At 40.5% G+C, this 72,089-nt stretch overlaps 1 protein-coding gene and 1 long non-coding RNA gene across 2 annotated transcripts; one reads left to right on the top strand and one right to left on the bottom strand.

Annotated features, from left to right (window-relative positions):
• Window positions 1–23,891: 23,891 nt before the first annotated feature.
• On the bottom strand, window positions 23,892–24,674 carry LOC130731754 (uncharacterized). The gene is made up of 2 exons (XM_057583989.1): window positions 24,376–24,674; window positions 23,892–24,126 (listed from the first exon to the last, which is right to left on the bottom strand). The coding sequence occupies exons 1-2, from the start codon at window positions 24,672–24,674 to the stop codon at window positions 23,892–23,894; spliced, it is 534 nt and encodes a 177-aa protein (XP_057439972.1).
• Window positions 24,675–37,532: 12,858 nt separating this feature from the next.
• Window positions 37,533–40,555, top strand: LOC130731757 (uncharacterized). Its single transcript, XR_009016812.1, has 3 exons — window positions 37,533–37,788; window positions 38,473–38,575; window positions 39,482–40,555. It is a non-coding gene; the product is annotated as an uncharacterized LOC130731757 (long non-coding RNA).
• Window positions 40,556–72,089: the final 31,534 nt, after the last annotated feature.

The following is a 72,089-nucleotide window of genomic DNA, read 5'->3' as shown; positions in this document are numbered from 1 at the left end:
TTCAGTTCAGAGGTAGAGAAGGAAGCAAATACCTCATTTTCATCGTCAGAGTCTGGATCTCCTTCTGATTCTGAGTCAGAGTCAACAGCTTCCTTTGACTCTGTTCCTTTGTCTTTGACAATAGCCATGAGTCCTTGGACTTCACCATCAGAGTCAACATCCTCTGACTCTGATTCATCGAATGTCACCATCAGACTCTTCTTGGTCTTGAAGTGCTTCTTTGGCTTCTTGTCCTTCTTCAATTTTGGACAGTCACTTTTGTAGTGCCCTGATTCTTTGCACTCAAAGCAAGTGACTTCCTTGATTGATGACTTCTTCTGACCTGAGGATTCAGACTTTCCTCTTGCCTTTCCAGAGCCTTTGAACTTGCTCTGCCTGTGCTTCCAGATGCGGTTGAGTCTCTTTGAGATCAGAGTCAGCTCATCTTCATCAGAATCTTCTGATGCTTCTTCAGATTCTTCTTCTTCAGCTTGAAGAGCCTTTGACTTCTCAACCTTAGCCTTTTCAGATTTGGATTTCAAGGCTATGGACTTTTTCCTCAGATCTTGCATCTCTGAGCGCTTCAGCTCATGGCATTTCAAAATGCTGATGAGTTCTTCTAAACTCATATTCTCAACATCTCTCGTGAGCTCTATTGAAGTCACCAAAGGCATCCAACTTTCAGGAAGACACCTGATGACCCTTATGACGTGATCTTTTGTTGTGTAGCTCTTGTTGAGAGGACGTATGCCAGCTACAAGCAGTTGAAATCTGGAGAACATTTCTTCAATGGACTCATTTGGCTCCATGATGAAGGATTCATACTTTTGGATCAAAGACAATGCCTTTGATTCTTTGACTTTCTTGTTTCCTTCATGAGACATCTTCAGAGAATCAAAAATGCCTTTAGCAAACTCACGATCTGTAATCTTCTGGTACTCCTCATAGGAGATAGCACTTAGAAGAATTGCTCTTGCTTTATGATGTTGTGAGTACAGCTTCTTTTGATCTGCAGACATCTCTGACCTTGGGATCTTTTTGCCATCTGCATCAACTGGACGCTCATAGCCATCCACAATAATATCCCAGAGATCTGCATCGAAACCCAGAAAGAAACTTTCCAGTCTATCTTTCCAATATTCGAACCTTTGACCGTCGAACATAGGAGGCTTTGCGTTGTAACCATCTCTTTGAGTTTCACTGGTGGTGGCAGCCATTGTTTTTCACACCGGCCCGGATCACTGAACACTGTTAGGTGTGGTAATCAGAACTTGCGCTCTGATACCAATTGAAGGTATGAAAAACGGTAGAAAGGGGGGTTTGAATAACGTTTTCAGTACAAAACTACCACCTTAAAGATTTTAACAAATCTTTTCGAGAACTAAGTGCAAAGGATAGAGATAGAAAAGCACACAAGGATTTTATCCTGGTTCACTTGATAAATCACTCAAGCTACTCCAGTCCACCCGTTAAGGTGATTTCTTCCTTCTTAGAATGAAGGCAATCCACTAATCAGGTAAGAGTTACAACTGCACTTGAAACCTACAAGTGACTAACAATTACACTGACTTAGCTCACACTAAGATTCACTCTCTTAGTCTTCTCTAGGATCCGATCAACCTTGATCTCCTAAAGGAAAAATCAAACAACTGTTTGAGGTTGGTGTTTACAAGGGTTTGCTTCTAAATAAGCTGAGTGTAAACTAAATAAATTACAAGATGAAAGAAAGCTTAGAATATTTTGAATATCTTGCGCGTGTGTTGCTTCTTGTATTCACACTCTTCTTCTTTTCTAGCCGCTTCTTTCAATCTTCAGCCTCTATATATACTCCAAGGATTAGGGTTGAGCGTTGCATGGGAAATGCTACCGTTGGAGGGCAGTTCTGGAAAATCCAGCTTCTGCTGTGGCTGAGAACGTTAGGTAGGTCGTCAGGAAGGTACACTTGCTTTTGTACTTGGATAGCGACTTGACCTTTTAACCTAGGAGACTTCTGATCAGAGGAATGCTTCGTATTGGAACTTGTGAAGCCGGTTGATCAGAGTCAGAGGGAAAGCACAGATCCTCTGACCATTGTATCTTCTGATTCTGAACTCAGAGGGAAGAACATGGCCTTCAGAGTTTCTTGCTTCTGGACTTCAGAGTATCCACTATTCAGCTTCTGGATCTTCAGAGTCTTCTACACCATCAGAACATCTGAACCTTCAGTGTTTCTTGGTTGTCAGAGCTTCTGGATCTTCAGAGCTTCTAGCGACTGAGTCCTCATCAGAGTTTGTATAGCTTCAGATCTTCTGAAGCTTTTCCACTGTTCATACTGAACATGGTGAATGCGAAAGCGTTGCTTGGGTTACCCTTTATACACAGTGCTTCTGATTTGTGTGAAATTGAGTCAGGGTCAGAGCCTGTAAATAGCACACTCAGAAAAACACGTTAGAGTACCACAATTGTTCATATCAAAAGGTTAACTTGTAATCATCAAAACATAGAGTTGTACTACTAGATCAAAACTTGATCTTACAGGGATGGCAACCTTTCTGTTGTTGGGTGATGCTGAGTACTGGTGGAGAGGCGCCAGAGGGATAATGGAAGCAAATCATGTCAAGGTGAACTGGAATTCTTTTCGAACTGCTTTTCTCGAGAAGTATTTTCCTGACAGTGCTCGTGACGAGCGTCAATCACAGTTTCTGACTCTTAAACAAGGGAGCATGACCATTCCGGAATATGCTGCTAAGTTGGAGTCTTTGGCAAAACATTTTCGATTTTTTCGTGACCAAGTTGATGAGCCTTACATGTGCAAGCGCTTTGTGAGAGGACTGAGAGCTGACATTGAGGACTCAGTGAGACCGTTGGGGATCATGAGATTCCAAGAATTGGTTGAGAAAGCCACAGAGGTGGAGTTGATGAAGAATCGAAGATTGAACAGGGTTGGAACAGGAGGACCAGTGAGGTCGACACCACAGAGTTTTCAGGGAAATGGAAGGTTTCAGGCGAGGAAGCCATATCAACATCCTGCGGGGAGAGGGTTTACCCCGGGATCTTACAAGCCGATGGCTGCTGCTGCTACTTCTAGAGGGTCGGGAAGCCGTACCCCAAACCGTGAGGTGACTTGTTTCCGATGTGGAGGGGTCGGACACTATGCAAACAATTGCACGATGCCACCAAGATGCTACAACTGCAATACATCTGGGCATCTGGCTATGGATTGCAAGGCACCGAAGGCTAAACCGTCTGTGAATGCTGTTAGTGGGAAGCGCCCAGTGGCGAAGGGAAGAGTGTGTACAATGGACGGTGAAGAGGCTGAAGGAGCGGATGGATTGATCAGAGGAGAATGTGAAATCGACGGTAATCTTCTAACTGTACTCTTTGATTCTGGTGCAACTCATTCTTTTGTCTCTAAGGATTGCGTATCAAGACTGCATCTGCCTATTACTACTTTGAGTTTTGATCTTATGGTAACTACACCTGCTAGGACCCTAATTGCTAATGCCGCATGCATGCACTGTTCAGTAGTATATAGAGATAGAACTTTTCATGCCAATCTAGTATGTCTACCCCTTAAAAACCTAGATGTAATCCTGGGGATGGATTGGTTATCCCACTACCATTGTCTTTTAGACTGTAGTCGAAAGAAAGTGGTGTTCCCGGACTCGGATCTTTTCGAGTATCTTTCTACTAACCACATTAGTGCATCGTTGAGCGAGGGCACTCAAAAGTACTTTTCATTGCTAAGTCTGGAGGGGAAGAAGGAATCGGATATTCATGGTATTCCGGTGGTTCGAGATTTTGCGGATGTTTTTCCTGGAGATGTACCTGGACTACTGCCTGTACGCGATGTAGAGTTTGTGATCGACATTGTACCCGGAACCGGACCGATTTCGATTGCACCTTACCGTATGGCACCTGCAGAGTTAGTAGAGTTGAAATCTCAATTGGAGGATCTTTCGGCAAAAGGATTCATTCGACCAAGTGTTTCCCAGTGGGGAGCGCCAGTGCTTTTAGTTAAGAAGAAAGACGGAAGGTCAAGATTGTGTGTAGATTATCGACAACTGAACAAGACAACGATCAAGAACCGATACCCGTTGCCGAGAATAGATAATTTGATGGATCAATTACGAGGGGCTGCCGTATTTTCCAAGATAGACTTGAAGTCAGGCTATCATCAGATCAGGGTGAAGACTGAGGATATACCGAAGACTGCTTTCAGAACACGCTACGGACACTACGAGTACCTAGTGATGCCGTTTGGAGTGACAAATGCACCTGCTGTTTTCATGGATTACATGAACCGCATCTTTCATGAGTTCTTAGATCGGTTTGTGGTGGTATTTATTGATGACATATTGATCTATTCGAAGGACGCCAAGGAACATGAAGGACATTTGCGCCAAGTTTTACAAGTGTTGAGGGAGAAAAAGCTGTATGCGAACCCTTCCAAGTGTGAATTCTGGCTAGAGGAAGTCAATTTCTTAGGCCATGTTATCTCAAAGGAAGGCATAGCTGTGGACCCAGCGAAAGTGGAGACTGTTTTGGCTTGGGAGCAACCGAAGACAGTGGCAGAGATCGGAAGTTTTGTGGGTTTAGCTGGATATTATAGATGCTTCATTGAGGGATTTGCCAAGATTGTTGGACCTTTGACTCAATTGACGAGGAAGGATCAACCTTTTGCATGGACTGAGGCGTGTGAATCAAGTTTTCAGACACTGAAGGAACGGTTGACGACGTCACCTGTGCTTATTTTGCCACAACCGGAGGAACCTTATGAGGTTTACTGTGATGCTTCGTATCAAGGCTTGGGATGTGTGCTGATGCAACATCGAAAAGTGGTGGCTTATTGTAAGGCCCTAAGTTCAATTTGGAACAATTTTATGGAAGTTTGAATAAAATTGAAGTTTTAGCTAATGTTTGATAGCTGGCAGATTAGAACTGTCAACTTGTGTGAATTTTTAGAGGGTATTAACGACTTCATTCGGGAAAACTTCCTTCATGGGAGTTGTAGCCCTTTAAGTTAAGAAAATTCTCGATGTGGTTTCGTGTAAATCCGATATCTGTAGCTCCAGATACCCCGGTTTTAATGAGCAAAGGTCTGGCTGTACAGTACCTACGAAATTTTATTAAAAGTTGGGTTTGTGTTTTGGGCTTAAACCATTTTAACTTGGGTTAAGTGGTGGATTAAACTCATAATCAGAAGGTTCTTAGGAAGAATGGAGCATTATGGGCCAAGGAAGGCTGATCCAAGGAAAGAAGCAAGGGTTTTGAAAACCCTAAGGCTTGGTGAGCCGCCGGCTGCCCATGGAAAAGGAAGGGGGGGGGCTGCAGCTGGTTTTCCTCTGAATTATGAGCTTTAATGAGCCATTATTACTCTGTTCTTGGGCTGTATCAGATCTGAAACCAGAACCCTAGCCCACACAAGCCCTGGCCGCCACCCATGGGTAAGGATTAGAGTGAAATCCTTATTTTCTTACATGCAAAACAGCACCAGAAAATATTTCACGTAAACACCAACCAAACAAGCAAACCAGCACCCTTCCCCTTGCTCCTAAGAGGCCTCCACTCGTCACTCTTGCACACCAGCAACCACCACCCACCAAGGAGGAGGAGGAGACACGAGAAAGAGAGAAAAACCGCAAGGAAGGAGAGGAAACGCGTGAAGGAGAGGCAGCACGTGGAGGAAGGAGAATTTTGGACAGCAGAGGAAGCTCTTTCTATTCTTCACTTCTCTCCATCAAAATCCTACTTCTTTTCATCTAAATTCATTCAAAACCCGAGGTAAGGGCTGGTCTTAGGAAGGGTAGGTTATCTAGGGAGTTTTGCCATGTTTTGTTGTGATTATGGATTGATCTTGAAGGTTTTCACATGATGTTTTGTGAATATGTTTGTTGCTGGAAATTTGTACAGTGAAATACATGCCTATTAACCTTCAATTGATGTGCTTGCTATTGTTCTATGATCTCATGCATAAATCCCATGACTACTTGCTAATTTTGGATCATATTGTGCTAGTTTCAACATGGTTAACGATGAATGTTTAATTCTGGAATTCTTGGGTGAAAATGTTGATGTTTGGGGCTGGACAAAGGCTTGTATGGAATGAAAGGAAGAAAGAAAGAAAAAAATTGAAAACCCTAGAGCCTAAAGTGGGTTCGGCCGAACCCTATTCCAAGGGGTCCGGAGCGTTTCTTTCTTTGATTCCATGCTCATGTCGTTTGAGGCTTTGCTTGAATAATTTGGCATGAGTTATGTGTATGAGAAGCATGTGAATATGAAAACCTATGCTATATGAATATTGCCTGACTGAGGAACCATGGGTCGCTCACCTAGCTGTAATTCCCATTGGTGTTGTGAATATCTATTGTCGTCATGTTTAATATTGTTATTAAAGTTGAGAAGACTCTAGGACTGACTTTAGAGCCTTATATACAAAGTGAATGTGATTATAACTCGTTTGCAAGCGAAATTAATTAGCGGACATAGGTCAGGTAGACTATGGTCCATGAGAACGATGGGCTTGCACGCGAGGGAGTTATTTGGGTTGACTGCGGTCTCCCGTGAACCTTGTGGGCCGGTGTGGCTTCACGTGATTTGGTTGACTGCAGTCACCGTGAACTTTTGTGGATCATTGTGGCTCCACGTGATTTGGTTGACTGCGGTCACCGTGATAATCGTGCCTCTGCGGAAGCACGAAGATGGCCATGGAAGATTTGGTGGGTTGTGTGAAGTGAGGAATCGATAGATGACTAACTAACATCTTAAACCCTAATGTAAAAGAGATAATTATTTTTAATTGTGGAAGTTGCTTCATTATATCTATTGTATTATGTGTTTTCTTTTAGACCTGACCCTTGCTGTTGTTTATGTGTTTATTTGGGGGGGGGGGGGGTAGATGGCGTCGACGACAACGACGTTCGTGCATCGCTGGATGCTGAGACTTGATGGGGAGCTAGACGATCGGACCTAGAGAGCCGACTCCTCCGGGATCCGAAGAGTTTATGTCGGGGATGTTAGCTTTATAGGGATGGACCGGGACGGCAATATAGTGGAGGTTCGCACTGTTGAAGGGGGTATCCTTGACATGCCCTATCCACCTCCTAGGTTCCTGCTACCTGAGGTCGAGGGAGTCGGGGAGACACCTGCTGAGACTAAGGCCGAGACACCCGCTGAGTTCGTGCCCCAAGACGGGTCTGACGCTTCGGTTACGGGACGACGACGCTATGGTGGAGGCGCCAGGTTTATACACAACGACTTGGTGGGGCCGAGACCCAAAAAGAGAAGACATGTGGTAGAAGATGAGAAGCCAAAGGATGAACCTGCCGAGCGACCGTGACACTGATGACTGGACTGGGAACCCTATGAGCGAGCGTTCTTTTGGAACTTCATTTTATTTTGTTGAGTTTTATGAGAACTTGAGTAACTGATGTAAACTGTTTACTTCCGCCGTGGTTTTTCCATACGTGGGTGTGGACACGGTTTTCTTTATTTACTTGCAGTTGATTTTATAACAGTTGATGTTCTATCCGTTTATGAGTTTAATGCAAAACGTATTTCATTAACCCGCTGTTTATGGTTATGTTATGAATCGGAAAACACTAATGTGATTTCTAACAATGGTATTCAAGAGCTTCCAAAAGTGAAAATGACCTTTATCACCTAATCAAGAGTCATGAATGAATCGGCGAAATTTTTTTTGTGAAAAATTGGTTACAGTATGACACTCGAGGAATCGGGGCGTTACACTTATGCTTCGAGACAGTTGAAGACTCACGAGAGGAACTACCCGACTCACGATTTGGAGTTAGCTGCCATTGTGTTTTCGCTGAAAATCTGGAGGCATTATCTCTATGGTGGTACTTTCACGATATTTAGCGATCACAAGAGTCTTTAAATACTTGTTCGATCAGAAGGAGCTGAACATGAGGCAACGAAGATGGATGGAGGTTATCAAGGACTATGAGTTTACGCTGCAATATCACCCTGGGAAGGCAAATGTAGTTGCTGATGCTTTGAGTAGGAAGATGCATGTCTCGTCAATGATGGTTAAAGAGCTGGAGTTACTGGAACAATTTCGAGATATGAGTTTAGGTGTGACACCGTCTGAGGGGAAGTTGAAATTCGGAATGATCAGAATCGCCAGTGGACTGATGGAAGAGATTAGAGAGCAACAACTGCAAGATGCGTTTCTGCTAGAGAAGAGGAACTTAGTAATTTAAGGGAAAGACCCAGAATTCAAGATCGGAACTGACAATATCCTAAGATGCAAGGACAGAGTTTGTGTACCCAACAATCCAGAATTGAGAAGACTAATCATGGATGAAGGACACAAGAGCAAATGAAGCATTCATCCGGGAATGACAAAGATGTATCAAGATTTGAAACTGAATTTTTGGTGGCGGGAATGAAGAAGCAAGTGGCTGAGTATGTAGCTGCATGTTTGACTTGTCAGAAGGCTAAGGTAGAGCATCAAAGACCTGCTGGTATGCTACAGAGTTTAGACGTGCCAGAATGGAAATGGGATAGTATATCCATGGATTTTGTGGTAGCTTTGCCAAGAACACAGAAGAGACACGATTCGATTTGGGTAATTGTGGATCGTTTAACTAAGTCAGCGCATTTTCTACCAGTGAGAACTACCTACAATGTGGAAAAGTTGGCTGAGATTTATGTGGCGGAGATTGTGAGACTACACGGAGTTCCGACGAGTATTGTGTCTGATCGGGATCCAAAGTTTACTTCGCAGTTTTGGGGAGTTCTTCATGATGCGTTAGGAACCAAGCTGAGATTGAGTTCGGCGTATCATCCACAAACTGATGGGCAAAGAGAGAGAACTATTCAGTCGCTAGAAGATCTACTACGTGCTTGTGTGTTGGATAACAGGGGAAGCTGGGATGATCTTCTGCCATTGATTGAATTTACATACAACAATAGTTTTCATGCGAGCATTTGGATGGCACCGTATGAAGCTTTGTATGGTCGAAAGTGTAGGACACCGTTGTGTTGGTATCAAGATGGGGAGAGTTTGTTGATTGGGCCAGAATTGCTGCAACAGACGACTGAGAAGGTTAAGCAGATTAGAGAAAAGATGAGAGCTTCACAGAGAAGACAGAAGAGTTATGCTGATCAGAGACGTAGAACCCTAGAGTTTGAAGAGGGCGACCATGTGTTTCTACGAGTTACTCATACTACGGGGGTTGGACGAGCTATTAAGTCAAGGATGCTCACGCCAAAGTTTATTGGGCCTTATCAAATCACTCGACGTGTTGGACCAGTTGCGTATCAGATTGCACTACCACCATTTCTTTCCAACATTCCTGATGTATTTCATGTGTCGCAGTTGAGGAAGTACATTCCAGATCCGACTCATGTAATCGAGCCAGACAATGTTGAACTGAAGGATGATTTGACCTTTGAGGCACCGCCAGTGAGTATTGGGGATAGAAGAGTGAAACAGCTGAGGGGAAAGCAGATTGCGTTGGTAAAGGTGATATGGAACAACGATACGAGAGACGCTACATGGGAATTGGAAGATAAGATCAAGGAACTGTATCCCGGACTTTTCGCAGAACTCTGAGTTTCGAGGACGAAACTTTTTTTTTGGAGGGGAGTATTGTAAGACCTGGATTTACAGAACAAGTTAATTTCCGACTCACGCGTAGGATCAGCGTAAGCGTGACATGAGTTTGATGTTTGAGAAAGATTAATGAAGAAGAAAGTTCAGGAATTGCTTGAGGACTGTTGCGTAGTCGTTGTAGGAATTAGTGCGAGTCGTTTGCACACCTGCCTTATGGCGAGCGTGTCTAGAATAGGCTAATTTCGCTTTTAGAGCAACGTATTAAGTGAGATTTCAAATCCTTGGAAAATTTAAAGGTTCACTTTATTTTTCCTTCGACCAACGTTTCATTTCGGAACCCTGGACTCTACGCACGATAGTATTCACTTTTCGGAGGTCCGACGACGCTAATTTCTTTGCTTCGAAACCCTAAATTCAATCACTGGATGAAGACTTTTTCTATTCGAGACTTCTAACGAAGTTTCCGTCCGCGTTACCAGATTTGTTTCGATGTTTCCAATCTTTCTCCAGAACAAAGTTTTGTCGTCCGACATTCACAGCAAAAAGTAGTTTTTCGGGACAGATTAACTTACACCGCTTTTGGGATTTTAGATATCGTTTTTCCCAAATGTCAGAGATTTGTTTTGAGTTCTGGAATTCTGTCGCCAGAATCACTCTAAGAATTCATCGGTGAACGTGCTGCAAAAATCGGAATCGCGAAATTTTCATTTTCCCGCGATTTCTCCTGCCTATAAATAGCCAAAAATTCAAAATATCTTCATTTTCTTTCCATTCAAGGCCGCGAGTTGTGGAGAGGAGAGGGAGAAGATTTTTTTCGCCGAAACTTGACCGATCTTCGCGCAGTTCGTTCCTACTTCAAGGTATCGAGGTAACTAGCTTGATTCTTACCTCTGATCACTGTTTCTACTGCATTTCTTTATCTGTTTCTGTGTTCAAAGTTTCGAGCTTTTTGTAAAACTGTCCGTTTTTCCTGATTTCTCTGTTAGGGTATCTTCTCTACCTGCCCAAGAGCCTAAAACCTTCGTCGGTATTCGCCGATTTGGATCGAGTTGTCCAAGATCTGAAAAACTGATTCAAAACCCTTTATGGCGCACATTTCGAAACTTTACTGTCGAAAAGTCGTAATCTGACTTCGTGCCTTTAAGATTAGTTGTTACGAATGTTGTTAGGATCATTGCTGTCAAATTTGTTTTCCGAAGTGATAACTTTGAGGTTTTGAGCTTTTATTTTGGACCAAAACGCCCCTGAATAGCCGTATTTCGATCCGATTGTCCGAAAATTTTTCCGACAGTTTCTTTGCCTTAGTTTTACCCTAAAACTACCTTGTAAACAGATTAGATCGAAGAAAAAGAGCCGGAGCTCTTTTCCCTTTATGGCCGAGAACTATTCCAAGGGGGGGGGGAAGTTTTTCGTTTTCGAAAACTTGTCTTTTCGTATCCGGTTGTTGTATTCTGAAGCTTTAATGCTTTCTCTATCGTTAAGTAGCTGTATTGTGATCGAGCTAATCGATTTTGGTTGGATTTCTGCTTTGTTTTCTCCGAGGTTCAGTTGAAGGGACTTTGGATATTTCAGATCAATTGTGTGAAGGATATTTGAATCACGAGACTGGAGCAGCTCGAGGTTAGGGCAACTTACTAATAGCTATGACTGCATGATAGACGTCGATAAATTCGACTTATGCTTTATTTGATATTGATTATGATGGTGAACTGATGTTATGATGTTTTCCATAGCTTATGATGTTGAGATGTTATTGAATAGTGCGTTTTGACGCGACTTCGGAGTGGGGAATCATTGATCTGGTGTTATTTGATATTTCGGGTTGGATGAACAACCCTAGGCAAGTTCAAACGTGGGGTTTGAGACTTAGCCATTCGTTGGTATTCGTTGGAATTCTTAGACTTTCCCTGGGAAATTTTCTTTTGGTGGGTTTTTGGAAAACATAGAATGAATAGAATTTCGAAAACTAAAGACCTTAGAGAACTTAGTTTTCAAAGAATTAAACTCATAACCTGACTAATTCAATTTAAAACGTTTTCATTATTGAATGAACCATAGGGAACCTAAAGGGGAAAATGATTGCGAAAGACAGGGAAAAGTCGACAAGTCTTGAAGTTATTGGGAATTAGGGAAAGCCACTGAGGTGAGCTACGGTGATGATTGAAAGTCACCGAGTACTTTAGTACTCTTGTTGTTGGAGTTGTGTTGTATTGACCGACACTAACTCTGGATTTTGATATTGGGTTTTGTTGTTGGAGTTGTGTTGTATTGACCGACATTATCTCCGAGTTGTGTTGTATTGACCGACACTAACTCTTGGGTTTTTGATATTGGGTTTTGGGCTAAACACTTGTGTTGTGAGGACGATTCGATGTTTGGCTGACCATATTGCATCATGCATCATTTGGTGAATAACGGGAATGGTTCACCAATGCATCATTTGGTGAATAACGGGAATGGTTCACCAATGTATCTTTGATGAAGAACGGGAATGCTTCATCATGCGGTGAATGACGGGAATGGTTCACCAGGGTGAAGAACGGGAATGCTTCACAATCCGGATCATATTGATTGCATTTCACGCATACATTCACTCTAACTGGAATTGTGTGCTATTTGATTTATTAAAGCATTGTTAGAGCCGATACCATGCTAGGATTGCTTATATATATATATCAATATATATATATCTATACCCCTGTCACATGTTGAGTGTATATCTACTTATTTCCGTGAGTTGACCCTAGCGCCTTGGCTTTGGTTTCATGTTTGTGTTTGGGCGGTCGGCCTGCTGCCAGATGTCGATGGCCGACTGGTTTTCGATGGTTTCTCCCTCGGGGGGATCAGGTATGAGTTGGTGGACCGTCATGCCCCCACCGCTTGGGTGATCGATGTTGCGGGTCACCGAGCAACGTACCGGGGAAGGGTCATGGAGGACCGGACTGACGAGCGTGGACATCTGACGAATGGAGTTTTACGACGCATGGAGCTGAGCTTCAACTTGCCGACTTCAGTTCGCTGTGGACTCGGTACTGGGTGGGTAGGTTTAGGCAGGCGTCATATTTTGCGTAGAGCTCTGATTCGTTTTGCTTTTGGGACAGGGTAGGTTCCCGACGCATGGCTTTTTGTGTGGTTCTCTTACTGAGGGATCACAGTGAGTCAGTCGGACTGTAGGGGTCTTTGCTTAGGCCATTTTGAGGCCGACTTTCTCCTAGTGGATTTTACTTATAACTTTCTCACTCACACTTCTGGTTCTGTATATATTTGCCTACGGGCACACTACTTTGGAGTCACTGCGAGTGCGCGTGACGTGGGAGTGCAGTTGAGGCTGTTGGGTTATGTCTTTATTTTCCTATCGCGTTATTAAAAAAAGAAAAAAAAATACTTGTTTTCTGCGTAAAGTTTATTTTTAGTTACTAAAGTGACACCTGGAATTCGGGGTGTTACAAAAATCTGCTATATGATTTACACAACTTAAGAATCTTTGTAATTGATTTTTATCTTTGATTTCATCTGGAAATTTATCGGCAAATTCCAATGACCTTTGAATAGGGGTTATTGTACCTTGATGAATCTCATAACCAAGAAATCTTGTTTTAGTTTGAAAGATTTTCATTTTCTTGGCCGAAACTACTAAACCATTCGCTTTAATAATTTCAATGAATTTGTTTAAGTGTTGAATGTGTTGACTAATGTTTTTTGAAAATATTAAAACATCATCTAGATAAACTATTGCAAATTCCATATAAGGATTAAAGATTTCATTCATGATATTCTGAAATTCACTAGGAGCATTTTTAAGACCTTGGGGCATCACATTCCATTCATAATGCCCAAAGGGAACTACAAACGCAGTTTTGTACCTGTCTTCCTCCGCCACCGAAATTTGATAATATCCTGATTTCATATCAAATTTAGAGACTACGGTAGAATTATGCAATCTTTTGATCAAATCTATTTTATTCGGTATTGGGTACCTAATCCATCTTAGTATCTTATTAGGAGGTTTATAGTTAATAACTAATCTTGGAGCCCCACGCTCTAATTTAGAGGCATTTAGTACATAAAACCCTGAACAACTCCATGGTGATTTTGAGGGTCGAACCAGGCCTTTGTCCAAATATTCTTGAATTTCTTTTTTACAATACTCTAAATATTGTTGATTCATTTGAATGGGTCGTGCTTTTGTGGGTATATCCTTTTCATTAAATCCATCTTCATATGGTAAAGTGATTGTGTGTTTCTTGCGATGATGAAAAGCCATTGGATTCGTTTCACAAATTTCTATTTCTATTTCATCTTGAAATTCTGTTATTATTTTTTGAAGATTAGGAGTTTGAATATGTTCTTCAATTCTTTTATATTGAATTTCTTTATTCAACATATTAATATGTTTTCTTTTCTGTTGAATTAGATTGACTCTTGAAATTGACACATCTTGTAGTGGGTTTAATTCCTTTAATCTTGGAGGCTGTAAGAATTCAAAGAAAACTTCTTGACCTAGAGCTTTTGTAATTATTCCTTCTCTTGAAGTTTTGAATGGGTATAGTAAGCTTATAAAAGGTGTTCCCAATATAACTTTGTTTGATATGTTTTTTGCTAAAACAAATGAGGTAGTGTAACATATTTTATTTTTACAAATTTTTACTTGAGATAATTTGTATCGTATATTAAGTTTTGACCCTGTGGCACTACTAACTCCTTCTGTAGTTTTTTCATAGTATTGGGTAGGAATTAATCCTTCTTGAATGCAATTGACATCAGCTCCACTATCTATTAGAGCAACAATGTCAAATCTTTCTTCATGAATTACCAAGGTAATCTCACAATGCCATTTATGTATAGTAATCAGATTGAGCATATTAATATATGTTTCTTGATTACTATATGAATTCTCACACCCAGGAGAACTAGCTTTGTGCTTTTGAGTTTTTAAGATCTCTTTTCCTTCTAGTTCCATTAACCTATATTCTAAGTTAATGTCATTTTGTTTTAAAATAGTTATTTCTTCTTTGAGTGTTTTAATTTCATCTTGAAGATATTTTATTGAGGCAGTCTCACTTGGTTTTTTAAATTTTTTATAGATCTCATTCATGCTTATTGGGTTAACTTCTTCAATTTTGAATTTCTCAGTTTTTTCAATTAAAATGTTTAATTGACTTATGAATATCGAGATGAGGTATAGTACCTAAAGTGCAAGGAACGTGATGTGAGATTCCTAGAGAAAATGAGAGCATAACCGCTTGAGAGAGAAAGTAACTGAATTTCAATCTTGTTATTGTACAAATGAGCCAAGAGTCCTTTACAATTGGTACCCCCTCCCCTATTTATAGGTGTGGAGTTGGGCTTAGAACCTCTAAATCATCCTAATAGGCCAGTTGGGCCTCCAGGAGGAAGGCCCAAGTCCCTGGCCCGCTCATCGCCCCGGGCCAGCGCTCCTGGGCGAAGGCCCCTGGGGTCTCGCCCAGTCCAGAGCCCAACATCTGCAAAGGGGCTTGGTGAATGAGCACTGTTAACAGGTTTCCTCTTTGCAATATTCTCACTAACTGATGGCTTCACAACTTTAGCTGCATCAGAAATTAATACTGACATGTTAGCTAGACATTCACTCTTAAAAAAAAGAACTAAACAAAGTTCTAGAGCTTCTTCTTTTTTCTCTAAGTGTAAAAAACAAAAGCAAAGTGCTAGAGGCACTTGGGCCAATCCAACAAAAGAGCAGCAGCCTGCTAACGATGCCCGAATATAATCATTGTGATATAGCTTTATCTTGTTCACTAAGCTTGTGAAGGAAATGGCATCTATGGACATACAAGCCCATCAAGTACTGTCTTGCACGCCTGAGTCTATTATAGTGGGTGACGCTGTGGCGGATAACCGGGCGCAATTCGGGATAGCTATGAGCAAATTGACAGTGCTTTCCATATGGGCAAAGCCCCATTAGTCCATTACTTAATTTAAACATCTAAAATAATTCTCAGAAGAACAATTAAATAGATATGAAAGTAAGTGGAACACATTGGGGTCTCTCATCTTAGTAGAAAACCTGATTGAGATTCTACCTTTCACATATTTCCATCTGAAAAATTCATCTACCATGTACATATCCAAGCAAGTATTCATTACCTGAACTTACCATCACCTACATTAAACTCCACCCCTTTTTTATCAGACTCAGACTAACATCCCATCCTCTCATCTTGCTTCATAGTTCACTGTAAATAAGTAATGTATGTACAAAATTAGTTATCTATAATAGTTTTCTAACCAAGACTTGTTTATACTTTATAGCATGTCTAAATTACAACAAGTCCATCCAACCATAATACTCATAGGTAATATTAATATACAAACTGGACTTTGACCCGTGAGTTGCGCGGGCGCATATTAATCCAATAAAAACGTTTTTTTCATTCCAATAAAAATGTTTTTTTTATTCCAATAAAAACGTTAATCACATTGTTATGTCATTCATGTACTATCAACCTTTTACCATCTAATGAAATTTGAGCTTTTTAAAAAAATGTAGTATTAATAATAATATTGTATGAACAACAAAAAAAGATACAATTTCAATGCAACAATGTCATAAGTCATGATAAACTGAATTTTTTATGAATAAGAATTATCTTCGAAGAAAAACATGCTTTGAATCAATTAGCAAAAAATGCCACTTTTTCCATTTTCTTTGGAGAAGAGCAAACCTCTTTCAGCAGTGTTGCAAAGGAATGGCGTAGAAGAAGTCAAGAGAAAATGATATAATTAAAAATCTGATCTGAAAATTATGAATGGATTTAATAAAATTATCATAAAGAGTTGAACTGCAAATAAGAAATTTCAAAATAGGGTTAGTTTCATCTCTACTTTTGCAAGTCTCCTAAAGTAGGGATCATCACCAAGCCAATGCCAATAAAAGACACCAAAACATATAAAATTACAAGCAAAAGTTCATCAACAAACACGTATATATGAAGGTTATGTTCTGGGATAAGAGAAATGACAATGTACCATGGTTGAATATTATCAAGAACCAACTATTCTATAAGTTTAAGTTGGTAGGTGAGGGACACATGCAGAAGTTTATATTATATTTCTATATATCACATGCTCCTTCCTTTACATTTCACTTCTCTCCTTCAAAGTTCATACCATTCCCAAAACGTGACTTAGAATTCTGCATTTTGGATGACGCAGTAAATAATTCTGCATTTGTTTATAATTTTAAAAGACCAAACGACCAATACTTGGATGAAGCAGAATATGACAAAATCATTGTAAAGGCCTTAAAATCAAGGTTACTACTTACTACTAATCAAAAGCATTTTACTCAAAATAATCCAATTTGGTTGAACAAAGTATTGAATCTTCTAACTATAAAAGGAGAAATGAACGACTTATAAAAACATCATGAAGATTCTTGTCAAATGAATGAGATTGCATGCTCTTGGTTACCCTGTCTCCAATTAATGCATCATTGATTCCAAAGTATCACAACTCTGTGTTTGCTCTCCTTGTTCCATCAAATAAAATTTTCTCTTTTTGTACGACCATTGAGTCGAGGCCTGGGTCATCACAATCATCTTTGATCATATGATGCTTCCCCACACGATGTCGATAATCATATTTTATTGGCATCATGCATGAAGGCTTCTTTGCCAGCAAGCTAGAGCTTTCTCCTTCTGCCTCCAAATCCGAGCATAAACTGTTTTAGCAGGAACACCTATACAAGTCAGCACACAGATTAGCTCTTGCTTCAAATCACCAATTCTTTCTATGACATAACACTTAGAAACATTAAGGGAAAACAAAATATTGAAAAGTATCAGACTATTTTTTATTATTTTTATGTTCCATTATTTTATCATTTGGTCTATCAAGCAAAACACACAACTCACAAATCCATTCACTTGTTTCTCATGGAATCCATAGAAGCTCACTGTAACACAAAAATGGACAAATGATATAGTCTATCCTTGAGCTTGAGATGAAGATATCTGAATCCCGTTTAATCAAACTTTCTTGGGGTATATTATATTTGCAGGATATGATGACCAGAAAAGTTTGTACATCAAATTTTTCAGATAAAAATAAGATGGATCTATTGTTTAGGCTTGTGTTAATATATATTCAATATTGGTGTTCAGTTACAAATGGGATTGCCTTTATTCCCTTCCCTCCCACCAACCACATGTGCTTTCAATATACCTATGTACGTAGGCCAGAATTCTTGTGATACATTTTGTTTGCTGTTTGGGTTTTCTCCTTGGACAATTTCCTCTATTGCCCTATGTCTTTTATGCAGTTTCATCTAAGTATTCATCTCTGTTTGATCGACAAGCTGATCAATCAATTCTTTTATTCATGTGATTATTTTTCTCAGTTTACGAATAATCCTTGGTGCCAATCACTACATTCCTTCTATTGGCATTCCTCTCATTCACAAATTTTCCAATTATATGGACTCATCACTAGAGACAACTCTCTCTTTCTTTCCCTGACACCTTAGTGAGCCATGAGCCTCCAATGTCCTGGTCTAATGAGTTCCTCTGTCCCACCATTTCCTGTCATAATCTTGCTCCGTTTTGCATCATTTTTTGGACCTCAAATCTGAGAACTGTAAACAGGTTCTTCTCCCTCTTCACTCTTTAGTCACCCACTCCTTCCACTGACTTTACCCTAAACATGAAAAAGGCTTCATGTCGTCCCTATAAAATATGTCAGGTTCAACACTTTGTCTGTTTCACTTAGAAACTGAAATAGTTGTACCAGATTAGTGTTCGTTTCGGTTTTTTTAGTTTATTTTCTTATATTATATTAGTTAAGTTTGTTCAGCAAATTGTTCTTTCAAGGTCTCATTCAATTTCAATTTCTATATATCATCATTTCTCTCCATTTATACTTTAGCTTTCTTTTCAAATCTGAATTTACAAAAACCATTTCATACATGTAGGTTGTAGAAATGCCATTAAGGAATCAGGAATAGCAAGGAAAATTCCTGTGTTTAAATTTAATATACTTTGTGTTGCGTTCTAAGGTAAGCTTAAGTGAGAAGAGTACAAAAGGAAAACCCTAGCAGAGCACTATAATAGCAAAGATGTAATAAAAGGCAATATTCTCATTAAGTGTCAAAAGTTCCTGGTAAAAGGTGATGACCTTCCCTTTTATAGAGGGTATGGTCATGACATGGACTTTTCCTACATTTGGGCCTGACAACCAAGGCCCAAATCTCTATGCACATCAGACGAATCCAAAAGAATCTTCCAGCTGGCTTGCGGGTCCACTTAAAGGGGGGCGAGAATCCTTGGTATTTCGCCAGTTACCGCCATGTCTTCCTTCGTCCGGCTGATTGCTTGTTTTGGGCGGGCATGGAGGTCTTTTTGTCCCGCCCAGTCCACATGCCCCCAAGACATGAGGCTCAGTTAGATTGAGTCGAAATGTCTTCAATATGCTATTTTGTCGCCTGCCTCCATTACTCATTGAATTTTTGGTGAAGTTATTTGTGAAGGTATTGGTTATTCTACACTGCCCCTTTCACGTTTGTTGTTATATCGCCACTCTACGTACTCGTTGATATGCCGCCACTTGTTATGTTTTGTTGTTATGCCGCCACTTTTTATGTTTTGTTGTATCGCCAATTTTGTGTTTATAGAGATATATCGTCATTGCCTCAACCGTCAATCAAGTCTTTTCCACTAACACACGCATGTAAGATCAAGTTTTGATCGAGTAGTACAACTCTATGTTTTGATGATTACAAGTTAACATTTGAGTATGAACAATTATGGTACTCTAACGTGTTTTTCTAAGTGTGCTATTTACAGGCTCTGACCTCAATTCAATCTCACACAAATCAGAAGCACTGTGCATAAAGAGTGACCCAAGCAACGCTTTCGCAACATCTATGTTCACTCTGAACAGTAGAAACGCTTCAGAAGATCTGAAGTTATATAAGCTCTGATATGGACTCAGTCACTTGAAGTTCTGAAGATCCAAAGTTCTGACAACCAAGAAACTCTGAAGGTTCAGATGTTCTGATGGTGTAGAAGACTCTGAAGATCTAGAAGCTGAATAGTGGAAACTCTGATGTCCAGAAGCAAGAAACTCTGAAGACCATGTACTTCCCTCTGAGTTCAGAATCAGAAGATACAACGGTCAGAGGATCTGTGCTTTCCCTCTGACTCTGATCAACCGGCTTCACAAGTTCCAACATGAAGCATTCCCCTGATCAGAAGTCTCCTAGGTTTAAAGGTCAAGTCAGTATCCAAGTTCAAAAGCAAATGTACTATCTTGACGACTTACCTAACATTCTCAGCCACAGCAGAAGCTGGAATTTCCAGAACTGCCCTCCAACGGTAGCAATTCCATGCAGCGTTCAAACCCTAATCCTTGGAGTATAAATAGAGGCTGAAGATTGAAAGATGCGGTTGGAAGAATTACACACGCGCAAGCAATATTCAAAAACCTTCTAAGAATTCTTTCATCTGAATTCATTGTGTTTACTATTAGCTTTTCAGAAGCAAATCCTTTGTAAACATTCTTTCTTAAACAGTTTGTTTAGTTACCTTTAGGAGATCAAGGTTGATCGGATCCTTGAGAAGACTAAGAGAGTGAATCTTAGTGTGAGCTAAGTCAGTGTAATTGTTAGTCACTTGTAGGTTTCAAGTGCAGTTGTAACACTTTACCTGATTAGTGGATTGCCTTCATTCTAAGAAGGAAGAAATCACCTTAACGGGTGGACTGGATTAGCTTAAGGGATTTATCAAGTGAACCAGGATAAAAATCCTTGTGTGCTTTTCTATCTCTTATCTTTAGCACTTAGTTCTCGAAAGATTTGATAAAAGATTTAAGGTGGAAGTTTTATCTTGAAAACGTTATTCAAACCCCCCCTTTCTACCGTTTTTCATACCTTCAACGCAATCCTTGTTTTCCGGGATTCGTCATCATTTGCCATAAATGCAGTTTCTATTTGTGTGTCTCGAGGAGTTATACCTTTTCACTTCGCACCTTTTTTAATTTTTTTTTAAATTTCAAATCCCACGACGCTTCGCTATCTATCCCTCTCATTCTCTCTCATATTTTCCCCTATAAAACCTCTTTTACCTCTTCACTTTTTTACTTTCTGAAACTTTCTCACTTTCTCCTCTTTGAACTCCGGCGAATCCTTTCTTACTCCGGCCGTCGTCATTGCGCGGTGTTCTTCTTTAGCCGACGTTCTCCTTACCCAATCTCTCATCTCTTCCTCCGGTGAGTTCTTTACATCCTTTTTTCTCATTTTGTTTTCTTTCTATTTCTTGACACTGTTCATCTTCCTCTTTTAACTTTCATGAAATTACCTAGCATGTCATTGAATAGTGTTAGCGTTTCTTCCTTAGAGCTTTCGTCACCTTCAACGGAGGGGGAAATTTCTGCCCCCTCTGTTATTGAGATCCAATCCTCGCCTTCCATTCACGAGGATTCTGGACCAGGCGGTTCTGTTGATTCTGTCCTTTCTTCCAATGGAGATTTATCTTCGCCGGAATGGCCTTTATCTTCCATTTGGTTGAAGATAAATGTCTGTGGCGTTCCATCTAGGGTAGTATTGGGAGCATTAATTCGCTTCAATATCTGCTCAAGGGTTTAGAAAGGTAAATCCCACCACTTCTCATAACGAGGACCTCCAGCTAAATGTTCTTCCCTGTGGCGAGGATGATTGTGTTCTTTTGCGAAAAGATTCATCAGATGAGTCGCCCGACTTCTTTTTCGTTTATGGTTACTTTTTCACTGATTTGAACATTAAACTTCCTTTTTCGCCTTTCATATGTCATGTTTTGTCCTTTCTGAATGTGGCGCCTTGCCAACTCCAGTCCAACGCCTTGGGCTTTATCCGTTGCTTCGAAATCCTATGTGATTATTTGAGCTTCACGCCCACCCACCCTTTGTTTTTTCTTTTCTATAAATCTGTTACTAAGAATCCTACTTCCGTGAAGTGGGTTCCTCTTCTAGCCCGCAAGAAAATGAGCCGGTTTACTGCTCTTAAGAGCCATTACAAAGTGTGGCAGAAAAAGTATTTTAAAGTTGTTGAGTCGCGTGAAGTAAAGAACTTGTTCCGGGATTCCAACAATTGTCCTCTCTTCCCATTTTACTGGACAAAAAATCCTCGCTGAAAAATCTCTATTTCATATGACGCCTTAGACGATTCTGAGCGAGGGGTTGCCGATTATCTTCGTTCATTGCTGGTAATCTCTGGTCATGAGTTGATTGAGGCGTCAAAAAATGGCACCTTAAATCAATTTTTTAGTAAGTTAATGATCTTTACACATAACTTGCTTTTTCATTCATGCCTCACTTCTAACTGTAATACTTCTTGTGTAGCCACGATGGGTAAAGGGAAGGTCGATGCCAGTCCTTTGAAGATGAAAGAATATCTCGCCCAATCTGCTGAGGCGGCGAGAAAAAGAGCTGCTGATGCTGAGCAGAAGAAAAAACTTGAAGGTACTTCAGATTCAGAGAACATCAGGGATCCTAAGCGCCAGAAAACTTCAGGCGCCACTGAAAAAACTGCTGGTGACAAACCCTTGCACCAGACGACTCTAAATCAATCCGGTTTGGCCTCAAGAGGTAAACCGGTAGAGAAAAAGAAGGGATATGATAATGTCCCGCCACCCCGGGGAGATCCAAATGCGATGATTAACCGCCCTTTGACTCCGTTTGCTCATGCTGGCTCTAGTTCAGCCATTGGAGGCGAGGCTCTCCCTACCCTGTTGAGCCTGTTTGATCTTCATTTTAACGGATTAGATTTTTTGAATCGAACCTTTGACAATAGGCTCCACAAAGACATTTCTGGTCAAGGTCCCCCCAACATTGCTTCCATGGCCATTCACCATGCCCTTTCTGCCGCCAGTACTGTGGCGGGTATGGCTCATTATGTGAAGGGTTTTCATGTAGCTAAGAATCGTCTTGAGAAGAAGGCGGCTGACTGGAAGGCTGCGTATGAGCGAGCAAAGGTCGACGCCGAAACCGCCAACAAGCACCTGAAGTCTTCCGAGGAAAAATGTGCTAAGTTAACTGAAGACTCTGCGACTTCTGACTTACTCGTGCAAAAGACTAAATCTTTGAAGGAAGCCATTAATGTCAAACACACTGCTGCTCAGGCTAAGTGCCGGAAGATGGAGGAGAAGTATGAACGCCTGAATGCTTCCATTCTAGGGTGTGCATCCATTCAATTTGCTCAAGGCTTTCTCAAGGCTAAAGAGCAAATCAGTGTTGTTGAACCAGGCTTTGACCTTTCCCGTATCGGGTTTTTGAAGGAGATTAAGGATAGGAAGGTAGTCGGCGATGATGATGTTGATATTGACCTCCTTCCTCAATTCAACTCTGAGAGTGAATCTGAGGAAGAAAATGGTGAAGATGGTCATGGCGTGGACAAGAATGAGGATGAAGGGGAAAAAGACCCAAAAGCTGCTGCAAGCCAAGACAACAACGCCAACAATGAAAACCTAGCTTGATCTCATTTCTTGTTTTATTTTGTTTGAGCCAAGCTTTGTTTTGGGTTTCGCCTTTTTGTTTTGTTACTTAAAGCATGTATGGGCCACGCCCCTTTCTATCTTTAATGAAGTTCATTTCAGTTTAACTATGTTGTTACTTTGAAGTTGTTATTTATTGAGCTTTATTAACGTTTAGGTTTATGTACCTTAGCCGATTTTTTGACGAGGCTTGGTTAGTAGTGGCCACTAGAATTGCAAAGGCTTTTAATACTCGGTGGCGATACTTTCTTATTCCGAAAGGATTATTCGCGGTATTTTATACCTTGATACGACTTACGCCGCATAAATTCGTAATATAAATAAAAAATAAACAATCTCTTGGAATGATCTTTTCATTGCTTATCAACACATGGGAACTATTGTCCCTTCATTTTTATATATGTCGCCTCATTAAAAACCTTTCCAAAGAAAGGGAAAAAGAGTGCGGCTTCATTCGTTTTTGTTGTTCCACTTAACTAAAGTACTGCTTCAAATGTGAGGCGTTCCATGTTCGTGGAATCTTTTGACCATCAAGTTGTTCCAATTTATAGGCTCCACCTCCAACATCGCCAATTATCCTGTAAGGCCCGCCCCAATTGGGTGAGAGTTTGTTATGCTTGTCAGGTATAGTCTTCTTTTGAAGCACTAAGTCTCCTACCCTCATAGTTCTCGGGACCACCTTTGTTGCGAACTTCCTTGCAATCTTCACCTTTCCCGCCTCATTCCTTAAGTGTGCCTCCCGTTGTTCCTCAGGCAGCATAATTAGATTTGCTATCAAATTATCCCCATTGTCGCCCTCATTAAACCGAGTTACTCGCCAACTTTGGTTTTCAATTTCCACTAGGAGCATGGCATCAGTTCCATAAGACTGCTGGAAGCTCTTCAGCCCAAAGACCTTTCGCCTCATCCAATTTTTTCTTTAAGCCCTTTAAAATGACCTTGTTGGCTGATTCTGCCTGCCCGTTGGTCTGAGGGTGCTCTACTGATGCAAATCGCATTTCAATTCCCATATCCGCACAAAATTCTCTGGTGACATTGCTTGTGAATTGAGTCCCATTATCCATTACCAAAGCCATGGGGACCCCAAACCTGCACACAATTCGTCGCCATAGAAAGTTCCTGACTTTAGCGGCCGTAATAGTCGCCATTGCTTCCGCCTCTATCCACTTCGTAAAATAATCAACCGCCACAATGATATACTTCATTTGCGCCTTTGCTACTGGGAATGGTCCTAAAATGTCAGTCCCCCACATAGCAAACGGCCAAGGTGCCATCATGGTTGTTAACTCTTCAGGCGGGGCTTTGTGTAAGTCAGAGAAAACTTGACACTTTTCACACTTCTTGACGTATTCTAGACAGTCCTTCTTCATTGTTGGCCAGTAAAATCCTGCTCTCAATTCCTTTACTGCCAATGATCGCCCTCCTATGTGACTAGAGCATACTCCTTCGTGAACTTCTGCCATGATTCCATGGGCATCTCTCATGTCAACACATTTGAGCATAGGAGACACAATTCCCCGCCGGTATAGTTCATCGCCTACCAGCGTGTAAAAACTAGCCTCCCTACGCTTTTCTTTTGTGTTCAAATCATCATCCTTTGGAGGTTTTTGAGGAAAGTTTTGATTGATTCCATCCATGAAGGCTCACCTTCGGTTACCATCTTTACCGCCTTTAACTTAACTTCCACCAAGTCAATACTGGGCGAGAAAGGGTTTCCTAGATGACTGTTTGATAGTTGCCCAATCGCCCCGTACTGGCCAGTTTTGCCAGCACGTCCGCCCTTTCATTTTGACTTCTTGGAATATGTTCTATCCTAATCTTCTCTATTTCCATAATCAACCTGTGCACCACTTCCAGGTATTTAGCAAGTTGTAGATCCTTCACCTGATACTCTCCTTTTACCTGTTTAACAACCAGTTGTGAGTCGCCTTTAATGATCAATTTCTGAACGCCTAATTCAATGGCAAGCCTTAATCTGGCGATTAGTGCCTCGTATTCTGATTGGTTGTTGCTCGCCTTAAACTCGAATTTCAAAGATTGTTCGATGGCCATCTTGTCCGGGCTTTCAATAGTTATTCCTGCCCCACTTCCCGTATCGTTGGAGGATCCATCAACAGACAAGACCCACTCTCCCTGAGTTTTCTCGCCTTCTGTGGGTGTTAATTCCGCCACAAAGTCAATCAAGCTTTGGATTGTAACTTGTCACCTTGGCTCATACTGTATATCATATTCAGACAACTCAACTGACTAACCGACCAATCGTCCTGACAGATCGGGTTTCTGGAGTACTTGTCTTAAGGGAACATCAGTTTTACCTTTGATTTGAAAACTTTGAAAGTATGGCCTAAGACGTTTCGTTGTTTTTAGAATTGCCAAGGCCGCCTTCTCGATTTTTTGGTATCGCAATTCAGCACCTTGCAGAGTATGACTCACAAAATATATAACCTTCTGCCTCTTCCCCTCTTCCTAAAGCAACACCGTACTGACTGCCCTAGCCGTAACTGCCAAGTAAAGCGTCAAAGGAACGCCTGGCGTGGGTTTGGATAGTACTGGTAATGTTGCTAGTGATTCTTTCAATTTAGTAAAAGCTTGTTCACATGCCTCGGTCCATTGGAACTTTGAATTCTTTTTCGAACAAGTGAAAAACGGAGCTGCTTTGTCGCCTACCATTGGCAAGAAACGTGCTAAGGCAGCCATGCGTCCTGTTAATCGTTGTACTTCCTTGACATTTGTTGGGCTTTTCATTTCCAAGATCGCCTTGCCTTTATCTGGATTTATTTCTATCCCTCTTGATGTTATCATGAATCCCAAAAACTTTCCCCCTTGAATCCCAAATGAACATTTCTCGGGATTTAACTTCATATGGTATTTTCTTAGCTGAGCAAATGCTTCCTTAAGATCATCGTTGTGGTCACTGGACTTGGCGGACTTGACAATCATATCATCCACATATACTTCCATGTTCCTTCCTACTTGGCTCGAAAATTTTTTATCCATGAGGCGTTGGTATGTGGCTCCCGCATTTTTTAAACCAAAAGGCATAGTTTTGTAACAATAATTCGCCTGATTAGTCATGAACGCCGTACTTTCCTCATCTGAAGGATGCATCATGATTTGATTATACCCAGAGTATGCATCCATGACACTTAAAAGTTCATTTCCAGAAGCCCCATCCACCAATTTATCAACATTGGGAAGAGGATATGAATCTTTGGGACACACTTTGTTCAGGCTGTGTCATCCGTGCACATTCTCCACTTCCCATTGGCTTTCTTGACCGTCAGTACGTTGGCGAGCCAGGTTGGGTATTGCACTTCGCGAATGAATTGGACCTTGATTAACTTCTCAGTTTCTGCTTGCACCGCCTTGTTCTTTTCATCACTCATCCTTCGCCTTGGCTGGATGACTCGTGTTGCTCCTGGCCGTATGGCCAGTTTATGAGTGATCACATTGGGGTCAATCCCTGGTACATCAATAATTGTCCAGGTAAAGAGATCTAGATTATCGCCTAAAAGGGTGATCAACCTTTCCTCCTGTTCTTTTGTTAAACTGCTACCGATTTTCAACACCTTATCCAGACTTGCGCTGATTTGGTTTCTTCCAAAGGTTGTGGGCAGCAATCGTCAGCATCATCCCTTGGGTCCAAACTAAACCCTTCTTGTGGAAAAATTTCAGTGATACGGTGGCTTTCCTTGGCGGCCTTTCGCCCGTAGAGCGCCACACTTATTAGGTAGCATTCTCTTGCCGCATTCTGATCCACACGAATGACGCCAATCTTCCCATTGCAGGTTGGGTATTTAATAGTTAAATGATCGGTGGAAATCACAGCGCAGAACTTGTTAAGAGTATCCCGCCCCAAAAGTACATTGTAATTAGCTCTACACGCCAGTACCAGGTACTTGACTTGATATTTCTTGACAAACTCCCCTTCACCAAAGGCTGTTGGTATTTCCACGTATCCCCGCACATTGACACGATCCCCTGTAAATCACACCAGGGTTCCTTTATACGGTTTCAAATCTGACTCCCTTAGCCCCAGGCGATCAAAGGCATCTCCATAAATGATGTCTGCCGAAGATCCCTGATCTAAGAACACTTTCTTCGTCATGTAATTGTTAACCCTGATTGTTACAACAATCAGGTCATTGTCATGGGGAATTACATGTGCAAAATCCTGAGGGGTGAATATGATTGGAGAGTGATTCAACCAACATTCGCCTTCGTATGCTTCGTGCACGGAATGTACTGCCGCCACATAACGCTTTCTGGCCTTGCTCGAAATCGCGCCTCCTCCAAATCCTCCTGCAATGGATGAGCATTCCCCAACAGGGTCGCCCAATTCTTCTACTATCTCCTTTCCTTTTCCTTTGTCCCCTTGGGTTACCTTGGCGGCCTCTGGTGTTGCTGTATCTTTAACAAAATTCGCCAGATGTCCAGCCTTAATGAGCCGATCAATCTCCCGCCGCAAGTTCCAACAATTATCCATGGTGTGACCCAACGTTTTGTGGTACTCACACCATCTGTTTGTGTCCACATTAGTTGGTAGTCGCCGAGGTGGTGGCGGATATTGCACAACATTTGTCTGTCCAACTGCTTTCAATATGGTGCTTAGGGGCGCATTCAGTTTAGTAAGTGGAACCGTATTTGGCGAGGCAACACGTTGACCAGCCGAGGCTGTAGTGGTACCTTGGGGATTTCTATGCCATGTATTATGGAATCCAGGTTTGGAGTTTTGATATGGACCAGGCCTTGGTGTTCGTGGAGTTTGAGCTAGCCTTGTATCCTTTCCAGCCTTGGGCTTGTCCTGCAAAACTCCGCCGGGCGGGACATGTTTTCATCCCTCCTCCCTTTCTTGCTTTTTCTGATCATCTTGTTCAATTAAGATGAATTCCTGAACGCGAGCGCAAAGATCCATCATGTCACGCGCTGGTTGTCTTGTTAAATCTCGATTCAAATCTCCCGCCTTGAGATCATTTTTGAAGGACGCCAGACATACATCCGGGTTATCCTCCTCCAGTTGAACATCCATCTTACTGAGGTGCGCCATGTAGGTCTTTAGCTTCTCTCATGGCTGTTGATGTATGCTGATGAGATCAAACATAGTTGCTTTTGTAGTTTTATTGGCGGAGAATTGAGTTAAGAATTTTGTGGACAAATCCGTAAAATTGTCAATTGAGAAGGGCGGTTGTCTAATGAACCACTGCATCGCCATTCCCTTGAATGTTGAAGGCAACAATCTGCACTTCACCTCGTCCGTCGCCCCACCAATAACCATTTTGGTGTTAAAGTACCACAAATGCTCCATGGGATCAGAATCGCCCGAGAAGGCGTCTAATGCCATTGTTTGAAAATGTTTTGGTACGTCCACCTTTGTGATGGTTGGAACAAAAGGTTGAAATTCGACGACATCCTCAGCCTCAAGCCGTTGCCCCTGCTTAAAATCTTACTTCTGTGTTAAATATTCCACCTGGGCTTGTAGCTGTTCATTCTGGTTTTGTACCTTTTGCAAGGTATCCAGCATTTTCTTCAAAGCCACGGGTGTGATACCCGTTATCACCTTCTGCGCTTTCTTCGGAGCACTGTTCTTAAGATCTTCTAAGTTTACGTACTCAGGTGGCGTGGATCGTCGCCTGACACCTGGATCTGACTTGGCTATCAGATTTGAGGGCTTACCCGGAGCTAGTTTTACCAGCGACGTTGGTGACTGCGCCACCGAGTGAACTCCCTCCGAGGAAGCCTCCTGCTCTTGCTCTTGAAGTACTGTACGATTGTTGTCTCGACCGCCGCCGCGTCTGCCCTTCCTACCACCACCTCTCCGACGTTGATCACGACGGCCCACACCGCACGAACGAGTTTCCATGAATCATGACTCTCACCCTCTACGTCACTTGTAGATCTAGGTTAGAGCCACAGACGGCGCCAATGTTGCGTTCTAAGGTAAGCTTAAGTGAGAAGAGTACGAAAGACAAACCCTAGTAGAGCACTATAATAGCAAAGATGTAATAAAAGGGAATATTCTCATTAAGTGTCAAAAGTTCCTGGTACAAGGTTATGACCTTCCCTTTTATAGAGGGTATGGTCATGACATGGACTTTTCCTACATTTGGGCCTGACAACCAGGGCCCAAATCCCCATGCACATAAGACAAATCCAAAAGAATCTTCCAGCTCGCTTGCGGGTCCACTTAAAAGGGGGCGAGAATCCTCGGTATTTCGCCAGTTACCGCCATGTCTTCCTTCGTCCGGCTGATTGCTTGTTTTGGGCGGGCATGAAGGTCTTTATGTCCCGCCCAGTCCACTTTGAGAGGAAGAAAAAAAAATTGTGGCAAACATAGTAATGTTTTATTCATTTATGCTAAATTTCATTTTTTTTTTCTGTAAATATGTTTGGCCATTATCTTAGAAAATGAAGCTCAATTGTTCTATTTAACTTGAATTAATGGGTTCTGATATTTTGTTAGCGATCAAGGTATGAGTTCTCTATAATGATGCCATATCTCAACATGTTCCTATTCTCAAACATTGGTAGTGTGGTTGTTGACTACTTAATCACTAGGAGTCTGTCAGCTTTTATCTCAAACCTACAATTCAATTTGAAGCTAAATCATCCCACACGTTATATATATAATTCCAAAATCGTAAAGCATTTTTACATAATACCAAACTAAAATCAGACCCTAATTTTAATTTACATATCTAATCAAATGATTTGGACTTATGGATGTTAGATATCTGCAAAAATTGGTCGAGATAAGTTCAACAAAACTTGGGTTGTGTCGCTGTGCTATAAGTGCTTCAACTTTCGGTTGCTCCCCATTCTTCAGGTACTTTTCCGATCCCTGATTGATTCTTAGATCGAAGTGAGATATTGACACTATCTGATTTTTGTGTGCCTATTTATCTGCAAAACGTTCTGTTACATATAGTCTTGCACCATTTCCAATTTGCTTGTATTCTCTATTATCTTTACTTTATGATTGAAATAAAACAAGCTGGTTTAATTTAATTTACTTTATGTTGAATTTAACAATGATGCTTCTTTGAGAGGACAATTGATTTGTTTTTCATAACATGGTTTGTTTAACGAGTCTTCCTCTTGAATCTCAATTCCACTTAAAGAAAAGAATGGAAAAGGAAACCTTGGAAATGCACATTTTTCAAATGCAGGTTCTGAAGCTTCATTTAATAAATGTGAAAGAAAATATAGCTTTGAAAAATCCTCAACACTCATCGTACATAGGTATAGTGAAAGTCACCACACCGAAGTCAACACCAATGGTAGAAAGTACTCTTTTTCCATATTGCACGATTAATGTTTCAAGTTCAGGCTTGTGATTGAAGACATTCAATATTTGCCTACTAGGCATTAAATTTTTATTCAAAATGCTGAGTTGTGGAAATACTGGGTGCTAGAATGGAGATGACTAACTAAAACTAGGAGAGGCATGTATGTTTATACCATTCTTCACTACTAGAAAAAAGACTTTTCACATCAGGGTTTTCACATCGGTTAATCAATTACCTGATGTAAAAGATGACGCGGTGGCAATATTGAAATTATCGTGAAGTTTTATGATAGTTTTCACATCAGTTAGGAATATGTCTGATGTGAAAAGTAATTAGGAAACACTTTTTACAACGGTTGTTAGAATAAGCGATGTGAAAGCTAAATGCGGTGGCATTTTTGAAATTTTAATGAAGTACTTTTTACATCGGTTATAATATAAGCGATGTAAAAAGCCCATCTTTTCTTAAGTTTTCACATCGGTTATATTATAACCGATGTGAAAAGTCTCAGTTTTTTGAGTTTTGACATCGGTTTTGTTATAACCGTTGTGAAAGATCACTTTTTTTTTAATTTTTACACAGGATACAAAGATCAGTATTCATTCAAAGTGCTTTCTTCCTCTTTCACCGTTGAAAACCTAAGTCGCCTACGCTCTTGCTCCTCTTTCGCCGTCGCTCGCCGTCGCTCGCCGTCGCTTGCCGTCGCTTGCCGTCGCTCGTGCGTTGTGCAGGTCCTGTTTCGCCGTTGTTCGCCGTCGCTAGCTCACCATTCACCTCACTCTCATTCTCTCTCAGTCTCGCCGTTGTTCCGCAGTCGCTCGTCGTCGCTCGTGCAGCTCTGTGGTCCACTTTGATTCCTTGCGTTAAGGTGCGTTGCTTTCTTGTTCTTTGTTTCATGGATTGGAGCATATTGTTTGATATGGGTTTTGAAGTTTGCAGTGTTCATAACATACTGTTGGTTTTTTCTTCAATCTATGAATATATGAATGAATCTAACTGGTTACAAATCCTTTGAAAGCTTGATTGGTTGAGTGCTTGTTGTTGAAACTTGATTTGATGTGGATTGGGATTATTAGCGTCGTTTAGGTTTTGGTTGATTGAGAGAGTTTAATGTTGGACCTTAGCTGAAAAGGAAAAATTTCAGATGGATTACAGATGGACTCCAATTATTTTGAAGGCTCCCCCTAACCTGTAAGCAACAACTTTCTCCTATAAATTCACCCATCTACCGAGTTTATTTTCGTATGCCTGCCCCTATGGGCGTTTGAATCAATTAAGTAGCTCATACAGAAGTTCTGTGCTCGTCCTGTTGCCCCTAATTTCAGTTAACTCTCTTTCAGCTGTTAAGCTACCCCTCACTGGTATAAATGAATAAATTGAAAGTAAGTTCTGATATGCATGTTTTTTTTATATGCATATATTGTAGGAATAATTATTGCTTAAGTGGAGTTGAGTTCGATTCAGTTATAGAAGTCCCACTTTATTTCTACAGATTCGTTGTCCATTAGATTTTTGACTCTCTTTTGGTTGTTTTAAATTACAATGCATTGGGTTTCTATTATATAATATACTTTGGCTTGGCAGTATAATTTTGAAGGCAAGTGAGGCTTGGTTAAATTTGGGGAGGTAATAGCAGTAGCAGGGCCATATGTGCATCTCCGGATTGGTCTATACACTTGTTCTGAATGGAATTATGGGTAAGTTTAGATCTTTTGCATGTATGTTTTTTACTTAGAGGTTAAGTATCATAGCTAATCCCGGGCTTCAATTTTATTTTCTTCTGAGCAGTGGTTTCCCTTATTTACTATTGTTCTTAAGCAGGGCTTCAATTTTATTCCAGGTTTACCCTGAGGGTAAGGTGTATAATTTTATATTCTTCTCTCTTGTCCCAAATACTGGTGTGTACCATGCATCTTTCCATGAATTTAAGATTCTTTTCAATGTGAGGGCGAGGGTGGTTCCTGATGAATCTAAGTTAATTCCAATGAATGGACTGTATCTTAAAAACTCAGCTAAGCTTGAATTGACAGTGGGAGAATGTGACTTTTTTTTTTATCTCAAATGGCTACATCATTGCAAGAGGTGGTGTATGTGTTATTGATGTGGTTGTATCTCATTCATTCTGTTCATACAGCTTTGTAAGAAAATTTCAGTATCTCTTCAGCTCTATTGTTATGCCTCAAAGTCTTAAAATCTCAATTCAGCTTAGGCCTCCTGTTGTCTACTATTAATAAAGTCTATTTTATTAGCCATTATTACTCTCCCCAACACTTGGCAGTAATTCTTCTTTAGGTAGAAAGAAAAGATTCCCCAATTTCCAATGACAGTTCTGCAATTGGTTCATGTCATTATTTTGTACATTTCACTTGGATGGTTGGATCAAGCACATGTTCTCCTTGATGTAATGCATCTAGATGGAGTTAAAACTGATTCAGCTTAACCAAGCTTGGTCCCCAGTATATACAATTTTACATTTCCCTATTATTTATTTTCTTGTCTAGAAAACATGAATATGTATAATGCTTTGACGTCACCAGATATGGACAGGGATAACTTAGAAAGAAGGGAAGATTATGGAGAACACTATAAATTAGTGATGAGCCTTAGCATGTTAGTCCTTTGTGAATAAAGAAAAAAAAATAAGCGTATGAAAAACTATTTTGATAATTGAGTTGGAGCACATTTCTCCAACAAACTATTTCCTTCTGCGTGTATGAAAAGTCTTTGTGGGAGTCATATTTCTTCTGATCACATATCTGTGCAATTCATTCTGAACTGTGGTGGGGAGCATCTTTCTTGAAGTTTTTGTCTGACTTTCTTAGTGGGATTGTAACACATACTCTTATTTCACTCCATGCTTTTCACTGGATGTGGATGGTCAATGTGCTCTATGCTAGATATTGGGGCACTCATTCTAAGGATTATGAGAAGTAATGTGTTAAATTACAAGCTAGACCGATATTTCTAACAGGAACTGTCCCTCTTCAATGAAAAAGTTAGGAATTATTTTGGAAAAATTAATTAAGCATCTGAGGCAGAATCCATGCCCAATAGATACCAATGAAGTTATGTCTGACTCACAAAGTTTTCCTTTTTTGTAGTTGATCATGGTAGTTCGTCACTTTCCGATTGAAGGTTGAGCCAAAGGTCGTAAGAAAGTTATATAGACAATGATTTTAGTTGTTTATAGCTGTTTTAACCTTCCTCTTTGTGGTTTCTGATGTTTATTAATTACTACGGTATTGGACAAGCATGCCATTGCTGATCCTGTAAGTGGTTTTTTCAAACCATTTAATTATTTCACACATCATGGAATAGCAAGGGTCTCAGCTTAAGACTAAAACTGCTACTGAACAATTTGTTTCTTTTGGGTCAAATATGATTTTAGTCCCTGTAAAATAGATGTGAATTGAACTTGTATGATTTGAATGATTATGATACAGCAAGGTTGGCTCTTTATGGCATCGAGGCGGACATGCCATTGGCTGAATCAGAAGATGATGATGATTTTCACATATCAGAAGGAGGAGTTTTTAACTCTTTATCCTAGGAAGGATCTGAAAGAGCTCAATGAGACTGAGGAGGTTGTTTTAACTTAATCACTCTTAGTTTGTAGTTGATTCTTTCCAATTAAATTGAAAGTTTATTATCAATTCATATCACTATTCACAGTTTATTACGAGTGCATTCTTTCATGTAGGATGGTGTGTTTACGGTTGTAGCACGAGTTACTGGCCTTGCTAAAGGGGAGAAGTGGTGGTACTCTGCATGCAGTTGCCACAAGGCAGTAACAATTGAGGATGGAACATTTTACTGTTCTGGTTGCTGCAAACCTGTACTGTCTGTAACTCTTAGGTGATGCATAGCACGGGTCACAATCCTAGTAAAGACTAAAGGAACATAAAGAACAAAGGGTATTGATAGTCTTTTTCTGCTGAAAATTCTGTTGTCTTCAATTATTGTTGCTGTTTGTGAGAGCTCAAGAGTATTGATAGTCTTTTTCTTTTGGCTTTAAATTGAGAATAAGTTAAAGCCATCATAGTATTGATAGTCTTGTTTCTTTGCTTTTGTTTTTATCTTACCTTTCTTTTGCTGGCAGTGTTGTGTCATTTGTTTTCTAGTTTAGATAGTCTTTTTCTTTTGGCTTTGTGATGCCTTCTTATAGAGACTCCCTTTGCTTTTGTTTTTATCTTACCTTTCTTTGGATACTTTGCAGAAGCTTGGCACCTGTTGTGGAAAGGTACTTAGCTTGAGTTGAAAAAACAGTAGCAGCTGAGTTGAAAGGTACTTTGCAGAAGCTTACCTATCTAATATTCACTTTAAAACTATTTTAGGTTGTCTTTGAGCATGTCTTGAACATTGAAGTGTGATATTTTTCTGGTTGGATGGAGTAAATATTTTCAATGTAAGAGAGGTGTGTGATCAGAGCTCAAGGGTAGTTGGTTTCTGGGAATTCTTTTCCATGATATATTGTATTCTGTTAGAGTATGCAATATACTTAGTCATTACAAGCTGATAATTTATGATGTGAATAGACTCTTAGTGGGTTAGTTTCTGTACTCAGGCTCTAACTAATTCTATTTCTGTTAAAGAGCTCAACTTGTACAGGGATTTATATACCCTCATTCAAACAACTTATAGATAGGTAGTTCCTTACTGTCCTATATGACAGAACCTTTAATTACAGTGAAGAAAATGATAGTGGTTAGATTCAGTGATTAATTTTCCATTATTGTGTCACTAGATTGTCTTAGCCTGTAACATTCCTGATATTGTGTCACTGTGTTAGTTTTCCAGATATTAGTTGGCTCTTGTGCTAACCTTTTCTTCTCATTTTCCAGATATTAGTTGGCTCTTGTGTCACTAGATTGTTGATCTCTGTATTTATTGCATCTGTTTATAGGGTTCAAAGTTGCTCACCTCCGCTGCTCTCCTAATTTATGCTTATGGTGCTGGTGGCTTTCCTGCTTGGGGCATTAATTTGCTGAACTGTTGCTGTTTTGCTGAATTGTTGATGTTTAACTATTTTGTCCTAATTTCATGAGCAGTTGCTGTTTAAGTACATTTAAAGAACTAGAATTGCTGAATTGTTCTAGTTCTTTTAGGCTATTATGTTTTCTTTTTTGCTGGGACCTTGGATGTTTAACTCACTTGAGAGAGTGTGTTCTCAAGATCTCTTTTTATGTTAATAAATTTTCATTAAAAAAATATGTATATTCAGGTCAAATTCGTGTGGAAAAAAAAAAATTGTTGAGCATTCACATCGGTTTTCAGTCTAACCGATGTGAAAAGTATACACATTTCACATCGGTTTTTTGTCTAACCGATGTGAAAAGTATACATTTCACATCGGTTGGCTGACAGAACCGATGTGAAAAGTATACTTTTCACATCGGTTGGCTGACAGAACCGATGTGAAAAGTGTACATTTCACATCAGTTGGCTGACTGAACCGATGTGAATAAACCCGATGTGAAAAGGTTAGGAGATACCACATCAACATTGTTTACATCGGATAAAAACCGATGTTAAAACTCAAAAATACCCGATGTGAAAACTAGTTTTTCTAGTAGTGCTTGATGCTTGGTTCAGAGATATTATCTTTTTTACCATTTCACAAACTCTTCTTCTGCAGTATGTCCATCCATTCTACTGATGCAAACAAAATATTGGAACCAAGCCCAACATGAAGGACATTTGTTAACTAGTGAGTTTCTGGTTGTGGTGACTTATTGAAATCTACCGTATGTTTTTGATGTGGTCCATTTTGTAACAGTTAAACCGACTTTTGTTGGTCATAGGTTGTGGCACTTCTGTATGATGATTATGCTGAAACACAAGATACATGAGTTCGAAAAACAGGGTATAGATATGTAGGCAACACCTACTTTATTCTTAATTAGTCATATTACTCTCATGTTGATGGGTTGATGGTGCTAGCGTCTTGCTAAATTGAACTTGAATCATTCAATAGGATATAGATATGTACTTTGACGACTCACTCCATTTACAATGTCTCACTAAATTGAACTTTATGGAGGATAGTCAAGACAATTACATGTAATTCATCGTCCAAGTTATATCAAAACCTAACACTTTCATTATTTTTTAGTCTAACTTTAACCTTAACTCCGACAATTAAAATAACAAAAAAAAATATATAATGGATAAATTAATTTTACATAATTATTGGATCCATATTATGACATTACAATGACATTTCCTACGTAGGGCTTTTAAAAAAAAATAAGACATGTCCATAATATTCACAGTATATTGAATCAGACTCGCCCGCGCAACGAGCGGGTCTTAATCTTGTTTTTATTTAAACTTCCAGAAACATGTTGGTCGAGTTTTTGGAGAGTTTTGAAAAAGTTCTTTGAAGAACAGAAGTGAGGAAGAAAGAGAGTTTTAGAGAGAGATTTGACGCTTCTTTTATGTGTATCTAGAGCTGAGGAGAGGCAGAGTTTCGAAATAAAAGGTTGGGGTGTGTTCAGAACTGAAATGAAATTTGATGATTATTGAGGGACTAAATTCTAATTTCCTAGTTTATTAGGTGTATAAAAGTAATTTTACTAATTAGGAGATGTTAATTATTTTCAAAATTCTAATTTCACCTAAATAATTTCTTTTATGACGATTATTGGACCAAAATTTACTAATCAAATAATTTCTATGATCTACAATCTCAAATTAGTGTTTTCAATTTTTATCAACTATTTCCTACAATACACACAATAATAATAATAATAACAACAACAATAATAATAATAAGCTAATTATTTTAGTAGGAGAAAAATGGGATGTTACATAAGCTACCCACGAAATAGGGGTTTGTTGTTTAGTGTAGCTCCTCCAATTGTTCATCAATTTGTCTCATTCCGTCTTTCTTTAGTAGCTGATCATCAATTTGTTTTTGCATGTTCATGCTTTGTGTGCCGTACGGGTAGCTCCTCCAATTGTGGGTACGATTGATTGTCAAATTTTGCACATGTTTGGTGGTGAAGTTGTGAAGTATGGCTTCCATCAGCCGAGAGTGGGTGGTAGGTAATGTCTAATCCATTTTGATGTGGGTTGTGTATTGTGTTTGAGATTTGAATTTCAAATTTAAAGGGTTCCCGCTATTGATAAATAATTGTATTTCTCAATGTTGGAGTTGTGTATAAATAAATAATTAAATACTGGTCACAAGGCTTCTGTTCTGTTTGTTTCTTTGTTCCAATTGTTTCAGCATATTTTGTCTCCTCTTCATTGGCAAGCTGCGTGAACTAGTTTGGGCTCCCAGGGAATTCTGCTCACTTGTGTTGAGTGTAACTATTAGTAAGATTATATCTTTTCATAGGGAGGTTAAGTATCATAGCTAAGATCCAGGGCTTCAATTTTTTTTATCCTAAACAATGATTTCTCTCTTTGACTATATTTCACTGTTGGAGTTCAGTTCAGAACTGATACTGAACCATTCAAGGTAATCATTCATTCTCTTTGCTTTCTCTCTTTCTCATCCTGCTACACCTACACCTGCTTCCTTTTATCATATGAAATTGTTGTGTTCTGGAAGAAATGAAATTGTTCACCTCTAAGATAATGGATATGATGAACCAATAGAACATGTATGTTTCAAAAGTCATTTTGCAAAATGTTCTTAGATTCACAGTCATTGTTTCTTTCTAATGACATCATGTTATTGTTGTTGGAACTCTTACCCATGTTGTGTTTTGTTTGCATCTGCTTTTGCCCAGGTTCTGAACAAAGTTGAAGCTTTTGGGCTTAAATGGCTCACTTTATGGTTTTCTATATATATGTCGTTATGTGTAGAATAGCTATAGAACCATACATGTTTACGTGCCATGACTCTTTGTTGTTTTGCTCTTCTCTTGATATGGAATTTCGTTTTCTTCCTGTAAAATTGTAGTTAATATTAATGTGTTTAAATTATTGTTCTTCTTCTACATTATTTCTATAATGCATTGTTTGTTTACACTAAATATTAGATATTGATTTTTTGAACTGACTTTGTATTTTGTTATTGTTCTTATTCATTGTTTCTTGTCTTTCCTTTTTTTGTTTTCCATTTTATCCTTCACTTTTCTTTGGATTTTTGTTTCCTTTGTTCACTCTTTCCCTTCATCATCGTATGTATGCTTTTCAGCTTCTGTGTTGAGAATTCCATCAAACCTGCAATGGAAGGAGAGCTTCTTGAATCTAGAAATGTGACTTCATAACATCCATATACATCAACATAATCATCAATGGTAACCCCTTCCTCCTTATTTGACTTTTTCTCTCATTTCACAAAAATGTTTGAGGTTACAATGTTGCACATATCACGTTCATGCTCTGCTATGAAACTACCATACGTGATACGCCTAACTCAGGTTCATATTTGCCACATAAATTTGAGAAAATCTGGTAGCGGGTTTACTTCAGTTGGTTTCCATATTGGATTTTGAGATTTGATTTTGGATTGACTTGAGTTTGACTTGGTTTTAATGGAATTGCGGGTTTTGCCATTTGGGTTGCTCTTCTTCTGTTTGTTTTTTCGAAAGGGAGTTATGTGAATTTATGGCTTTTGTTTTGTGATGTGATTGTTAAAGGAGTGATTCTTTATTGTGTTAATCTGTTGTTTTGGTCAATTGCAAAATGTGAAGTGCTTACTCGTGTCTCATTAGGTCTACTCTACTGATTTTTTCAATATGATGTGTTTTATTTTTGTCCAGAATTGAATTAAGTCCAATTTCATTCTCTTATTCAGGTTGGTTTTTTATATTAAAAAAATTCCGTATCAATTTTTGAGTTAATACCTTATCAGATTTAAAAAGTATGTTATCTTGAGTTATTTAGATTGGTGCTTGACAAAAAATATACTGTTTATTGGATGAAATGAGTGGATCTTTGACCTTTTCTTCAGAATTTAATATTCAAGGAGTAAACATAAATGAAGCTCAAGTTTGTAGTATTTTAGTATTCTATATCTTGTCCTATCTCTATATCCTGTGTGTTCTATCTTTATGGTAAGTGCTGTTTAATTTGGTAGGGTCATTTTGCCGATTGATAACACCATACCATATTGATTTTCATTGCTTGCTATAAAATGCGGACTTTTTAGCCCTTATCTTTTATAGTGAAATTAAGCCTTTGTCTCATGGTTTGCATTGCAGTTGCTGCTCAAGATTCCATGGATTTGCTAAACTTCTGCGATACAACCGATGACATTTTATAAGCTTGATTACATGTTAGAGTCTTTGTTGTTAAATTACACATTGCAGTGTAAGATCAAGTTTTGATCTAGTAGTACAACTCTATGTTTTGATGATTACAAGTTAACCTTTTGATATGAACAATTGTGGTACTCTAACGTGTTTTTCTGAGTGTGCTATTTGTAGGTTCTGACCTCAACTCAATCTCACACAAATCAGAAGCACTGTGTATAAAGAGTAACCCAAGCAACGCTTTCGCATTCACCATGTTCAGTATGAACAGTGGAAAAGCTTCAGAAGTTCTGAAGCTATACAAACTCTGATGTGGACTCAGTCACTAGAAGCTCTGAAGATCCAGAAGTTCTGATAACCAAGAAACACTGAAGGTTCAGATGTTCTGATGGTGTAGAAGACTCTGAAGATCCAGAAGCTGAATAGTGGAAACTCTGATGTCCAGAAGCAAGAAACTCTGAAGGCCATGTTCTTCCCTCTGAGTTCAGAATCAGAAGATACAATGGTCAGAGGATCTGTTGTAAGATCAAGTTTTGATCTAGTAGTACAACTCTATGTTTTGATGATTACAAGTTAACCTTTTGATATGAACAATTGTGGTACTCTAACGTGTTTTTCTGAGTGTGCTATTTACAGGCTCTGACCTCAACTCAATCTCACACAAATCAGAAGCACTGTGTATAAAGAGTGACCCAAGCAACGCTTTCGCATTCACCATGTTCAGTATGAACAGTGGAAAAGCTTCAGAAGTTCTGAAGCTATACAAACTCTGATGTGGACTCAGTCGCTAGAAGCTCTGAAGATCCAGAAGTTCTGATAACCAAGAAACACTGAAGGTTCAGATGTTCTGATGGTGTAGAAGACTCTGAAGATCCAGAAGCTGAATAGTGGAAACTCTGAAGTCCAGAAGCAAGAAACTCTGAAGGCCATGTTCTTCCCTCTGAGTTCAGAATCAGAAGATACAATGGTCAGAGGATCTGTGCTTTCCCTCTGACTCTGATCAACCGGCTTCACAAGTTCCAATATGAAGTATTCCTCTGATCAGAAGTCTCCTAGGTTAAAAGGTCAAGTCGCTATCCAAGTACAAAAGCAAGTGTACCTTCCTGACGACCTACCTAACGTTCTCAGCCACAGCAGAAGCTGGATTTTCCAGAACTGCCCTCCAACGGTAGCATTTCCCATGCAACGCTCAACCCTAATCCTTGGAGTATATATAAAGGCTGAAGATTGAAAGAAGCGGCTAAGAAACTAAGTAGAAGCAACATACACGCGCAAGACATATTCAAAATATTCTAAGCTTTCTTTCATCTGAAATTCATTGTGTTTACTATAAGCTTTTTAGAAGCAATTTCTTTGTAAACAAGAACTTCATATACAGTTGTATAGTTTGCCTTTAGGAGATCAAGGTTGATCGGATCCTAGAGAAGACTAAGAGAGTGAATCTTAGTGTGAGCTAAGTCAGTGTAATTGTTAGTCACTTGTAGGTTTCAAGTGCAGTTGTAACTCTTACCTGATTAGTGGATTGCCTTCATTCTAAGAAGGAAGAAATCACCTTAACGGGTGGACTGGAGTAGCTTGAGTGATTTATCAAGTGAACCAGGATAAAATCCTTGTGTGCTTTTCTATCTCTTATCTTTAGCACTTAAGTTCTCGAAAGATTTGCCAAAAATCTTTAAGGTGGAAGTCTTGTACTGAAAATGTTATTCAAACCCCCCCCTTTCTACCGTTTTTCATACCTTCAATTGGTATCAGAGCGCAAGTTCTGATTACCACACCTAACAGTGTTCAGTGATCCGGGCCGGTGTGAAAAACAATGGCTGCCACCACCAGTGAAACTCAAAGAGATGGTTACAACGCAAAGCCTCCTATGTTCGATGGTCAAAGGTTCGAATATTGGAAAGATAGACTGGAAAGTTTCTTTCTGGGTTTCGATGCAGATCTCTGGGATATTATTGTGGATGGCTATGAGCGTCCAGTTGATGCAGATGGCAAGAAGATCCCAAGGTCAGAGATGACTGCAGAACAAAAGAAGCTGTACTCACAACATCACAAAGCAAGAGCAATTCTTCTAAGTGCTATTTCCTATGAGGAGTACCAGAAGATTACCGATCGTGAGTTTGCTAAAGGCATTTTTGATTCTCTGAAGATGTCTCATGAAGGAAACAAGAAAGTCAAAGAATCAAAGGCATTGTCTTTGATCCAAAAGTATGAATCCTTCATCATGGAGCCAAATGAGTCCATTGAAGAAATGTTCTCCAGATTTCAATTGCTTGTAGCTGGCATACGACCTCTCAACAAGAGCTACACAACAAAAGATCATGTCATAAGGGTCATAAGGTGTCTTCCTGAAAGCTGGATGCCTTTGGTGACTTCAATAGAGCTCACGAGAGACGTTGAGAATATGAGTTTAGAAGAACTCATCAGCATTTTGAAATGCCATGAGCTGAAACGCTCAGAGATGCAAGATCTGAGGAAAAAGTCCATAGCCTTGAAATCCAAATCTGAAAAGGCTAAGGTTGAGAAGTCAAAGGCTCTTCAAGCTGAAGAAGAAGAATCTGAAGAAGCATCAGAAGATTCTGATGAAGATGAGCTGACTCTGATCTCCAAGAGACTCAACCGCATCTGGAAGCACAGGCAGAGCAAGTTCAAAGGCTCTGGAAAGGCAAAAGGCAAGTATGGGTCCTCAGGCCAGAAGAAGTCTTCAATCAAGGAAGTCACATGTTTTGAGTGCAAAGAATCTGGGCACTACAAAAGTGATTGTCCAAAGTTGAAGAAAGACAAGAAGCCAAAGAAGCACTTCAAGACCAAGAAGAGTCTGATGGTGACATTTGATGAATCAGAGTCAGAGGATGTTGACTCTGATGGTGAAGTCCAAGGACTCATGGCTATTGTCAAAGACAAAGGAGCAGAGTCAAAGGAAGCTGTTGACTCTGACTTAGAATCAGAAGGAGATCCAGACTCTGACGATGAAAATGAGGTATTCGCTTCTTTCTCAACCTCTGAACTGAAACATGCTTTGTCTGATATCATGGATAAGTATAACTCTTTGTTGTCTAAGCATAAGAAGCTGAAAAAGAACTTATCTGCTGTTTCTAAAACTCCTTCTGAACATGAGAAAATCATATCTGATTTGAAAAATGATAACCATGCTTTAGTTAATTCTAACTCTGTGCTTAAGAATCAAATTGCTAAGTTAGAAGAAGTTATTGCCTGCGATGCCTCTGATAGTAAGCATGAATCTAAGTATGAAAAATCTTTTCAAAGATTCCTGGCTAAAAGCGTAGATAGAAGCTTGATGGCTTCATTGATCTATGGCGTGAGCAGAAATGGAATGCGTGGCATTGGGTATTCTAAACCAATTAGAAATGAGCCCTCTGTGCCTAAAGCTAAATCTTTGTATGAATGCTTTGTTCCCTCTGGTACCATATTGCCTGATCCTGTACCTGCTAAAGTTGCTAAACATCCTCTTAAAAAGGGATCTTTCTCTATGACTAAATATCATGCAAATATTCCTTTAAAATATTATGTTGAGACACCCAAGGTGATCAGAACCTCTGGGGTAACTAACAAAAGAGGACCCAGAAAGTGGGTACCTAAGGACAAGATCATCTATGTTGCAGATATCCTTGATAGCTCCACTGAAACACCAATCATGGTATCTGGACAGTGGATGCTCGCGTCACATGACGGGAGAAAAGCGTATGTTCCGAGAGCTGAAACTTAAGCCTGGAGGCGAAGTTGGCTTCGGAGGAAATGAAAAGGGTAAAATTGTTGGTACTGGTACTATTTGTGTAGATAGTAGTCCATGCATTGATAATGTTTTATTGGTAGACGGTTTAACACATAACTTATTGTCTATAAGTCAATTAGCTGACAAGGGTTATGATGTTATATTCAATCAAAAGTCCTGCCGGGCTGTAAGTCAGATCGATGGCTCTGTTCTGTTTAACAGCAAGAGGAAGAACAACATTTATAAGATCAGATTATCTGAGTTGGAGGCTCAGAATGTGAAGTGCCTTCTGTCTGTTAATGAAGAGCAGTGGGTATGGCATAGACGGTTAGGACATGCCAGTATGAGAAAGATTTCTCAGCTGAGCAAGCTAAACCTTGTTAGGGGCTTACCCAATCTGAAGTTCGCTTCAGACGCTCTTTGTGAAGCATGTCAGAAAGGCAAATTCACAAAAGTCCCTTTCAAGGCAAAGAATGTTGTCTCAACCTCAAGGCCGTTGGAACTTCTGCATATCGACCTTTTTGGACCAGTGAAAACTGAGTCTATAGGTGGCAAGAGATATGGGATGGTTATCGTTGATGACTATTGCCGCTGGACATGGGTAAAGTTTCTAACCCGCAAGGATGAGTCTCATGCTGTGTTCTCTACCTTCATTGCTCAAGTGCAAAACGAGAAGGCTTGTAGGATTGTGCGTGTCAGAAGTGACCATGGTGGAGAGTTTGAGAATGACAAGTTTGAGAGTCTGTTTGATTCCTATGGAATTGCACATGATTTCTCTTGTCCCAGAACTCCTCAACAAAATGGTGTTGTTGAGAGGAAGAACAGAACTCTTCAGGAGATGGCTAGAACCATGCTCCAAGAAACTGGCATGGCTAAGCACTTTTGGGCAGAGGCAGTAAATACAGCATGTTACATTCAGAACAGAATCTCTGTGAGACCAATTCTGAATAAGACTCCTTATGAATTGTGGAAGAACATAAAACCCAACATTTCTTATTTTCATCCTTTTGGCTGTGTTTGTTATGTTCTCAATACTAAGGATAGATTGCATAAATTTGATGCTAAGTCTTCTAAGTGTCTATTACTTGGTTATTCTGATAGATCTAAAGGTTTTAGATTTTATAATACTGATGCTAAGACTATTGAAGAATCTATTCATGTTAGATTTGATGATAAGCTTGACTCTGACCAGTCAAAGCTAGTTGAAAAGTTTGCAGATTTAAGCATTAATGTTTCTGACAAAGGCAAAGCTCCAGAGGAAGTTAAGCCAGAGGAAGATGAACCAGAGGAAGAAGCTGGTTCCTCTAACTCACAAACTCTGAAGAAGAGCAGAATCACTGCAGCTCACCCTAAGGAATTGATTCTGGGCAACAAAGATGAACCAGTCAGAACCAGATCTGCCTTCAGACCCTCTGAAGAGACCTTGTTGAGTCTGAAAGGATTGGTGTCCTTAATTGAACCCAAGTCCATAGATGAAGCTCTTCAGGACAAGGATTGGATTCTGGCCATGGAAGAAGAACTGAATCAATTCTCCAAGAACGATGTTTGGAGCTTAGTGAAGAAGCCTGAGAGTGTCCATGATATTGGAACGAAATGGGTATTCAGAAACAAGCTAAATGAGAAAGGAAAAGTAGTCAGAAACAAGGCAAGGCTAGTTGCTCAAGGCTACAGCCAGCAGGAAGGAATAGACTACACTGAAACATTTGCTCCGGTAGCAAGACTGGAGGCAATTAGACTGTTGATCTCCTTCTCAGTAAATCACAACATAGTTCTACATCAGATGGACGTGAAGAGTGCCTTCCTAAATGGTTATATCTCAGAGGAAGTCTATGTTCATCAACCCCCAGGTTTTGAAGATGAAAAGAAACCAGACCATGTGTTCAAATTGAAGAAATCACTCTACGGTCTGAAGCAAGCTCCCAGAGCATGGTATGAGAGACTTAGCTCATTCCTTCTGGAGAATGAGTTTGTAAGGGGTAAAGTAGATACAACTCTTTTTTGCAAGACTTATAAAGATGATATCTTAATTGTGCAAATTTATGTTGATGATATTATATTTGGTTCTGCTAATCAATCTCTATGCAAAGAATTTTCTGAGATGATGCAGGCTGAATTTGAGATGAGTATGATGGGAGAATTAAAGTACTTTCTGGGAATACAAGTTGATCAAACACCAGAAGGAACATATATCCATCAGAGCAAGTACACTAAAGAACTTCTGAAGAAGTTCAATATGCTGGAATCTACAGTGGCCAAGACTCCAATGCATCCTACATGCATTTTGGAGAAAGAAGATAAAAGTGGTAAAGTATGTCAGAAGCTCTATCGTGGAATGATAGGTTCACTTCTATACTTAACTGCATCTAGGCCAGACATATTATTTAGTGTTCACTTATGTGCTCGTTTCCAATCAGATCCAAGGGAAACCCACTTAACTGCTGTTAAGAGGATCCTAAGGTATCTGAAAGGCACCACTAACCTTGGCTTGATGTATAAGAAAACATCATAGTATAAGCTTTCAGGTTATTGTGATGCTGATTATGCTGGAGATAGAACAGAGAGAAAAAGTACTTCTGGAAATTGTCAATTTCTGGGAAGCAATCTAGTCTCATGGGCGAGCAAGAGGCAATCAACCATTGCACTATCAACTGCAGAGGCAGAATATATCTCAGTAGCAATATGCAGCACTCAGATGCTCTGGATGAAACATCAGCTGGAGGATTATCAGATCCTTGAGAGCAATATCCCAATTTATTGTGATAACACTGCTGCAATCTCGTTGAGCAAGAATCCTATCTTGCATTCAAGGGCAAAGCACATTGAGGTAAAGTATCACTTCATTAGAGATTATGTGCAGAAGGGCGTACTTCTTCTGAAGTTTGTTGATACTGACCATCAATGGGCAGATATCTTTACAAAGCCCTTAGCAGAGGATAGATTTAATTTTATTCTGAAAAATCTAAACATGGACTTTTGTCCAGAGTGAAGATGGATCAGAACCTCTGACTATGATACTTCTTGATCAGAAGATGTCTAGTCCAGAAGGTAACTCTATCAGAGTGTGTGTGCCCACTGGTACTGACTCTGAAGCTGAGACAACAACACGTGTGTCAGAATTTCTGATGCATAATTCCTTGTGCCCGTGTGACAGTCTGTTATGATTGTGTGTAGATATGCTTATCTCCTGTGTGTGATTGTGTATTTTACTGTTACTATCTATCTTTAATTTTCAACCGTTGATCTTAAAGTGCTTTTTGAATCAACAACGGTTATTTGATAAAACCCACTATACACACACGTTCTCGTTCACTTCCGGTTTTCACTCTCGCACTCTCTGCTTTTCAAAACCGCCTCTTTCTTGATTTCTCTCTCGATCTCTCTTCATCCTTCAAACTTCATCTTCTACCTCAAACCTTCAACCTCTTCAAAATGGTGAGACAAACCAGAAGATCTACTGCAGATGCACCTCAGTTCCCTCACATGGAAGTTGGTTTGGCAACGGGTCAAAGGGGCTCTGAGAACCCGGCACAAGAACAAGTTCAAGTTCAAGAGCAGATTGTTCCTATTGCAGAACGGGGCTGTGCCGTTCACTGCGTATTTGCTCCTGAGGAACTCCAAGTCCTGGCAGAATGGAGATTCAACCTCGATAACTGTGCTGCAAATGGGTTTGATCTTCGTCCTGAAGTCCAAGCTCAAGGTTGGGGAAACTACTTCAATCGACTTCGAGGACCGGTGTATGAGAAACTGGTAAAGGAATTCTGGAAGCACGCAGACTGCGATGATACTCAAGTGGTCTCTCACATTCTTGACAGGAAGATCATCATCACGGAGAAGTCATTCGTGAATCTGCTAGGAGCAGAAACTGCTTATGGGTATCGGTTCCAACTGACGGAATCGAAGCTGAAACCCAGCACCAAAGACAAAGTCAACAAGGCCCTGTACACCACTTTCAAACCGGGCAAGTCAAGTTACAAGGTGATGGATCTTCACCCCAAACTCAGAATCTGGCACAAGATCCTGCTCAACTGCATCAATCAGAGACCGAAGGGCAGTTCCCCAGATTACATCAACTTCAACCAGAAGGCGATGCTGTTCTTCATCCAAGATCAGGAGAAGATCTGCCTTCCCTACTTCCTGTTCTCCTACTTGAAGGAATGCATCCGGAAGTCTCGCACCACCGCCTCCATCAAGTCTGCAATCAAATACATCCCTTTTGGGAGGCTGCTCTCAGACTTTCTCATTGAAAGCAACTTGGTGCAAGATTTGATCGATGCTGGTTGCACAGAGGATTTGAGCACAATTGTCAGTGATGTCTTCACTGCAAACTCCTTGAAGAAGATGGGCTTAATCCAGAAGAAGATTGCTCCTGCTCATGAAGACTCATCTTCTGAGATCAGAGGAAGAAGAATGCCTCTGAATGACTACCCTCTGTGGACTCAAGCAGACCATCCTGAAGCCATCAGATGCTATGTTGAAGACCTCAGGGCTCAAGGATTCGAGATTGACCTTGATGATTTCATCAGCAGACTACCGCCAGCTCCAGAGTTTTCTTCTCCTCCAAAGAAGAAAGCTCAGAGGAAGATGGTTCTGGAAGAATCCTCTGAAGACTCTGATGTCCCTCTGGTCAAGAAGACGAAGAGAAAGCCTAATGATGGTGATGATGATGATAGTGAGGATGGTCCTCCAAAGAAGAAGCAGAAGAAGGTCAGAATCGTGGTGAAGCCTACTCGGGTGGAACCAGCTGCTGCAGTGGTCAGAAGGACTGAACCTCCTGCCAGAGTGACTCGATCATCAGCACATACAAGTAAGCCTGCACTTGCGTCTGATGATGATTTGAATTTATTTGATGCACTCCCTATTTCTGCCTTGCTCCAACATTCCTCAAATCCCCTCACTCCTATTCCTGAATCCCAGCCAGCCGAACAAACCACCTCTCCACCACATTCCCCAAGATCCTCCTTCTTTCAACCTTCTCCTACTGAAGCACCACTCTGGAATTTGTTTCAGAACCCAACCTCTAGGTCAGAAGAACCAACATCTCTCCTTACCATTCCATACGACCCATTATCTTCTGAACCAATCGTCCAAGACCAACCCGAGCCCAACCAAACAGAACCACAACCCAGAACGTCTGATCACTCTGCTCCCAGAGCATCAGCACGTCCTGCTGTCAGAACCACGGATACAGACTCTTCAACAGCCTTCACACCTGTATCCTTCCCAACCAATGTTATTGACTCTCCTCCCTCCAATACCTCTGAATCAATTAGAAAATTCATGGAGGTTAGAAAAGAAAAGGTATCTGCCTTGGAAGAGTATTACCTTACCTGTCCAAGCCCTAGGAGATATCCTGGCCCTAGACCTAAACGTCTAGTTGACCCAGATGAACCTATCTTGGCCAATCCTATCCAAGAGGCAGACCCCTTAGTTCAACAAGCTCACCCTGTCCCTGACCAACAAGAGCCCATTCAACCAGACCCTGAACCTGAACAATCAGTGTCTAACCAATCCTCGGTTAGATCACCTCACCCTCTGGTTGAAACTTCAGACCCTCACCTTGGAACCTCTGAACCCAATGCTCCCATGATTAACATTGGTTCTCCACAAGGTGCCTCTGAAGCCCATAGCAGCAATCACCCAGCCTCTCCTGAACCCAACCTCTCCATAATTCCCTATACTCACCTTCAACCCACATCTCTCTCTGAGTGCATCAATATCTTCTATCATGAAGCCTCTTTGAGGCTCCGCAATGTGCACGGTCAGACTGATCTCAGTGAGAATGCTGAAAATGTGGCTGATGAGTGGAACAATCTGAGCACTTGGCTAGTGGCTCAAGTTCCAATTATGATGCAGCTCCTGCATGCAGAGGGCAGTCAGAGCATTGAGGCTGCAAAGCAAAGGCTTGCTAGGAGGGTGGCTCTTCATGAACTAGAACAGAGAAATAAGCTTCTTGAAGCTATTGAAGAAGCCAAGAGAAAGAAAGAACAAGCAGAAGAAGCTGCACGTCAAGCAGCAGCTCAGGCTGAACAAGCCAGACTTGAGGCAGAGCGTCTTGAAGCTGAGGCTGAGGCAGAGCGACTTGCACCAGTTGTGTTTACTCCTGCTGCTTCTGCTTCCATTCCAGAACCTCAAGCTGCTCAGACTGTTCCTTCCAGCTCTACTCAGACAAGCTCTTCCAGACTCGACATCATAGAACAACGTCTTGACACTCATGAATCCATGCTGATTGAGATGAAGCAAATGATGATGGAACTTCTGAGACGCACTGACAAACCTTAGTTTTTAGGATCTCTTCTTTTTCTTCTTTTTCGGTAACTTTGTTTTCCTTTTGTTAAACTCTGTTTCTTTTTATTTATTTATTCTCTTTTGTTCGTTTGTGATTATATATGCATATATATCTATATACTTATGTCACATATGTTTGCAAAAGTCTTTTTTATTCATTGTTCTATGTTTACATCATATTTCTTTACATCATATAATCTAGAATGGAGGATCCCTCCTTATTCTTCTGCACTCCTGGCGCTGCTCTGACCTATCCTTTTCCAGACGATCCAGTACATGCTGGATGTTGTTGAGTCTGACCTTTAGCTCATCTTTCTCCAGAATCTCTTCTGAAGTCCTGAGCTTCTCTTCCAAGATTTCCTTTTCTTCCAGCAGCTTGAGTTCAAGCCGGCTGAGTTCTTGCACCTCCTCCACGAAGGCAAGAAATTCCTTCAGGTCTCTCTCCAACTCTGGACGCAGGTCCTCTTCCAGCAGTGTCCGTGTCAGCTCCGCGATGGTTGTTGCACCCTCTGGATGCCTGATGTTCAGGAACAAGTCCTCTTCAAAGGCCTTCTTCCTCAGCTCTTCTAGTGCTACGTTGTATGATGCCATTCTTTTTTTAATGAAACTTGTTCGAGGTGTGAAGCTTACCTTTCTCTCCAACGCTTTTTATAGGCTTCACTTTCTCTCTGAAAGTTAATGCTCTTACAGTTTCTCGAGGTTAAGTTCTTGGTAACTGACCCTTCTATTTACTCACTTGACCGGTGGTAAACGTTCATCCCTTGCTTTAACTCTTCTATTTATTTTCGCCTAACTCTGATTCTTACATCGTTTTCATTTTCTTTAAACTTAGACCTTCTCTAAGGGGGAGTACCTTGTACTTCAAGCTAAGTTTTTCACACCCCAAGCCTTTTGCTTATGACAAAAAGGGGGAGTAAACCCAGTTTTTGATGTGTAAGATGTGTTAGTGCGATTTATTTTTCTTTTGGAGAATTTAAGAGTTCCACCTTCATGACCATAGATGTGTCACTGGGCAAATACAAGGAATACATTTCACTTCTTCTGAAGTGATTATAAGTTGACTCTGATACCCAAGACTCTGATACCCTTGTCCATGACTCTGATCACTTATGCGCTCTGATTATTCGTTTTTCATCTATGTCATAAGTTTTTCACTCTGAACTCTTATATTTTTTAGCTCAGAATCTAGACTTTACTAACGTTTTCATCAAGTATTAGATTCAGGGGGAGCTAAGCTCAGAATCAAGCAGTGACTTGAATTCAGAATGAGCAAGATAAACTATTCACATCAGGATAAGTATTATTCTATATCTCTAAACTCTGAGTGAATTCAGTTTAATGTTTAAGAATTGTTCATCAAAAATCTTAGTTTTGTCATCATCAAAAAGGGGGAGATTGTAAGATCAAGTTTTGATCTAGTAGTACAACTCTATGTTTTGATGATTACAAGTTAACCTTTTGATATGAACAATTGTGGTACTCTAACGTGTTTTTCTGAGTGTGCTATTTACAGGCTCTGACCTCAACTCAATCTCACACAAATCAGAAGCACTGTGTTTAAAGAGTGACCCAAGCAACGCTTTCGCATTCACCATGTTCAGTATGAACAGTGGAAAAGCTTCAGAAGTTCTGAAGCTATACAAACTCTGATGTGGACTCAGTCGCTAGAAGCTCTGAAGATCCAGAAGTTCTGATAACCAAGAAACACTGAAGGTTCAGATGTTCTGATGGTGTAGAAGACTCTGAAGATCCAGAAGCTGAATAGTGGAAACTCTGAAGTCCAGAAGCAAGAAACTCTGAAGGCCATGTTCTTCCCTCTGAGTTCAGAATCAGAAGATACAATGGTCAAAGGATCTGTGCTTTCCCTCTGACTCTGATCAACCGGCTTCACAAGTTCCAATATGAAGTATTCCTCTGATCAGAAGTCTCCTAGGTTAAAAGGTCAAGTCGCTATCCAAGTACAAAAGCAAGTGTACCTTCCTGACGACCTACCTAACGTTCTCAGCCACAGCAGAAGCTGGATTTTCCAGAACTGCCCTCCAACGGTAGCATTTCCCATGCAACGCTCAACCCTAATCCTTGGAGTATATATAAAGGCTGAAGATTGAAAGAAGCGGCTAAGAAACTAAGTAGAAGCAACATACACGCGCAAGACATATTCAAAATATTCTAAGCTTTCTTTCATCTGAAATTCATTGTGTTTACTATAAGCTTTTTAGAAGCAATTTCTTTGTAAACAAGAACTTCATATACAGTTGTATAGTTTGCCTTTAGGAGATCAAGGTTGATCGGATCCTAGAGAAGACTAAGAGAGTGAATCTTAGTGTGAGCTAAGTCAGTGTAATTGTTAGTCACTTGTAGGTTTCAAGTGCAGTTGTAACTCTTACCTGATTAGTGGATTGCCTTCATTCTAAGAAGGAAGAAATCACCTTAACGGGTGGACTGGAGTAGCTTGAGTGATTTATCAAGTGAACCAGGATAAAATCCTTGTGTGCTTTTCTATCTCTTATCTTTAGCACTTAAGTTCTCGAAAGATTTGCCAAAATCTTTAAGGTGGAAGTCTTGTACTGAAAACGTTATTCAAACCCCCCCCCTTTCTACCGTTTTTCATACCTTCATCTGTGCTTTCCCTCTGTCTCTGATCAACCGGCTTCACAAGTTCCAATATGAAGTATTCCCCTGATCAGAAGTCTCCTAGGTTAAAAGGTCAAGTCGCTATCCAAGTACAAAAGCAAGTGTACCTTCCTGACGACCTACCTAACGTTCTCAGCCACAGCAGAAGCTGGATTTTCCAGAACTGCCCTCCAACGGTAGCATTTCCCATGCATTGCTCAACCCTAATCCTTGGAGTATATATAGAGGCTGAAGATTGAAAGAAGCGGCTAGAAGCAATACATATACGCAAGACATATTCAAAATATTCTAAGCTTTCTTTCATCTGAAATTCATTGAGTTTACTATTAGCTTTTTAGAAGCAAATCTCTTGTAAACATTTCTTTGATAAACAGTTTGTTTAGTTCCTTTAGGAGATCAAGGTTGATCGGATCCTAGAGAAGACTAAGAGAGTGAATCTTAGTGTGAGCTAAGTCAGTGTAATTGTTAGTCACTTGTAGGTTTCAAGTGCAGTTGTAACTCTTACCTGATTAGTGGATTGCCTTCATTCTAAGAAGGAAGAAATCACCTTAACGGGTGGACTGGAGTAGCTTGAGTGATTTATCAAGTGAACCAGGATAAAATCCTTGTGTGCTTCTCTATCTCTTATCTTTAGCACTTAAGTTCTCGAAAGATTTGTCAAAATCTTTAAGGTGGAAGTTTTGTACTGAAAACGTTATTCAAACCCCCCCTTTCTACCGTTTTTCATACCTTCAATTGGTATCAGAGCGCAAGTTCTGATTACCACACGTAACAGTGTTCAGTGATCCGGGCCGGTGTGAAAAACAATGGCTGCCACCACCAGTGAAACTCAAAGAGATGGTTACAATGCAAAGCCTCCTATGTTCGACGGTCAAAGGTTCGAATATTGGAAAGATAGACTGGAAAGTTTCTTTCTGGGTTTCGATGCAGATCTCTGGGATATTATTGTGGATGGCTACGAGCGTCCAGTTGATGCAGATGGCAAGAAGATCCCAAGGTCAGAGATGACTGCAGATCAAAAGAAGCTGTACTCACAGCATCACAAAGCAAGAGCAATTCTTCTAAGTGCTATTTCCTATGAAGAGTACCAGAAGATTACAGATCGTGAGTTTGCTAAAGGCATTTTTGAATCTCTGAAGATGTCTCATGAAGGAAACAAGAAAGTCAAAGAATCAAAGGCATTGTCTTTGATCCAAAAGTATGAATCCTTCATCATGGAGCCAAATGAATCCATTGAAGAAATGTTCTCCAGATTTCAATTGCTTGTAGCTGGCATACGACCTCTCAACAAGAGCTACACAACAAAAGATCATGTCATAAGGGTCATCAGGTGTCTTCTTGAAAGTTGGATGCCTTTGGTGACTTCAATAGAGCTCACGAGAGACGTTGAGAATATGAGTTTAGAAGAACTCATCAGCATTTTGAAATGCCATGAGCTGAAGCGCTCAGAGATGCAAGATCTGAGGAAAAAGTCCATAGCCTTGAAATCCAAATCTGAAAAGGCTAAGGTTGAGAAGTCAAAGGCTCTTCAAGCTGAAGAAGAAGAATCTGAAGAAGCATCAGAAGATTCTGATGAAGATGAGCTGACTCTGATCTCCAAGAGACTCAACCGCATCTGGAAGCACAGGCAGAGCAAGTTCAAAGGCTCTGGAAAGGCAAAAGGAAAGTATGAGTCCTCAGGCCAGAAGAAGTCTTCAATCAAGGAAGTCACATGTTTTGAGTGCAAAGAATCTGGGCACTACAAAAGTGATTGTCCAAAGTTGAAGAAAGACAAGAAGCCAAAGAAGCACTTCAAGACCAAGAAGAGTCTGATGGTGACATTCGATGAATCAGAGTCAGAGGATGTTGACTCTGATGGTGAAGTCCAAGGACTCATGGCTATTGTCAAAGACAAAGGAGCAGAGTCAAAGGAAGCTGTTGACTCTGACTCAGAATCAGAAGGAGATCCAGACTCTGACGATGAAAATGAGGTATTCGCTTCTTTCTCAACCTCTGAACTGAAACATGCTTTGTCTGATATCATGGATAAGTATAACTCTTTGTTGTCTAAGCATAAGAAGCTGAAAAAGAACTTATCTGCTGTTTCTAAAACTCCTTCTGAACATGAGAAAATCATATCTGATTTGAAAAATGATAACCATGCTTTAGTTAATTCTAACTCTGTGCTTAAGAATCAAATTGCTAAGTTAGAAGAAGTTATTGCCTGCGATGCCTCTGATAGTAAGCATGAATCTAAGTATGAAAAATCTTTTCAAAGATTCCTGGCTAAAAGCGTGGATAGAAGCTTAATGGCTTCAATGATCTATGGCGTAAGCAGAAATGGAATGCATGGCATTGGCTATTCTAAACCAATTAGAAATGAGCCTTCTGTGTCTAAAGCTAAATCCTTGTATGAATGCTTTGTTCCCTCTGGTACCATATTGCCTGATCCTGTACCTGCTAAAGTTGCTAAACATCCTCTTAAAAAGGGATCTTTCTCTATAACTATATATCATGCAAATATTCCTTTAAAATATTAATGTGAGACACCCAAGGTGATCAGAACCTCTGGGGTAACTAACAAAAGAGGACCCAGAAAGTGGGTACCTAAGGACAAGATTATCTATGTTGCAGATATCCTTGATAGCTCCACTGAAACACCAATCATGGTATCTGGACAGTGGATGCTCGCGTCACATGACGGGAGAAAAGCGTATGTTCCGAGAGCTGAAACTTAAGCCTGGAGGCGAAGTTGGCTTCGGAGGAAATGAAAAGGGTAAAATTGTTGGTACTGGTACTATTTGTGTAGATAGTAGCCCATGCATTGATAATGTTTTATTGGTAGACGGCTTAACACATAACTTATTGTCTATAAGTCAATTAGCTGACAAGGGTTATGATGTTATATTCAATCAAAAGTCCTGCCGGGCTGTAAGTCAGATCGATGGCTCTGTTCTATTTAACAGCAAGAGGAAGAACAACATCTATAAGATCAGATTATCTGAGTTGGAGGCTCAGAATGTGAAGTGCCTTCTGTCTGTTAATGAAGAGCAGTGGGTATGGCATAGACGGTTAGGGCATGCCAGTATGAGAAAGATTTCTCAGCTGAGCAAGCTAAACCTTGTCAGGGGCTTACCCAACCTGAAGTTCGCTTCAGACGCTCTTTGTGAAGCATGTCAGAAAGGCAAATTCACAAAAGTCCCTTTCAAGGCAAAGAATGTTGTCTCAACCTCAAGGCCGTTGGAACTTCTGCATATCGACCTTTTTGGACCAGTGAAAACTGAGTCTATAGGTGGCAAGAGATATGGGATGGTTATCGTTGATGACTATAGCCGCTGGACATGGGTAAAGTTTCTAACCCGCAAGGATGAGTCTCATGCTGTGTTCTCTACCTTCATTGCTCAAGTACAAAACGAGAAGGCTTGTAGGATTGTGCGTGTCAGAAGTGACCATGGTGGAGAGTTTGAGAATGATAAGTTTGAGAGTCTGTTTGATTCCTATGGAATTGCACATGATTTCTCTTGTCCCAGAACTCCTCAACAAAATGGTGTTGTTGAGAGGAAGAACAGAACTCTTCAGGAGATGGCTAGAACCATGCTCCAAGAAACTGGCATGGCTAAGCACTTTTGGGCAGAGGCAGTAAATACAGCATGTTACATTCAGAACAGAATCTCTGTGAGACCAATTCTGAATAAGACTCCTTATGAATTGTGGAAGAACATAAAACCCAACATTTCTTATTTTCATCCTTTTGGCTGTGTTTGTTATGTTCTCAATACTAAGGATAGATTGCATAAATTTGATGCTAAGTCTTCTAAGTGTCTATTACTTGGTTATTCTGATAGATCTAAAGGTTTTAGATTTTATAATACTGATGCTAAGACTATTGAAGAATCTATTCATGTTAGATTTGATGATAAGCTTGACTCTGACCAGTCAAAGCTAGTTGAAAAGTTTGCAGATTTAAGCATTAATGTTTCTGACAAAGGCAAAGCTCCAGAGGAAGCTGAGCCAGAGGAAGATGAACCAGAGGAAGAAGCTAGTCCCTCTAACTCACAAACTCTGAAGAAGAGCAGAATCACTGCAGCTCACCCTAAGGAATTGATTCTGGGTAACAAAGACGAACCAGTCAGAACCAGATCTGCCTTCAGACCCTCTGAAGAGACCTTGCTGAGTCTGAAAGGATTGGTGTCCTTAATTGAACCCAAGTCCATAGATGAAGCTCTTCAGGACAAGGATTGGATTCTGGCCATGGAAGAAGAATTGAATCAATTTTCCAAGAACGATGTTTGGAGCTTAGTGAAGAAGCCTGAGAGTGTCCATGTTATTGGAACGAAATGGGTATTCAGAAACAAGCTGAATGAGAAAGGAGATGTAGTCAGAAATAAGGCAAGGCTAGTTGCTCAAGGCTACAGTCAGCAGGAAGGAATAGACTACACTGAAACATTTGCTCCAGTAGCAAGACTGGAGGCAATCAGACTGTTGATCTCTTTCTCAGTAAATCACAACATAGTTCTACATCAGATGGACGTAAAGAGTGCCTTCCTAAATGGTTATATCTCAGAGGAAGTCTATGTTCATCAACCCCCAGGTTTTGAAGATGAGAAGAAACCAGACCATGTGTTCAAATTGAAGAAATCACTCTACGGTCTGAAGCAAGCTCCCAGAGCATGGTATGAGAGACTTAGCTCATTCCTTCTGGAGAATGAGTTTGTAAGGGGTAAAGTAGATACAACTCTGTTTTGCAAGACTTATAAAGATGATATCTTAATTGTGCAAATTTATGTTGATGATATTATATTTGGTTCTGCTAATCAATCTCTATGCAAAGAATTTTCTGAGATGATGCAGGCTGAATTTGAGATGAGTATGATGGGAGAATTAAAGTACTTTCTGGGAATACAAGTTGATCAAACACCAGAAGGAACATATATCCATCAGAGCAAGTACACTAAAGAACTTCTGAAGAAGTTCAATATGCTGGAATCCACAGTGGCCAAGACTCCAATGCATCCTACATGCATTCTGGAGAAAGAAGATAAAAGTGGTAAAGTATGTCAGAAGCTCTATCGTGGCATGATAGGTTCACTTCTATACTTAACTGCATCTAGGCCAGACATATTATTTAGTGTTCACTTATGTGCTCGTTTCCAATCAGATCCAAGGGAAACCCACTTAACTGCTGTTAAGAGGATCCTAAGGTATCTGAAAGGCACCACTAACCTTGGCTTGATGTATAAGAAAACATCAGAGTATAAGCTTTCAGGTTATTGTGATGCTGATTATGCTGGAGATAGAACAGAGAGAAAAAGTACTTCAGGAAATTGTCAATTTCTGGGAAGCAATCTAGTCTCATGGGCAAGCAAGAGGCAATCAACCATTGCACTATCAACTGCAGAGGCAGAATATATCTCAGCAGCAATATGCAGCACTCAGATGCTCTGGATGAAACATCAGCTGGAGGATTATCAGATCCTTGAGAGCAATATCCCAATCTATTGTGATAACACTGCTGCAATCTCATTGAGTAAGAATCCTATCTTGCATTCAAGGGCAAAGCACATTGAGGTAAAGTATCACTTTATTAGAGATTATGTACAGAAGGGCGTACTTCTTCTGAAGTTTGTTGATACTGACCATCAATGGGCAGATATCTTTACAAAGCCCTTAGCTGAAGATAGATTTAATTTTATTCTGAAAAATCTAAACATGGACTTTTGTCCAGAGTGAAGATGGATCAGAACCTCTGACTATGATACTTCTTGATCAGAAGATGTCTAGTCCAGACGGTAACTCAATCAGAGTGTGTGTACCCACTGGTACTGACTCTGAAGCTGAGACAACAACACGTGTGTCAGAATTTCTGATGCATAGTTCCTTGTGCCCGTGTGACAGTCTGTTATGATTGCGTGTAGATATGCTTATCTCCTGTGTGTGATTTGTGTATTTTACTGTTACTATCTATCTTTAATTTTCAGCCGTTGATCTTAAAGTGCTTTTTGAATCAACAACGGTTATTTGATAAAACCCACTATACACACACGTTCTCTTTCACTTCCGGTTTTCACTCTCGCTCTCTCTGCTTTTCAAAACCGCCTTTTTCTCGATTTCTCTCTCGATCTCTCTTCATCTTTCAACCTTCATCTTCTACCTCAAACCTTCAACCTCCTCAAAATGGTAAGACAAACCAGAAGATCTACTGCAGATGCACCTCAGTTCCCTCACATGGTAGTTGGTCTAGCAACGGGTCAAAGGGGCTCTGAAAACCCGGCACAAGAACAAGTTCAAGCTCAAGAGCAGATGGTTCCAATTGCAGAACGGGGCTGTGCCGTTCACTGCGTATTTGCTCCTGAGGAACTTCAAGTCCTGGCAGAATGGAGATTCGACCTCGACAATCTGGCTGCAAATGGGTATGATCTTCGTCCTGAAGTCCAAGCTCAAGGTTGGGGAAACTACTTGAACCGACTTCGAGGACCGGTGTATGAGAAGCTGGTAAAGGAATTCTGGAAGCACGCCGACTGCGATGATACTCAGGTGGTCTCTCACATTCTTGGCAGAAAGATCATCATCACGGAGAAGTCCTTCGTGAACTTGCTGGGTGCAGATACTGCTTATGGGTATCGTTTCCAACTGACGGAATCGAAGCTGAAACCCAGCACCAAGGACACAGTCAACCAGGCTCTGTACACCACCTTCAAACCGGGCAAGACGAGTTACAAGGTGATGGATCTTCATCCCAAACTAAGGATCTGGCACAAGATCCTGCTTCACTGCATAAACCAGAGACCGAAGGGCAGTTCTCTAGACTACATTAACTTCAACCAGAAGGTGATGTTGTTCTTCATCCAAAATCAGGAGAAGATCTGCCTTCCCTACTTCCTGTTCTCCTACTTGAAGGAATGAATCCGGAAGTCTCGCACCACCGCCTCCATCAAGTCTGCAATCAAATATATCCCTTTTGGGAGGCTGCTCTCAGACTTTCTCATTGAAAGCAACCTGGTGCAAGATCTGGTTAATGCCGGATGTGTAGAAGATCTAAGCACAATTGTCAGTGATGTCTTCACTGCAAATTCTCTGAAGAAGATGGGTTTGGTCCAGAAGAAGATTGCTCCTGCTCATGAAGACACATCTTCTGAGATCAGAGGTAGAAGGATGCCTCTGAATGACTACCCTCTGTGGACTCAAGCAGACCATCCTGACGCCATCAGATGCTATGTTGAAGACCTCAGGGCTCAAGGATTCGAAATTGACCTTGATGATTTCGTCAGCAGACTGCCGCCAGCTCCAGAGTTTCCTTCTCCTCCCAAGAGGAAAGCTCAGAGGAAGATGGTTCTGGAAGAATCCTCTGAGGAATCTGATGTCCCTCTGGTCAAGAAGACGAAGAGAAAGCCTGATGATGGTGATGATAGTGATAGTGAGGATGGTCCTCCAAAGAAGAAGAAGAAGAAGGTCAGAATCGTGGTGAAGCCTACTCGGGTGGAACCAGCTGCTGAAGTGGTCAGAAGGACTGAACCTCCTGCCAGAGTGACTCGATCATCAGCACATTCAAGTAAGCCTGCACTTGCTTCTGATGATGATTTGAATTTATTTGATGCACTCCCTATTTATGCTATGCTCAAACACTCCTCAAATCCCATCACTCCTATTCCTGAATCCCAGCCAGCCGCACACACCACCACTCCACCACATTCCCCAAGATCTTCCTTCTTTCAACCTTCCCCTACTGAAGCACCTCTCTGGAATTTGCTTCAGAATCAACCCTCTAGGTCAGAAGAACCAACCTCTCTCCTCACCATTCCGTATGACCCATTACTTTCTGAACCAATCATCCATGAACAACCAGAGCCAAACCAAACAGAACCACAACCCAGAACGTCTGATCACTCTGTTCCCAGAGCATCAGAACGTCCTGCTGCCAGAACCACGGATACAGACTCTTCAACAGCCTTTACACCTGTATCCTTCCCAACCAATGTTGCTGATTCTTCTCCCTCCAATAACTCTGAATCCATTAGAAAATTCATGGAGGTTAGAAAAGAAAAGGTATCTGCCTTGGAAGAATATTACCTAACTTGTCCAAGCCCTAGGAGATATCCTGGCCCTAGACCTGAACGTCTAGTAGACCCAGATGAACCTATCTTGGCTAATCCTTTACAAGAGGCAGACCCCTTGGTTCAACAAGCTCACCATGTCCCTGACCAACAAGAGCCTATTCAACCAGAACCTGAACCCGAACATTCAGTGTCTAACCAATCCTCGGTTAGATCACCTCATCCTCTGGTTGAAACTTCAGACCCTCACCTTGGAACCTCTGAACCCAATGCTCCTATGATTAACATTGGTTCTCCACAAGGTGTCTCTGAAGCTCATAGCAGCAATCACCCAGCCTCTCCTGAAACCAACCTCTCCATAATTCCCTATACTCACCTTCAACCCACATCTCTCTCTGAGTGCATCAATATTTTCTATCATGAAGCCTCCTTGAGGCTCCGCAATGTGCACGGTCAGACTGACCTCAGTGAGAATGCTGAAAGTGTGGCTGATGAGTGAAACAATCTGAGCACTTGGCTAGTGGCTCAAGTTCCAATTATGATGCAGCTCCTGCATGCAGAGGGAAGTCAGAGCATTGAGGCTGCAAAGCAAAGGTTTGCTAGAAGGGTGGCTCTTCATGAACTAGAACAGAGAAATAAGCTTCTTGAAGCCATTGAAGAAGCCAAGAGAAAGAAGGCTCAAGCAGAAGAAGCTGCACGTCTAGCAGCAGCTCAAGCTGAACAAGCCAGACTTGAGGCAGAGCGACTTGAAGCTGAGGCTGAAGCTCTTAGATGCCAAGCACTTGCACCAGTTGTGTTTACTCCTGCTTCTTCTGCTTCCATTCCAGATCCTCAAGCTGCTCAGAATGTTCCTTCCAGCTCTACTCAGACAAGCTCATCCAGACTCGACATCATGGAACAGCGTCTTGACATTCATGAATCCATGCTGATTGAGATGAAGCAAATGATGATGGAACTTCTGCGACGATCTGACAAACCTTAGTTTTAGGATCTCTTATTTTTCTTTCTTTTTATTTAACGTTGTTTTATTTCAACTCTGTTTCTTTTTATTTACTTATTCTATTTTATTCGTTTGTGATTCTATATGCATATCTATATATATATTTTTATCACATATGTTAGCTAAACTCGTTTTATTCATAATCTTTTTTTGTTTACATCATACATTACTTCTCTAAAAAGTCTAGAATGGAGGATCTCTCCTCATTCTTCTGCACTCCTGGCGCTGCTCTGACCTATCTTTCTCCAGACGCTCCAGTACATGCTGGATGTTGTTGAGCCTGACCTTTAGCTCATCCCTCTCCAGAATCTCTTCCGAAGTCCTGAGCTTCTCTTCCAAGATCTCTTTTTCTTCCAGCAGCTTGAGTTCAAGCCGGCTGAGTTCTTGCACCTCCTCCACGAAGGCAAGAAATTCCTTCAGGTCTCTCTCTAACTCTGGACGCAGGTCCTCTTCCAGCAGTGTCCGTGTTAGCTCCGAGATGGTCGTTGTACCCTCTGGATGCCTGATGTTCAGGAACAAGTCCTCTTCAAAGGCCTTCTTCCTCAGCTCTTCTAGTGCTACGTTGTATGATGCCATTTGTTTTAACTGAAAATTGTTCGAGGTGTGAAGCTTACCTTTCTCTCCAACGCTTTATATAGGCTTCACTTTCTCTCTGAAAGTTAATGCTCCTACGGTTTCTCGAGGTTAAGTTCTTGGTAACTGACCCTTCTCTTAACTCACTTGACCGGTGGTAAACGTTCTTCTCTTGCATTAACTCTTCTATTTATTTCGCCTAACTCTGATTCTTGCATCGTTTTCACTTTCTTTTAAACTTAGACCTTCTCTAAGGGGGAGTACCTTGTACTTCAAGCTAAGTTTTTCACACCCCAAGCTTTTTGCTTATGACAAAAAGGGGGAGTACACCCAGTTTTTGATGTGTAAGATGTGTTAGTGTGATTTATTTTTCTTTTGGAGATTTTAAGAGTTCCACCTTCATGACCATAGATGTGTCACTGGGCAAATACAAGGAATACATTTCACTTCTTCTGAAGTGATTCTAAGTTGACTCTGATACCCAAGACTCTGATACCTTGTCCATGACTCTGATCACTTATGCGCTCTGATTATTCGTTTTTCATCTATGTCATAAGTTTTTCATTCTGAACTCTTACATCATTTAGCTCAGAATCTAGACTTTACTAACGTTTTCATCAAGCATTAGATTCAGGGGGAGCTAAGCTCAGAATCAAGCAGTGACTTGAATTCAGAATGAGCAAGATAAACTATTCACATCAGGATAAGTCTTATTCTATATCTCTAAACTCTGAGTGAATTCAGTTTAATGTTTAAGAATTGTTCATCAAAAATCTTAGTTTTGTCATCATCAAAAAGGGGGAGATTGTAAGATCAAGTTTTGATCTAGTAGTACAACTCTATGTTTTGATGATTACAAGTTAACCTTTTGATATGAACAATTGTGGTACTCTAACGTGTTTTTCTGAGTGTGCTATTTGTAGGTTCTGACCTCAACTCAATCTCACACAAATCAGAAGCACTGTGTATAAAGAGTAACCCAAGCAACGCTTTCGCATTCACCATGTTCAGTATGAACAGTGGAAAAGCTTCAGAAGTTCTGAAGCTATACAAACTCTGATGTGGACTCAGTCACTAGAAGCTCTGAAGATCCAGAAGTTCTGATAACCAAGAAACACTGAAGGTTCAGATGTTCTGATGGTGTAGAAGACTCTGAAGATCCAGAAGCTGAATAGTGGAAACTCTGATGTCCAGAAGCAAGAAACTCTGAAGGCCATGTTCTTCCCTCTGAGTTCAGAATCAGAAGATACAATGGTCAGAGGATCTGTGTTTTCCCTCTGACTCTGATCAACCGGCTTCACAAGTTCCAATATGAAGTATTCCCCTGATCAGAAGTCTCCTAGGTTAAAAGGTCAAGTCGCTATCCAAGTACAAAAGCAAGTGTACCTTCCTGACGACCTACCTAACGTTCTCAGCCACAGCAGAAGCTGGATTTTCCAGAACTGCCCTCCAACGGTAGCATTTCCCATGCATTGCTCAACCCTAATCCTTGGAGTATATATAGAGGCTGAAGATTGAAAGAAGCGGCTAGAAGCAATACATATACGCAAGACATATTCAAAATATTCTAAGCTTTCTTTCATCTGAAATTCATTGAGTTTACTATTAGCTTTTTAGAAGCAAATCTCTTGTAAACATTTCTTTGATAAACAGTTTGTTTAGTTCCTTTAGGAGATCAAGGTTGATCGGATCCTAGAGAAGACTAAGAGAGTGAATCTTAGTGTGAGCTAAGTCAGTGTAATTGTTAGTCACTTGTAGGTTTCAAGTGCAGTTGTAACTCTTACCTGATTAGTGGATTGCCTTCATTCTAAGAAGGAAGAAATCACCTTAACGGGTGGACTGGAGTAGCTTGAGTGATTTATCAAGTGAACCAGAATAAAATCCTTGTGTGCTTCTCTATCTCTTATCTTTAGCACTTAAGTTCTCGAAAGATTTGTCAAAATCTTTAAGGTGGAAGTTTTGTACTGAAAACGTTATTCAAACCCCCCCTTTCTACCGTTTTTCATACCTTCATGCAGATCATTCACACTAATAACATGTGAATGATAGCAATTTTGTGGCTTTGGAAAATTGGAAATTGAGAGGCAATCTATTTTTTTTTAATTAGTGGTATGTGTTTTAAAAGCTTGATTACAACCACAATAAAGAGTAATTAAAAGTAAGGCTTAAAAGCAGTTTCTACCCCTGAAGTATGATGATATTGCGATTGATACCCCACCTCAATTTTTTCTACGAAGTGTACCTGAAAGTATTAGAAAGTTGCAAAAGTGTCATTTCGTCAGCCTTGCGTTTAAAACATGACTGAAGTGCTGACGTGACATTTTTTATTAAATTTTAAAACTAAATTTAATTAAAAAAAATACAGGGACCATCTCCCTATTCACCACCACCTCCTCTTCTTCTCTCGTCCTCTCTTCTCTTCAACGCCACCACCACCAAATCCCCCTCTCACCTAACACCATAATCACCACCACCACCATCATGAAGCATCAACCCTTCTTCCATCTCCTCGCTGGTCAAGCCAGAACCACCAAACTGGGTCAATATTGTATATATACTTCAATGTAAAAACACCATTAACAAGAATAGCAAAATAAAAAAGTCAAGTTTCAATTTTAAAATAAGTTTTGGATGAAACTTAAACTCAGTTCTTACGCTAAACTAAATTGTCAATCAAATTCAAAGCTACTTTAATTTATCCCCAAATTTGAATTCTTTAATTTCAATTCCCTTGCCATTCGTAGAAAAATTTGAGGGAGGGTATCAATCGCAATATCATCAAACTTCAGGGGTAGAAATTGCTTTTAAAACACATTCTACTTATTAAAATAAAAACAATTGCCTCTCAATTTCCAATTTTGCAAAGCCACAAAATTTCTACTATCCACATTCCAATTTCCAATATAATTTTTTTAATGAATTTCCAATATAATTGCTACTGCTATAATTGCTATCCACTCAAATTGCCTCACCCACATTCCACATTCGAATTTTTCATTCTTACGTGGGGTAAAGGATTGGAGCCTACGTTGTGGTTGTATTAGGGAAGGATTGATGTTTTTGGCTACTGTCTACGTTGGTGGGGGTATCAATTTAGCTACTACTGTTTAAGTTATTTCTTTCTTTTGCTGGGTGCGGTTTTGACGTGTAATTGTGTTTCTTTGCTTGTTTTTATTTGGGATTTGTCTTTTTTTTTATTAAGGGTTAGAGTACCCCTTGTACTTCCTTTTAATGCAATATTTGGCTTATCAAAAAAAAAAAAATCTACTCCTACATCCTTACATTTAGGCCAACTTAATAATGCTGGTTGTGTTTTAAACAACAGTCGTGCCCCCCACTCAGTGACCAATAGAAAGATGCCTAATATACTATGCTGCCATGTCATCAGTTTGACCAACAAATTTCATGTTCTAAATTTAAGTCCCTAAACTTCTTATATTTTACATTTTATCCCCCAACTATTTATATTTTTTAATTATTTATGAAATTAAAAAACCAAACTAAACCAAAAATAAGATCTGAGAAACACTCAACCATAATTAAAAAAAGAATTCATAAACCCTAAAGTTTTTGATCTCATAAGCATGTTATCTTATATTTGAACTCTAAATTTAAATAATTACAGGTAGTGGGAAAATAATTTTGGCTCTATTCTAATTTGGTTGCCTAATCCAAGAGATTAATCAAACACCTATCATATAGACGTATGGAAACAAGAACAAAAAAAGTGTGTAATAAAAGTAGTTTAATTATATTTATTTCTCTAAGGCTATAATTCAATCAACGAATTGAACATAAAACAAATACAAGAACTTGTTTGCAATAAATAAAAACCTAGAAATTTGTAAAAGATTGGAACCAAACAAAATCAAATACATATTTTTTGGGTGTGAAATCAAGCGGTTGCTGCTAGTAGATTTCATGTATGAAGTGTTAATCGTAGATTCATAAAATCATGTCTTGTCTCGTGATGATCTATGCAAAACTAAAGCAACTTTCATATTGGCTTTTGCCAAAACACAACTATCAAAAGGTTTTATGCGTCATCATATATAGCAGAGTTGTATGTTTCTTATTCTGGAGGAAGAGGCAGAGCACGACGACATGATGAACACAACAAAGAAGAACATGACACCTACAGAGGAGGAGAGGAGGAAAATTAGGTTAATTTTCCCCAAATCAACTTAAAAGGTTTTTACAATTAATTTCAGTAAAAGTTAAAATCAATTTGAAAATCAGAAAATGATGTATTTTTAGTATATGGTAAAATTTATAATAAAAATAGTTGGAGGATCAAATTACAAATTTTATAAGTTAGAATGACATAGCACAATTTAACACTTGGCATTCGTTGATTGGGTACTTGTAAAACAGTATTATAATCCCCCGTGAGCAAAGGACATTGAAAAGTTTGCCTTACTTGTATCGAATTTCTTTTCATTTTTAGAACTTATGTGCAATACCAATGGTACTGTTTGTGCTGTTCACAAATTGTTGATAGAACACGTGGATTGTTAATTACATGTCATCAATATCTAATCATAATGAAACTTGTCGCCGTTATCATCTGGAAAAATTCTAGCACAGGGAAGCTAGGATAGCCCGATTGAAACGGTGATGGGTTCGACGGTGACAACTATTTCCCTATATATAGGGGTATCTGTTTCGTTAGCGCTTTGAGTTTCGTTTCCCTATGTTTCCTCATATCCACTGCACTCACTCCCTCAGTTTCCTCATATCCACTACATATGGCGCGTCCAAACCACTTCCGGGCCGCCTTTTCTCCCGTCGGCCACTATCCAGACGTGACGTTCGACCCGAACGTCGGACGATTAGAAGAGCAGAACAGAACACGTGAAAAGGGAAGAAGAGGAGAAAAATTGGTGAAAACCTAGAATTGATCTACAAGAGGTAAGAGTTTGAATTCATATTTTTTGGATTGGTATAGTATTGGGTAGTGATAGAAAGCATGATTTAGGAACCCTAAGATGAAGATTTTCTAAACAGAAAGTAGATAGTTTGAATTTACGGTTATGAATTGCGGGAGGAAGAGAGGGGGTAGCGCTCGTGGTGTGCGTATGATGCGCGGGTTGCGCGCGGTGATGGTAATGTGTTGAGTTGCTAAGATGTAGATTTTTGTCTTTTTTTTTTATTAAGGGTTGGAGTACCCCTTGTACTCCCTTTTAATGCAATATTTGGCTTATCAAAAAAAAAATCTACTCCTACATGCTTACTTTTAGGCAAACTTAATAATGCTGGTCGGACGATTAGAAGAGCAGAACAGAACACGTGAAAAGGGAAGAAGAGGAGAAAAATTGGTGAAAACCTAGAATTGATCTACAAGAGGTAAGAGTTTGAATTCATATTTTTTGGATTGGTATAGTATTGGGTAGTGATAGAAAGCATGATTTAGGAACCCTAAGATGAAGATTTTCTAAACAGAAAGTAGATAGTTTGAATTTACGGTTATGAATTGCGGGAGGAAGAGAGGGGGTAGCGCTCGTGGTGTGCGTATGATGCGCGGGTTGCGCGCGGTGATGGTAATGTGTTGAGTTGCTAAGATGCAGATTTTTGTCTTTTTTTTTTTATTAAGGGTTGGAGTACCCCTTGTACTCCCTTTTAATGCAATATTTGGCTTATCAAAAAAAAAATCTACTCCTACATGCTTACTTTTAGGCAAACTTAATAATGCTGGTTATGTTTTAATCAGCAGCCATGCCCCCTACGTAGTGACCAATAAAAAGATGTCTAATATACTATGATGCCATGTGATCAGTTTGACCAACAAATTTTATGTTCTAAATTTAAGTCCCTAAACTTCTTATATTTTACATTTTATTCCCCGACTATTTATATTTTTTAATTATTTTTGAAATTAAAAAACCAAACTAAACCTAAAATAAGATCTGAGAAACACTCAACCATAATTAAAAAAAGAATTCATAAACCCTAAAGTTTTTGATGTCATAAGCATGTTATCTTATATTTGAACTCTAAATTTACATAATTACAGGTATTGGGAAAATACTTTTGGGTCTATTCTAATTTGGTTGTCTAATCCAAGAGAATAATCAAACACCTATCATATAGACGTATGGAAACAAGAAAAAAAAGTGAGTAATAAAAGTAGTTTAATTATATTTCTTTCTCTAAGGCTACAATTCAATCAGCGAATTGAACATAAAACAAATACAAGAACTTGTTTGCAATAAATAAAAACCTAGAAATTTGTAAAAGATTGGAACCAAACAAAATCAAATACATAGATTTTGGGTGTGAAATCAAGCGGTTGCTGCTAGTTGATTTCATGTCTGAAGTGTTAATCGTAGATTCATAAAATCATGTCTTGTCTCGTGATGATCTCTGCAAAACTAAAGCAACTTTCATATTGGCTTTTGCCAAAACACAACTATCAAAAGGTTTTATGCGTCATCATTGTTCTATCCAAGAACATAGAGTAGGGGTATAGTACCCAAAGTGTGAGGAATGTGATATGAATTCTTAGAGAGAGAAGTTCTAACCGCTAGAGAGAGAAAGAGTAACTGAATTTTGTATCTTGTTATTTCATAAGTGAGCCAAGAGTCCCTTACAATTGGTAACCGTCCCCTATTTATAGGTGTGAAGTTGGGCTTGGCACCCCTAAGGTACCTTGATGGGCCAATTGGGCCTCGGGAAGGGAGGCCCAAGTCTTTGGTGCGCTCCTCGCCTGAGGCCAGCGTTCCTGGGCGAGGGACCCTGGGGTCTCGCCCAGTCCACAAGTTGACAAGACACCGAGCTCAGAGCATAAGAGCTAAGTGTGTCTTTAAGCATAAAACTAAGGCGAAAGCCATAAGAAACTAACCAATGCCTAAATCTTAAGTTTAAAGATGAAGAACAATGGCCAACATGGCTCGGCAAGTAAAGCTTTCAAAGTCTACATTTCAAACTTTTGCCATTCTCCCCTTTCCCGGGCGGTGTGAGTCTACAAGTGACCCTGTAGCTATGCACGTGCTCCGAATCGTGACATTTTGACATGTGTCGAGCCTACGCCACGTGTTCTATCCTGTGAACATTGAATGGGGTAGAGTACCCAAAGTGTGACGAAAACGGTACGAATGCCTTAGAGAGAGAAGCTCTAACCGCTTAGAGAGAGAGAATAACTGAATTTCAATTTTAATATTTCTCAAATGAGCTAAGAGTCCCTTACAATTGGTATTCTCCTCTTATTTATAGGGCCAGAGTTGGGATTTCGCGCCTTTAACCTGTCTAAGTGGGCCAGTTGGGCCTCGGGGAGAGAGGCTCAAGTCCCTGGCGTGCTCCCTGTATGAGGTTAGCGCTCCTGGGCGAGGGACCCTGGGGTCTCGCCCAGTCCACAAGTCCACAAGACACCGAGCTCGAAGCATGAGAGCTAAGTCTGTCTTTAAGCAGAAAAGCTAAGGCGAGCGCCGTTAGAAAAACTAACCAATGCTGGAACCTAAAGTTTTAATAAAATTAAGTACAGTAGCCAACGTGGCTTAGAGAATAAAGCATCTAAAATCTATGCATTCCAGACTTTTTGCTGCGTCTCCCCCCTTCGGGTGAACAGAGTCCACAAGTGGTCTTGTAGCAATAGCGTTTGGCGCGCTCGCCCCATCGTAGCCATGCACGTGTTTTGATCCGCAGCACTTAGACATGTGTTGCGCTGAGGTAGTGTTAAGGTCAGTAAATCTCTCAAATCCCAACTGCTATCTTTGAGACGTCCCTTCAAATCTTTGCAAAGCCAGACAACCTGAATTTGAACCAATAGGCCTCAACTATGGTAACTTTTCATTTAATGCGTCCTTCCCACTTCCCAAAATTTCGCAACTACCACCACATTATTTCCTGATGTCAAGGGGCACGATTCCCCACTTTTCCTCCATGTTTCACAACAACTTCCCTTAGCTTCCCTTCACACGTTTCCTCCTAAGCGTCATTTCCTGCTTTAAAAAGGTATTGATCTTTTATTTCCCGCTCATCACGCGAACTTTCTTCGCGGTTCATTGCTTTAGCTTTTTTCGATTTTCTACTCATCATCCCCTTTTCCGGCAAACCCTCGCACATCAGAATAACCTTCACCCCTCGTAACCTTTCCACAATGACACCGAAATGTCAGACCAAAAACCCCAAGCGCAAAGTCACCATCGCCACCCCTCTGCGGTGCGTTCCTCCCGTTGTCTTACCCCCTCTAGGGGGTGTTTCCCTCAAAGAAGAAATCATAGCCTTCCGGACGAAAACCTGGGAGTCCTTGAAAACCCCCGCCATAAGGGCCTTGCCCACCGGGACGATGCCCAACCAACAGTCTAGCATAGAGCAGGAATCATCCATTTGGGAAATTTCCTCAGAATCTGGTGGGTTTTGTCACGAAAAACCCCTAGACAATCTTATGTACTACGGTGCTTGCACACCTTCTGAACGCCCTTGGCTCCATCCCCTAGACGGTTACATGGGCGCTCCTCACTTCTTCTATGCTTATGGGTATATGTTTACAAGTTTGGGAATCAGATTTCCTTTTTCTTCCTTTATTTGCTTCGTGCTTCACAGTATCAGCGTTGCCCCTAGTCAACTTCATCCCAACAGTTAGGCTTTTCTGCGAAGTTTCGAGATCCTTTGCGACGCGATTCAGCAAGATCCTGAGCCATCCCACTTCTTTTATTTCTACCGTGTGTCTGCCCAACCGTCGCCACCACGAAGCTGGGTTTCTCTGGAAGCTAGAGAGGGTCGCCAACGCTTCAACCCCTTCTGGCCCAACATTACCGTTGATTTGGCCCGAAAATTCTTCAGGGTCGTGGTGTCCCACGAATATCCCGAGGTTTTCACCCACAGGGACGGCACTGCCCGATTTCCCTTCTACTGGACCTAGGAAGTGCACCAAGTAATCGACCCACCCGAGGACGCCCTGACCCCTGAGGACAAAGCTGTCATCGATTTTTTGGCCAGGCTCCCGGTTTCAGACTGCGCTCTTGTGATTGGTAAATCCTTCTCTCTTATTTATTCCACGTTTCCCGTTTCCTGCTGGCTCACCCCTGCCCTTTTGACTTAGAACAATTGCACCATGCTGGTGGGGATCTTCTGGCCGCTTTTGAGAAGAAGAGAAAAGTCATGTTTCCTCCGCGAGTGAATTTGAAGGGCGACAAGACTTCCTTGTTGAGACTCCAGGCGAGTGGGAAACGGCCTCTCGGCGAGGAAGCCCCTCGCCCTTCCCCAAAGAGAATATACCCCGCACCTGTCGCACCGCCCCCCGGAGGGGTGGATTTTACTCATAATTCGACGTAGACCGGTGAGCCCTCAAGAATAATATCGGCCTCCTCATCAAACACCCAAAGCAATTTAGTTGCCGGAACCCTTCCTCGGTCAACAGCTGCTCCATCGTCTCTTGGTCAAAGCCCAGAGCTACCCGCCAGCGTTCCACCGCCGCCGCCAAGTCGCGCCACCGCCCCTTCCTCGGGCTCCGCAAGCCAGGGATCGCCATGCTCCCTATCTTTAACACCCGCCCAAGTGACAAGGATGGATGAGGTAGTTAGGCAGCACAGCTTGGATAAAGTTTCCGAAGGTGCTTTAGCGAAAGTGCTCCACACCTTTCATTGCTACAACCGGTCCGCCAAGGATGCCGATGGGTTGCGATTGGAAGTGGCTCGCCTCCGCGCTCTTAATGCTAAACTATCTGAAGAACGCGAAGCGCTTCATGCTCAAATGATTGCCAAAGAAACCTCCTTCTCCCAAGAGCGGGCCGAGCAGGCCAGCCGTGCGGCGGTGAGCCTAGAGTTCCAAGATAAGAGAATTTCTGATTTGGAAAAAGCCCTGGCAGAGCTGCGACAGGAGGTGCAACTGGAAGCTAATGCGAAGGCAGACATGGTAGCTTCCAAAGATCAAGTCGTTTCTTTATTGGAGGCTGACCTTGTAAACCTTCTCCTTGAACTGGCGAAGAGAGACGAGGCCTTATCCTTGGAGAAGACTCAAGCCCAACTTGACGCGAAGGCCTTGGAGGAGAAGATGACATCAGATGCTTCTGCAAATGCCATTTTCGAGCGAGGCCGTGGCTTTTTCCTCGCCAAAGCTCAAGTTGAACACCTCCACCCTCTAATCGACTTTCGCCAGATGGGGGCGTTCAAAAAGGTTACCCCCTTAGGATTGGTTGGGACCGAGGATCGCACAAGCTTTGTCGCCGAGCGTTTTCTGACCGAAGAAGATGTAGAGCAATAGGTCAATTTTGTACCGATAATTTGTTCCCTTGTATTCTTGAATGAGAATTCCAAATTCTTTTTGCATCTTATGTCTATTTCTCCTTTTCTTCCCCCCCCCCCAATT

This window comes from Lotus japonicus, chromosome 1 (genome assembly GCF_012489685.1).
Source record: "Lotus japonicus ecotype B-129 chromosome 1, LjGifu_v1.2".
In the NCBI taxonomy this organism is placed as follows: Eukaryota; Viridiplantae; Streptophyta; class Magnoliopsida; order Fabales; family Fabaceae; genus Lotus; species Lotus japonicus.
The sequence above is the reverse complement of the archived record's forward strand: the minus strand, read 5'-3'. Positions and strand labels throughout refer to the sequence as shown.

Excerpts from the sequence above, each read along its gene's own strand:
- LOC130731754 (XM_057583989.1), bottom strand. The coding sequence starts at position 24,674 with ATGGATGGAATCAATCAAAACTTTCCTCAAAAACCTCCAAAGGATGAT. Across the intron at positions 24,127-24,375 it reads TGTCTAGAATACGTCAAGAA|GTTTGGGGTCCCCATGGCTT; the intron begins GTGTGAAAAGTG and ends AATTGTGTGCAG.